Genomic DNA, 72,089 nt, shown 5'->3' on the forward strand with positions numbered 1-72,089 from the left:
GAGGGGTATGAGGAGTTCATGGGAGATTTTATTTTTTGACACAAGTTAGTGGAATATGAGACTTAGTAAGAAAAAACAAACAAAAAAATATATTTCCGCTAACTTGGGCCAAAAAAATGTCTGAATGGAGCCTTACAGGGGGGTGATCAATGACAGGGGGTGATCAGGGAGTCTATATGGGGTGATCACCCCCCTGTCATTGATCACCCCCCTGTAAGGCTCCATTCAGACGTCCGCATGTGTTTTGCGGATCCGATCCATGGATCCGTAAAAATCATGCGGACGTCTGAATGGAGCCTTACAGGGGGGTGATCATCCATATAGACTCCCTGATCACCCCTCTGTCATTGATCACCCCCCTGTAAGGCTCCATTCAGACGTCCACATGATTTTTACGGATCCATGGATACATGGATCGGATCCGCAAAACACATGCGGACGTCTGAATGGAGCCTTACAGGGGGGTTATCAATGACAGGGGGGTGATCAATGACAGGGAAGTGATCAGGAAGTCTATATGGGTGATCACCCCCCTGTAAGGCTCCATTCAGACGTCCGTATGCGTTTTGCGGATCCGATCCATGTATCCGTGGATCCGTAAAAATCATACGGACGTCTGAATGGAGCCTTACAGGGGGGTGATCAATGACAGGGGGGTGATCAGGGAGTGTATATGGGGTGATCAGTGGTTCATAAAGGGTTAATAAGTGATGGGGGGGGGGGGGTGTAGTGTAGTGTGGTGTTTGGTGGGACTGTACTGACCTACCTGTGTCCTCTGGTGGTCGATCCAAACAAAAGGGACCACCAGAGGACCAGGTAGCAGGTATATTAGACGCTGTTATCAAAACAGCGTCTAATATACCTGTTAGGGGTTAAAAAAATCACATCTCCAGCCTGCCAGCGAACGATCGCGGCTGGCAGACTGGAGATCCACTCGCTTACCTTCCGTTCCTGTGAGCGCGTGTTCACAGGAAATCTCGGCTCTCGCGGGAGGACGCGTATATGCGTCCACCCAGAAGAGCAGGGCCACCGGCAGGACGCAATCCTGCGTACGGCGGTCCTGAGCAGGTTAAAGCTCTCCTACAGCAGTGAAGATAAATGGCTAAGTTGTTATGAGAACCTGGAGTAAAACTGTGTATGTGGAGGCTAACTGCGAGCTTCTAATGGCTGATAAGAGGTCATGTGACCGAGCTTCTATTGGCTAAGGGTCATGTGACCGAGCTTCTATTGGCTAATGCATTTTTTGGGAATATCTCAGAAACGGTCCGTCCTAGAGAGATGGGACCCGGTCTAAAACCTTCCCGGACACCTGATGTACCTGTGTGCCAAATTTCGTGATTATAAATGCGACGGTGCGGATTTCTTTACGTCGTCCTCTGTATATCTTTCTGTACTGTATATAAGGAGCACGTCGTCCTCTGTATAGTATATCCCTCTGTACTGTATATAAGGAGCACGTCGTCCTCTGTATAGTATATCCCTCTGTACTGTATATAAGGAGCACGTCGTCCTCTGTACTGTATATAAGGGGCACGTCGTCCTCTGTATAGTATATCCCTCTGTACTGTATATAAGGAGCACGTCGTCCTCTGTACTGTATATAAGGGGCACGTCGTCCTCTGTATAGTATATCCCTCTGTACTGTATATAAGGAGCACGTCGTCCTCTGTACTGTATATAAGGGGCACGTCGTCCTCTGTATAGTATATCCCTCTGTACTGTATATAAGGAGCACGTCGTCCTCTGTACTGTATATAAGGGGCACGTCGTCCTCTGTATAGTATATCCCTCTGTACTGTATATAAGGAGCACGTCGTCCTCTGTACTGTATATAAGGGGCACGTCGTCCTCTGTATAGTATATCCCTCTGTACTGTATATAAGGAGCACGTCGTCCTCTGTACTGTATATAAGGGGCACGTCGTCCTCTGTATAGTATATCCCTCTGTACTGTATATAAGGAGCACGTCGTCCTCTGTATAGTATATCCCTCTGTACTGTATATAAGGAGCACGTCGTCCTCTGTATAGTATATCCCTCTACTGTATATAAGGGGCACGTCGTCCTCTGTATAGTATATCCCTCTGTACTGTATATAAGGGGCACGTCGTCCTCTGTACAGTATATCCCTCTGTACTGTATATAAGGAGCACGTCGTCCCCTGTATAGTGTATTCCTCTGTACTGTATATAAGGGGCACGTCGTCCTCTGTATAGTATATCCCTCTGTACTGTATATAAGGAGCACGTCATCCTCTGTATAGTATATCCCTCTGTACTGTATATAAGGAGCACGTCGTCCTCTGTACTGTATATAAGGGGCACGTCGTCCTCTGTATAGTATATCCCTCTGTACTGTATATAAGGGGCACGTCGTCCCCTGTATAGTATATCCCTCTGAACTGTATATAAGGAGCACGTCGTCCTCTGTATAGTTTATCCCTCTGTACTGTATATAAGGAGCACGTTGTCCTCTGTATAGTATATCCCTCTGTACTGTATATAAGGGCACGTCGTCCTCTGTACTGTATATAAGGGGCACGTCGTCCTCTGTACAGTATATCCCTCTGTACTGTATATAAGGAGCACGTCGTCCCCTGTATAGTGTATTCCTCTGTACTGTATATAAGGGGCACGTCGTCCCCTGTATAGTATATCCCTCTGTACTGTATATAAGGAGCACGTCGTCCTCTGTACAGTATATCCCTCTGTACTGTATATAAGGAGCACGTCGTCCCCTGTATAGTGTATTCCTCTGTACTGTATATAAGGGGCACGTCGTCCTCTGTATAGTATATCCCTCTGTACTGTATATAAGGAGCACGTCATCCTCTGTATAGTATATCCCTCTGTACTGTATATAAGGAGCACGTCGTCCTCTGTACTGTATATAAGGAGCACGTCGTCCTCTGTACTGTATATAAGGGGCACGTCGTCCCCTGTATAGTGTATTCCTCTGTACTGTATATAAGGAGCACGTTGTCCTCTGTATAGTATATCCCTCTGTACTGTATATAAGGAGCACGTCATCCTCTGTATAGTATATCCCTCTGTACTGTATATAAGGAGCACGTCGTCCTCTGTACTGTATATAAGGGGCACGTCGTCCTCTGTATAGTATATCCCTCTGTACTGTATATAAGGGGCACGTCGTCCTCTGTATAGTATATCCCTCTGTACTGTATATAAGAAGCACGTCGTCCTCTGTATAGTATATCCCTCTGTACTGTATATAAGGAGCACGTCGTCCTCTGTATAGTATATCCCTCTGTACTGTATATAAGGAGCACGTCGTCCTCTGTACTGTATATAAGGAGCACGTCGTCCTCTGTACTGTATATAAGGAGCACGTCGTCCTCTGTATAGTATATCCCTCTGTACTGTATTTAAGGGGCATGTCGTCCTCCTGTATAGTATATCCCTCTGTACTGTATATAAGGGGCACGTCGTCCTCTGTATAGTATATCCCTCTGTACTGTATATAAGGGGCACGTCGTCCCCTGTATAGTATATCCCTCTGTACTGTATATAAGGAGCACGTCGTCCCCTGTATAGTGTATTCCTCTGTACTGTATATAAAGGAGCACGTCGTCCTCTGTATAGTATATCCCTCTGTACTGTATATAAGGAGCACGTCGTCCCCTGTATAGTATATCCCTCTGTACTGTATATAAGGAGCACGTCGTCCTCTGTACTGTATATAAGGAGCACGTCGTCCTCTGTACTGTATATAAGGAGCACGTCGTCCTCTGTACTGTATATAAGGGGCACGTCGTCTGTATAGTATATCCCTCTGTACTGTATATAAGGAGCACGTTGTCCTCTGTATAGTATATCCCTCTGTACTGTATATAAGGAGCACGTCGTCCTCTGTATAGTATATCCCTCTGTACTGTATATAAGGGGCACGTCGTCCTCTGTATAGTATATCCCTCTTTACTGTATATAAGGGGCACGTCGTCCTCTGTACTGTAGATAAGGGGCACGTCGTCCTCTGTACAGTATATAAGGGGCACGTCGTCCTCTGTATAGTATATCCCTCTGTACTGTATATAAGGAGCACGTCGTCCTCTGTACTGTATATAAGGAGCACGTCGTCCTCTGTATAGTATATCCCTCTGTACTGTATATAAGGGGCATGTCGTCCTCTGTATAGTATATCCCTCTGTACTGTATATAAGGAGCACGTCGTCCCCTGTATAGTATATCTCTCTGTACTGTATATAAGGGGCACGTCGTCCTCTGTATAGTATATCCCTCTGTACTGTATATAAGGGGCACGTCGTCCTCTGTATAGTATATCCCTCTGTACTGTATATAAGGGGCACGTCGTCCTCTGTATAGTATATCCCTCTGTACTGTATATAAGGAGCACGTCGTCCTCTGTACTGTATATAAGGGGCACGTCGTCCTCTGTATAGTATATCCCTCTGTACTGTATATAAGGAGCACGTCGTCCCCTCTATAGGAGGAGTGCATTCAGCAGCAATGTGATATGAGGGTCAGTTCCACTTTTGGCCGCTAGATGCCGCTGTTTCGAGTTCCCCCCCAGGGGAGCAGCAGGTGTCATGAGGCGCTGCCATTCCCCCTCCGGCCATCAGGCGTCGCTGTGGTTCCGTAGTTGTGGCAGTGACAGCCGGACTGGGCGGGTGAGAGTGGAAGGGTCGGGGGTTGCAGGGCGGGCGCGGAGCTGTGTGTGCCGGATACGAGTGCTCGAGCCCCGCTCTCCGTACACGGGTCACCGGAGGGCCCACCGCAGGTTCCTTTTACCTCGCTCACAGGTAACACCGCCACCATTACCGCTGTTTATGTGACGTCATATCCCACGCGGCATGACGCAATACCCTATAATGTACAGGATGGAGACATCATACAACCTGGAGCTGTCAACTATGACCCATCCCCAGTGTTGTATGTAATGCATCACGTGAGGAGAGGTCTGGGGGTCTCCTCTATTATACATCATGTGAGGAGAGGTCTGGGGGTCTCCTCTGTTATACATCACACGAGGAGGGGTCTGGGGGTCTCCTCTGTTATACCTCATGTGAGGAGAGGTCTAGGGGGTGAGGAGAGGTCTGGGGGTCTCCTCTGTTATACATCACGTGAGGAGGGGTCTGGGGGTCTCCTCTGTTATGCATCACGTGAGGAGGGGTCTGGGGGTCTCCTCTGTTATGCATCATGTGAGGAGGGGTCTGGGGGTCTCCTCTGTTATACAGCATGTGAGGAGGGGTCTGGGGGTCTCCTCTGTTATACAGCATGTGAGGAGGGGTCTGGGGGTCTCCTCTGTTATACCTCATGTGAGGAGAGGTCTGGGGGTCTCCTCTATTATACATCATGTGAGGAGAGGTCTGGGGGTCTCCTCTGTTATACATCACGTGAGGAGGGGTCTGGGGGTCTCTTCTGTTATACATCCTGTGAGGAGGGGTCTGGGGGTCTCCTCTATTATACATCATGTGAGGAGGGGTCTGGGGGTCTCCTCTGTTATGCATCACGTGAGGAGGTGTCTGGGGGTCTCCTCTGTTATACATCATGTGAGGAGAGGTCTGGGGGTCTCCTCTGTTATACATCATGCGAGGAGGAGTCTGGGGGTCTCCTCTGTTATAGATCCTGTAAGGAGGGGTCTGGGGGTCTCTTCTGTTATACATCATGTGAGGAGGAGTCTGGGGGTCTCCTCTGTTATACATCCTGTGAGGAGGGGTCTGGGGGTCTCCTCTGTTATACCTCATGTGAGGAGAGGTCTGGGGGTCTCCTCTATTTTACATCATGTGAGGAGGGGTCTGGGGGTCTCCTCTGTTATACCTCATGTGAGGAGAGTTCTGGGGGTCTCCTCTATTATACATCACGTGAGGAGGGGTCTGGGGGTCTCCTCTGTTATGCATCACGTGAGGAGGGGTCTGGGGGTCTCCTCTGTTATGCATCACGTGAGGAGGTGTCTGGGGGTCTCCTCTGTTATACATCCTGTAAGGAGGTGTCTGGGGGTCTCCTCTATTATACATCCTGTAAGGAGGGGTCTGGGGGTCTCCTCTGTTATACATCATGTGAGGAGGGGTCTGGGGGTCTCCTCTGTTATACATCACGTGAGGAGGGGTCTGGGGGTCTCCTCTGTTATGCATCACGTGAGGAGGTGTCTGGGGGTCTCCTCTATTATGCATCCTGTAAGGAGGGGTCTGGGGGTCTCCTCTATTATACATCCTGTAAGGAGGGGTCTGGGGGTCTCCTCTGTTATACATCACGTGAGGAGGGGTCTGGGGGTCTCCTCTGTTATACATCACGTGAGGAGAGGTCTGGGGGTCTCCTCTGTTATACATCACGTGAGGAGAGGTCTGGGGGTCTCCTCTGTTATACATCACGTGAGGAGAGGTCTGGGGGTCTCCTCTGTTATACATCACGTGAGGAGAGGTCTGGGGGTCTCCTCTGTTATACATCACGTGAGGAGAGGTCTGGGGGTCTCCTCTGTTATACAGCATGTGAGGAGGGGTCTGGGGGTCTCCTCTGTTATACATCACGTGAGGAGGGGTCTGGGGGTCTCCTCTGTTATACAGCATGTGAGGAGGGGTCTGGGGGTCTCCTCTGTTATACAGCATGTGAGGAGGGGTCTGGGGGTCTCCTCTGTTATACATCACGTGAGGAGGGGTCTGGGGGTCTCCTCTGTTATACAGCACGTGAGGAGGGGTCTGGGGGTCTCCTCTGTTATACATCACGTGAGGAGGGGTCTGGGGGTCTCCTCTGTTATACATCACGTGAGGAGGGGTCTGGGGGTCTCCTCTGTTATACAGCATGTGAGGAGGGGTCTGGGGGTCTCCTCTGTTATACATCACGTGAGGAGGGGTCTGGGGGTCTCCTCTGTTATACATCACGTGAGGAGGGGTCTGGTGGTCTCCTCTGTTATACATCACATGAGGAGGGGTCTGGGGGTCTCCTCTGTTATACATCTTGTGAGGAGGAGTCTGGGGGTCTCCTCTGTTATAGATCCTGTAAGGAGGGGTCTGGGGGTCTCCTCTGTTATACATCACATGAGGAGAGGTCTGGGGGTCTCCTCTGTTATACATCATGTGAGGAGGAGTCTGGGGGTCTCCTCTGTTATACATCATGTGAGGAGGAGTCTGGGGGTCTCCTCTGTTATAGATCCTGTAAGGAGGGGTCTCCTCTGTTATACATCACGTGAGGAGGGGTCTGGGGGTTTCCTCTATTATACATCATGTGAGGAGGGGTCTGGGGGTCTCCTCTGTTATACATCATGTGAGGAGGGGTCTGGGGGTCTCCCATGATACATCTGGGTTTAACTCCTCCCTATTGGGTGGGGCTTATAGTCACATGAGTATTCGCCGGCCAACTGTAAGCTGTTCCAGGGCTGCATTGACCGTTCTGCTGGTTGTTTTTGGAAACAGTCAGCAGGCTTGTTTTTCTGGCAGTGTACGACCCCTTTAATCTGCGTCCTCGGGTCCTGGAGATGTATGTGGGATGGCACTGACCTTGGTAACCATCGCCCTTGGATCGGAGCGCAGCCTTGGGGGCCGCCGAGGACAGCGCAGAGCAGACGCCGCTCAGTCCCTTCTCCTCGTCTTTCCCCAATTATCATGGATGCTTATTACGCTCCAGGCCCCGCCCCTGCTTGTTATCAGCTGATTATTGTTAGGTTCCATTATTTTCCCGAAGTTTATAAGAAGCTGGAGGATGAGACAACAGTATGTCTTATATGCGAGATAAGCGGCTGCGCTGATAAGCGACGCACTGCTGGTATTTAAAGTGGCCAAAGCCTTATAAAAGCATCTTAGGGATGAGACAAATGATTGTACAGCCTGAGTCATGCACGTCTTTGGGATTCGCACATCCTGACCCGCCTAGTTCATGAATAGAATTCCAGGACTGCAGTGTAGACAGACACATAGACAGGGCGGTAGGAGAGTGGGGTATATATGCTGTTCAGGGTTAATGGGCAGCCTGTTGGCACGGTGTGCCCGTCCTCAGAGTCTTTGGCTTTTTTACTTCCCGCAGGTTTCGTCCTGAATGGAAGCTTTTGTTTCTGACGCTGATCGGATAAAGGGGAAGGGATTTTGGCCTAATCTTATTTCTTATGTGCCAGATATAATATTTTGGAGGGTGAGGGAGGATGCGGCCGCTCCCCCGGGGTCAGGACAGATGCTAGGGGGCGCCGCCTGCATCATGGGGAGACGCCATGAGAATGCAGCACTACTGAGGCATGAGGCAAGGAAGAACCTCGTGCTGCATCAGTGTCATGGATCCACTGCTGGCGCCACCTCCTGGTCTCAGAAGGAATGGGTTGCACGGATCAGGGAGACCAGATGAGATACGGCCTCTAGCCTGGAGCTCAGATGAGATACGGCCTCTAGCCTGGAGCTCAGATGAGATACGGCCTCTAGCCTGGAGCTCAGATGAGATACGGCCTCTAGCCTGGAGCTCAGATGAGATACGGCCTCTAGCCTGGAGCTCAGATGAGATACGGCCTCTAGCCTGGAGCTCAGATGAGATACGGCCTCTAGCCTGGAGCTCAGATGAGATACGGCCTCTAGCCTGGAGCTCAGATGAGATACGGCCTCTAGCCTGGAGCTCAGATGAGATACGGCCTCTAGCCTGGAGCTCAGATGAGATACGGCCTCTAGCCTGGAGACCAGATGAGATACGGCCTCTAGCCTGGAGACCAGATGAGATACGGCCTCTAGCCTGGAGACCAGATGAGATACGGCCTCTAGCCTGGAGACCAGATGAGATACGGCCTCTAGCCTGGAGACCAGATGAGATACGGCCTCTAGCCTGGAGACCAGATGAGATACGGCCTCTAGCCTGGAGACCAGATGAGATACGGCCTCTAGCCTGGAGACCAGATGAGATACGGCCTCTAGCCTGGAGACCAGATGAGATACGGCCTCTAGCCTGGAGACCTACAGGTTATGGTATTCTATGGTACGTTTGCCCAGAGATGTTACAGCTGGGCCTGTAGATCCTGCACTCGTGAGAGGAGCACATGTGGCGGCAGGATGCCCTGCACGTATCGCTGAGCTGTTAGTGTCCTCGTATCACTACTAGCGGGGTGACCGACTGTCGTTCGTGATGGCTCCCAGATACTCACACCAACAGCGGGGGCAGTCCGGAGTCTGCGCGCCATGTGTGCCCTCACGTAACCACTGCTCCCAACATCTAACAGCGAGGTCAGAAAGACGTATATGGTGGGCAATTCACAGAAACAACCACCCTTCTTCTCTCAGTGATGAGCGCCCTCAGAATCTATCACCTGGTAAAAACGTTTTCCAGTGCGTCATAGAGCCATGTCTAGCAGTCAATGATCTCCCACTAAGAGGTACACCACCCAAAAGTAGCCTCTGAGAGCCTTTTTATAGGGCAGTGGGGGAAGCACTGTTACTCCCTCTTGTGGCAGGACCCAGTATCTACTCGGGCCCCTCTTGTAATCATTACATGTCTCCTGAGACAGAACTGCCGGATGGGTTTTGCAGCATCTGGACTCGGTAGAAAGCTTCGGAGGAGAGGAGCAGTGCCCAGCCTGGACGCCGCTTATCTCTGAGGTGCCTCAGGACAAGGCCTGGTGTTCAGGGATGGAAGCACAGAGGGTTTGTTGTGCTGGGCGACCCCTCCTGCCCCAGCTTCATGTTTCCCATGGGAATGTAGTGGAGACAGGGCTCCTGTGTAGTGCTGCGCTCCCGCCGGGGGTGGGGGTGAGACGCAGGCTGCAGTATTGCCGCTGGATGAGACGGAATAGTCACCAGAGCCCTGGACACCCGTCTCTGCAACTCCGAGTCTGGGAGATTTTCCATAAAACTTTTCTCAGAATATTTCCTGGAACAACATGCATATTCATACCTGCTTCTACTGCGCCCCTTCAGGCCCTGTAATCTGCATAACACAATCCTGCCTGCATCCATGGAGGGCAGCGTGCATGGCCGAGGCCGTCCCCAGCTCATGTAAACAGCCCCTCCCCCAACTCAGGATGACATCATCCATGTATGTTAGGAGCTTCATGTCATGTATGTCCTGGGGTTGGGGGCTCAGGCCTCCTGACATTTTAATTAATGAAAATTATGTAAGTTCCCCCCCAAAAAAGTAATTTCTAATGTAATGGCTGACTGCCATCGTCCCCTCCCCGTCAGTGCACTTTACTAATGTTTACATACTATCACTTACTGATACATATTGTTACATAGTGTCAGGTGGTTTTCTATATGGTTACATAGTGTCAGGTGGTTTATATATGGTTACATAGTGTCAGGTGGTTTATATATTGTTAGATAGTGTCAGGTGGTTTTCTATATGGTTACATAGTGTCAGGTGGTTTTCTATATGGTTGCATAGTGTCAGGTGGTTTTATATATGGTTACATAGTGAAAGGTGGTTTTATATATGGTTACATAGTGTCAGGTGGTTTATATATTGTTACATAGTATCAGGTGGTTTTCTATATGGTTACATAGTGTCAGGTGGTTTTCTATATGGTTACATAGTGTCAGGTGGTTTTATATATGGTTACATAGTGAAAGGTGGTTTTATATATGGTTACATAGTGTCAGGTGGTTTATATATTGTTACATAGTATCAGGTGGTTTTCTATATGGTTACATAGTGTCAGGTGGTTTATATATTGTTACATAGTGTCAGGTGGTTTTCTATATGGTTACATAGTGTCAGGTGGTTTTCTATATGGTTACATAGTGTCAGGTGGTTTTCTATATGGTTACATAGTGTCAGGTGGTTTATATATGGTTACATAGTGTCAGGTGGTTTATATATGGTTACATAGTGTCAGGTGGTTTATATATGGTTACATAGTGTCAGGTGGTTTTATATATGGTTACATAGTGTCAGGTGGTTTTATATATGGTTACATAGTGTCAGGTGGTTTTATATATGGTTACATAGTGTCAGGTGGTTTTATATATGGTTACATAGTGTCAGGTGGTTTTATATATGGTTACATAGTGTCAGGTGGTTTTCTATATGGTTACATAGTGTCAGGTGGTTTTCTATATGGTTACATAGTGTCAGGTGGTTTTCTATATGGTTACATAGTGTCAGGTGGTTTTCTATATGGTTACATAGTGTCAGGTGGTTTTCTATATGGTTACATAGTGTCAGGTGGTTTTATATATGGTTACATAGTGTCAGGTGGTTTTCTGTATTGTTTGTTTCATAGTGTCGCAGTATCACAGATTTCTGGTGCAGATTTTTGCCCAAAATACACACAATTTGTGGCTTTTTGGGCCACTTTTCGGGTGCAGGGATAGTGCTGTATGTGGGCCCTTCTCACATTGTGGAGTCTTTTGCAGTAGTGTTAGAGTATTTCAGACGCTCGCAGTGTGAGCTCCTCCGTGCCGTGTAGTGCTGCCGGATGAGGGTTATGTCCGCCCCCTTTACTAGGCCACATGACTGTCCAGTCAGCTGACTGCCGGTGTATTTGTGTCACGGGAGGACGTGTGCGCCCTGCGTGTGGTGATCAGACGACCTTACTTCAAGTTGCACGCTTCAGTCTCATGTTCTGCACACAGGAGGGTAAGCAGCAGTAAGTGCCTGCCGTATACCGTAGACTGACGCTGTATCGCACGCTGGCCGTCATCACATTTATCTTTCTGCCATGGCGCCCTGACCCCACATTGTATCACAGTATGGCTGCTGTATGTAACATGTATATGGCAGAGCTCGTCCCTGTCACTGCTCCTCGCCCTGCATGGAGGTTTTTGCTGCCGAGAGCCATTTGGGTATTTGTAACTTCGTTCAGGGGCCATAGAAAATCAGACCCCCCATCAGATCCTTCCTAGCCTCAGATCAGACCCCCCCAGCCTCAGATCAGACCCTAAACAACCCCCCCCAGCCTCAGATCAGACCCTTATCAGACCCCCAGCCTCAGATCAGACCCTTATCAGACCCCCAGCCTCAGATCAGACCCTTATCAGACCCCCAGCCTCAGATCAGACCCTTATCAGACCCCCAGCCTCAGATCAGACCCTTATCAGACCCTTATCAGACCCCCAGCCTCAGATCAGACCCTTATCAGACCCCCAGCCTCAGATCATACCCCCAGCCTCAGATCAGACCGTTATCATACCCCCAGCCTCAGATCAGACCGTTATCATACCCCCAGCCTCAGATCAGACCCTTATCAGACCCCCAGCCGCAGATCAGACCCTTATCAGACCCCCAGCCTCAGATCAGACCCCCAGCCTCAGATCAGACCCTTATCAGACCTTTATCAGACCCTTGGCCTCAGATCAGACCCTTATCAGACCCTTGGCCTCAGATCAGACCTCAGATCAGACCTCAGATCAGACCTCAGATCAGACCTCAGATCAGACCTCAGATCAGCCCCAATCAGACCTCAGATCAGCCATTTAAAATAGGGCTACTTTCACACTGGCGTTTTGGCTTTCAGTTTGTGAGATCCGTTCAGGGCTCAGCGGTCCAAAACGGATCAGTTTTGCCCTAATGCATTCTGAATGGAAAAGGGTCCGCTCAGAATGCATCAGTTCAGTCTCCATCCAGCTCTGGAGGCTGCCTGCAGCGTTTTGGTGTCCACTTGACGAAACTGAGCCAGACCGATCCACACAATGTAAGTCAATGGGGACGGATCCGTTTTTACTGACGCAATCTGGCACAATAGAAAACAGATCCGTCTCCCATTGACTTTCAGTGGAGTTCATGACGGATCCGTCTTGGCTATGTTACAGATGATACAAACAGATCCGTTCATGACGGATGCATGCGGTTGTATTATTGTAACGGATCCGTTTTTGCAGATCCATGACGGATCCGTCTAAAACGCGAGTGTGAAAGTAGCCTAAATAAAAATAAATAAATATTACCTCTCCAGCTCCGGACAGCGCTGCCACTTGGAAGATTCACTTACCCTCCCTGGTCGTCTTCCTGCCACAGCGCAGTCAGGTCATAGTGCGCATTTACGTGCTCTACGTCCTGACACTGTACATGTCAGGACACAGAGCGGGGCCGGAAGAAAATCGGGGAAGGTGAGTACAGCCAGTGCAGTGCTGTTCTCACCTTCCTGTGCCTCCAAATGGAAGCAGTCACTAGCATTTTCACAATATGTTCTATCAGGGGGCCGGGGAGGGAAGAAAACCTGCAGGAAGTTATTACAGAGACAGCAGCGAGGATCATGAAGTGAATGTTTGACCCAAGGCTGGATGAATGAGTTGTGGTTTTTCTCATGGACGCAGTGAACACCGCACAGTATCTCTACTTCTGCTTCTTGCAAAATTCATACAAACCAGAACTGTCCACCACTGTACTGATCCTGAGTTATATCCTGTATTATACTCCAGAGCTGCACTCACTATTCTGCTGGTGGAGTCACTGTGTACATACATTACTTATCCTGTACTGATCCTGAGTTATATGCTGTTTTATACTCCAGAGCTGCACTCACTATTCTGCTGGTGCAGTCACTGTGTGCATACCTTACTTATCCTGTACTGATCCTGAGTTACATCCTGTATTATACTCCAGAGCTGCACTCACTATTCTGCTGGTGCAGTCACTGTGTACATACATTACTTATCCTGTACTGATCCTGAGTTACATGCTGTATTATACTCCAGAGCTGCACTCACTATTCTGCTGGTGCAGTCACTGTGTACATACATTACAATACTTATCCTGAGTTACATCCTGTATTATACTCCGGAGCTGCACTCAATATTCTGCTGGTGCAGTCACTGTGTACATACATTACTTATCCTGTACTGATCCTGAGTTACATCCTGTATAATACTCCAGAGCTGCACTCACTATTCTGCTGGTGCAGTCACTGTGTGCATACATTACTTATCCTGTACTGATCCTGAGTTACATCCTGTATTATACTCCAGAGCTGCACTCACTATTCTGCTGGAGCAGTCACTGTGTACATACATTACTTATCCTGTACTGATCCTGAGTTACATCCTGTATTATACTCCAGAGCTGCACTCACTATTCTGCTGGTGCAGTCACTGTGTACATACATTACATTACTTATCCTGTACTGATCCTGAGTTGCATCCTGTATTATACTCCAGAGCTGCACTCACTATTCTGCTGGTGCAGTCACTGTGTACATGCATTACTTATCCTGTACTGATCCTGCGTTACATCCTGTATTATACTCCAGAGCTGCACTCACTATTCTGCTGGTGCAGTCACTGTGTACATACATTACTTATCCTGTACTGATCCTGAGTTAGGCTACTTTCACACTTGCGTTTGGGGTTCCGCTTGTGAGATCCGTTCATCCCCAATGCATTCTGAATGGATAAGGATCTATTCAGAATGCATCAGTTTGGCTTCGTTCCGCCTCCATTCCGCTCTGGAGGCGGACACCAAAACGCTGCTTGCAGCGTTTTGGTGTCCGCCTGGCTGTGTGGAGCCAAACGGATCCGTCCTGACTTACAATGCAAGTCAATGGGGACGGTTCTGTTTGATGTTGACACAATATGGTGCAATTGCAAACGGATCCGTTCCCCATTGACTTTTAATGTAAGGTCAGGAGTCCCTATTAATATACTATCGGATCAGAGTTTTCTGTAATCCGATGGTATATTTTAACTTGAAGCGTCCCCATCACCATGGGAACGCCTCTATGTTAGAATATACCATCGGATTTGAGTTAGATCGTGAAAACTCAGATCCGACAGTATATTCTAACACAGAGGCGTTCCCATGGTGATGGGGATGCTTCAAGTTAGAATATACTAAGAACTGTGTACATGACTGCCCCCTGCTGCCTGGCAGCACCCGATCTCTTACAGGGGGCTGTGATCCGCACAATTAACCCCTCAGGGCTCCCCCCTCCCTCCCCAGTATTGTGCTGACCCCTGATTGTGGCCAGTGCAACCCCCCCCCTCCCCAGTATTAAAAGCATTGGTGGCCAGTGCGGCCCTCCCTCCCCAGTATTAAAAGCATTGGTGGCAGTGGCCACAGGCTAAGTGGCAGCGGAGCGGCATTTCCGATCTGAGTCACAGTGTAATCGCTGGGGCTCCGATCTGTTACCATTGCAGCCAGGACGCTACTGCAGTCCTGGCTGCCATGGTTACTTAGCTTATACTTACCTGCGCTGTCTGTGGCCGGCCGGCGCTCCTCCTACTGGTAAGTCACAGGTCTGTGTGGCAGGCACCTGATGGGTTAATTGTGCGGATCACAATTAACCCATCATTAGTATCGTGAAAACTCAGATCTGAAAAAGCTGTTATGCAGACGGATCGGCACTGAACAGATACCATCGTTTGCATTTATAGGTGCGGATCCGTCTGTGCAGATACCAGACGGATCCGCACCTAGCGCAAGTGTGAAAGTAGCCTTACATCCTGTATTATACTCCAGAGCTAGGGGTGGATATGGGATAACTATCAGATCGGTGGCGGTGGAGGACACGGAGGCCTCTGACAGACCCCTGGACAGACAGGAACCTGTAGGTTGTTATTCTGCACTACCCATCCCCTGCGTCTCCTTTGCTTTCAGCTCCGCAGCATTACCAGATTTTGTATCAGTGAGGCACGGCCTACAGATGACCTATCTTATCACTATTATTATGGGGACTTGGGTTCTGTGGTCATTTTTGCTGTTTTCAAAAACTTCCTTATGTGTCTTGGAAAAAAAAAAAACATACATGGAAACCATCAGCAAGTAGGCTTTTTCCTGTTGACTGGCAGTATTATTTTTACATATCTCTGTGTAGTAATTTGATTCTATATTGGTGTTCTCCTGCTTTGGGTACTTTTGGTGCTAAGGACTGTTTGTTAGGCCTCGTGCACACTACCGTGTCCGTTGTGCGGTCCGCATTTCTCCTTTTTGATCTCGAACCTCGCGGGAACCTTTATTAGAATACATAGACCTGCCGCTCAATAAGCCATCAGCAGCGGCCCTACTTGTTGACAGTTTCCAGGTTATAACACAATTGTTCGTTCTTTACTGGGTTAAAATAAAGTAGAAAATAACTTTAAAGGGCAGGACCGTTAATGTGAGCGCTGACCTCCGCGGCATGCTGGGAGTTATAGTGCTGCAGCCTTCTCTTATGTGTCAGACTGGTCCTGAATGTGTCTCCTGTCTCACGCAGGTCGCTCATGTCTCCCGGCAGAAGACCGACGGCTGTGGAGTAGCGTTGCAGGCGCTTTTCGTGATGGGGCGCAGGTGACAGCATCTGAGGATGCCCTTCACTGATAAGCTGCGCGAGAAGATATCACAGGCCTTTTACCGCCACGGTCTGCTGTGCGCGTCCTACCCGATCCCAATCGTCATCTTCACTGCACTCTGCATCATAGCCTGCTGGTAAGTCCTGATACTAACAACCCCCCCTAATCTGGGGGGACACATCTAATTTTTTCTCTTGAAGTATAAGAAATTTGACAACTTTCCCTTTGAGAAAAGAACATTGGTAGGTGAGGTTGTCACTGTTTGGGGATAGAGATTTACAAAAGGTGCAGTCCTCGGGGTGTATACAAGGACATTGTGTCCCTACGACAACACTTCCTGTCATGCAATTTGCCAGGTTTCTGAGGGGTATTTCCATCTTGGGCATTTACGGCCTCTCCACATCCTGCAGATTGTATTGTGTGTGTTGTCAGCCTCAAGATGTCGCGAACGGCCTCCACTACATTGTATTACACACGGCAGCGGGAAATGGTAAACATCACGTGCGAAGATGGCAGTGCCAAGGATGTCACCCATGTCCTGGCCCTGGACGTTGGTACCCGCCAGAGTCACTGTGCCCACGCCATGGCTCTTGTGTCGTCTTCTCTGTGCAACCCTGTGATATACTTTGTATTTCAGGTCCTCATCTCTGACGATATCTCTGCTTGCTGTTTGCAAATGGAATCATTCACCTCTAAAATGAGAGAGCTTTGATGAAATGCAGCGAGGTGTACGTCCGATGGGCGTCCCTGGATGTGTCCAATGCATGTTCTAGTTCACCGACAGCAAGCAGAGATCTTGAAAGTGCAGTTCATTATACGTTCGTTTAAGCGAGCATGTGACTCCTTCAAAACGTAGACTTCCCGCCTTTCCACTGAACTGGACTCGGACACGGTAGGATCTGACTACACAGGGATTGTTTGTTGCCGGTTACTATAGCAACCTATAGGCCTGTGTAGTGGCTGGAGATACAAAACGAGATGTCGGACGTCAGGGAATGGCGCCAGAGGAGTCGCGGTGAAGAGGTGGAAAGTTTCTGCCCCCACTGTGGGATGGAATATTTACCCAGCTGCATCCATATTAGGTGTGGTGAAGATGATGAGGGTTATAGACTTTCAGTGTGTGTGCGGGCCTGTCACTCCTGTGCTCGGTGGGTTTTCTACTTTAACCCCTTCTATCCCGGAGGTGTTTTTGACTTTGCGTTTTCATTTTGCGCTCTCCACCTTCCCAGAGTCATAGCTTTTTTTTATTTTTTGGTTCGCATTACCGTATGAGGAGTTAACATTGCTGGGCAAGTTTAATATTACATAAACAATTCCAAAGGTGGTGGAATTGGGGGAAAAAACGTGATTTTGCAAAAGTTTTATGTATTTTTTTTTTTTCTACAGCGTTCATTATGTGGTAAAACTGACTTGTAATCTTCGTTCTCCAGGCCAGTACGAATCCGGCGATACAACATACGTATAGATTTCCTTGCGTTTTGATACTGAAAAAAAGAAAAACTTGAAAAAAATCTTTTTTTTCTTTGCTGTCATTTTCTGACCCCCTATAACTTTTTTGTGTGAGGGCTCATTTTTTGCGGGGCGATCCATACTTCTCATTGATACCATTCTGGAGTGCGTACAACTTTTTGATCACTTTCTATTTTATTTTTATTTTTTTGTAGGAGGAGAAGCGACCAAAAAATGGCAAATTTTGACCCTTTTTTTTTTTTGTTTCGCCTTTTTCCGTATGGGGTTAACACTTTTATATTTTGATAGCACGCGGCGATACCCATGATGTGGTGGTGTTTTTTTTTTTGTTTTTGTTTTTTACTTTTTCATTCTCATTTTTGGGAAAGGGAGTGACTAGAATTTTTATACATATTTTTATTTTATTTATAAAAACTTTATATTTTTTTTTTATAGTTCCCATCATTACATTGCTTTCGTCATAGACCCCAATGCATCAATAGTGGAGTCAGTTATGATTTTATTACTTTCCTAGGGAGCCTATTACAGACAAGGGCTCCATAGGAAATACTGCCGCACACAAGCATCAGCTCCTCCGATCTCCGCGCGGGGGAGCCGGAGCATTACCGCAAGTGCGCGCTTCAGGTATTTAGCGTTCCCGGATGAAGGGTCAAGTTTGAAAATGAAATCTGAAAGGTCAAATGTCCGTAATCTGCATTACCGCAGGCACCCGGTTGCTATGGCTATGAGCGGGCGCCATCTTTGAAGACCCGACATGTAACGTAATAGTATGTCGCATATAGTCGGTGAAAGGGTTATCCCCTAAGGAACATGTGCACAGGGACAGTATGGCGCATGCTCAGGAGCTGAGTCCGCCCCATACGCGGTGGACACTGACTGTGCTTTACATCTGACAATCCACCCGCAGCAGCTGACTGACCCCCCTGAGATGTGACACGCCACAGAAATAGAGTCCCGCAACAGAAAAATAAAGTGATGGTTCTTGGAAGGCGGGTAGGAAAGAACGAAAACTGCTTGTGTCGTTAAGGGGTTAATATATACGGCCTATATGTTCACCGCTCCCTATTCCTGACTGGTGAGTCACTGGTGTCCGGTCGTCGTCACCAGCTTGTACAAATAATGACGCCGTGTACATATAACGTACTGACGTGAAAACGCTGCCCCTGCTCAGGCCCCATGTATCACATACGTGTCACCGGCCACAACCTGAAAGGCTGCGGCACGTCTCCTAGACTGTGTGTTTTTAATTCCTCACTGTTTTCATGGCCTCTGCTTGCCATCAGTGAATGGAAACCTTTTTTTCGCCTAGAGCTGCACACACAGCTGATGGGCTGTTACAGTGTGCTGGTGCAGGTAATCCTCTGAGCAGCAGAAATCTGTCTCTGTCATTGGCTGATGGCTTTCAGTCACATGCATAAATTGTAACAAACCCTCAGCTGTGTGAGCAGGACGTGGACTGATTGGATTTCTAATTTGTAAATCTTAGCAATGAATGTTTCCAGTTTCTGGCAGCAATCAGAGTTCTTGACTGATGAGGAACTGAATATGGCTGAACAATGATGAATTGTATGCTTTAGTTACATCCAGAGCTGCAGCAAAAATTCTACTACAGCGCCGTGGGCCGAGTTACACATAAGATGCTGTTAGACCATATGCAGAAAATAAAACATTGCTCGAGGAAGGTAATCCGGGTCAGATACCGCGCGTTGTCCTCGCACCCCGTCGCTGTCCTCGCACCCCGTCGCTTTCTGTTCTCACGCTCCTTGTGTCATCAGATCCCCATAATAAGAACAGAAGGTGATAAGAAAAAAATAAAATCTAACATTGACATAAGTCTTCGGCCCCTCTGCCCGGGACGCGAGTCTTCGGCCCCTCTGCCCGGGACGCGAGTCTTCGGCCCCTCTGCCCGGGACGCGAGTCTTCGGCCCCTCTGCCCGGGACGCGAGTCTTCGGCCCCTCTGCCCGGGACGCGAGTCTTCGGCCCCTCTGCCCGGGACACGAGTCTTCGGCCCCGACACAATAATTAATAATCCCGTCACTCACAGGTGATGTCTCCTCTGACTGGAGTCGGTCTCTTTCCTTTTCTCCTCAGTCCCGCACAGATGACGTCTCCTGACCATAACTTGTTTTTGCATAGTTGAGCACCCCTATTTAGTATTAACCCCTTAATGACCAAGCCAGGTTTTGGAAATCTGACATGTCACTTTAGCAGAGAATAACTTTGTAAGTGACTGGTTGATTTTAGAATTACTTTTATGTGTAAAACCTTTACAGAGTATATAAAAGGACAGTGTCCAGAACAGTAATGGAGCACTGATTCCCAAAATGATGTCAGGATTTCAATAAAAAATCTTGATTAAGCCCTTAGGGAACTTTCACACTTGCGTTTTTGTTTTCCGATATTGAGTTCCGTCCTAGGGGCTCAAATCCGGAAAAGAACTGATCAGTTTTATCCCCATGCATTCTGAATGGAGTGTAATCCGTTCAGGATGCATCAGTTCAGTCCCTCTTACGTTTTTTGGCCGGAGAAAATACCGCCGCATGCTGCAGTTCTATCTCCGGCCAAACATACTGAACACTTGCCTGATCCGGCATTAATTTACATTGAAGTGTATTAGTGCTGGATCTGGCATTAAGTGTTCCGGCAAAACGGATCCGGTTTTCCAGTCTGCGCATGCGCAGACCTTTAAAAATGCAAAGAAAATTAATAACAAATCAGTTTTTCCGGATGACACTGGAGAGACGGATCCATCTGACAAATGCCATCAGTAATTGCAGAGGCCTGGTTGTGATGGGCAACTGGGGCAATAAATTTGCTACACACCCGGCATCGTTCCTGAGGATGTGTCTTGCTGGCGCTGGCAGGGACGGGGTGAGGGAAGTGGCGTTCTGAAAGCCCAGATTCAAAGGCTTGCCCAGGTGTGGGGGACTCGAACAGGAGACTCTCAACCTCCTTCTCCTGGAACTCGAGGAAGCTGAGGGTTCCTTAGGCCTTTTTAAATAAAACAAAACTTGTATAGGTAGCAATCTGAGGATTTATAAAGGGGTATGCTGGTATAAAAATTATCGGTGTACACGTGGTACCCTTTGTGCAGGAACGGCGCCAATAGATCCCACAGAATTTTTTCTGATGTCCCAATATTTTGTGGTCCGCCTAGGGGGTTAAGTTGGGAGTCTCTGCCCTCATATACAGACAAGACCGCAGGTGTAGCCGGTTATGCTCTCACACAACTTATATCATTTTACCCCATATCTGGCACGCTTGGAGGGGGAATAAACTGACGGAAGGAAAGGCGGCCTGTAAAACTAAAAAGGGATTCATCAACGGACAGATTTTTTTCAGGGGTATATCATTTTAAGAATAAATCCCTAAGGAGGGAAATAAGGGGTCTCAATTTATTTAGGTGGTCGTAGGCTGGGTCAGTTCTGGGGGGGACTTGGGAATTGTCCGAAAAATGCATAAACCGCATTAGGGCTTCATAGCGGTTTCAAGACATAACTTCTGCAAACACAGGGGTTGAGTGGACACCACTCGCAGCCCAATACAATCGGACAGATGGCTTTTTTCACAATGCCCATGTCCAGGGTAAGCCCCAAAATGTTTTATTTCAGGGACACTTGTGAGGGTCCACCGTCTCCTATAAATAGACGTGGGCTTTTCTACAGCAAGCTGTGCGGCATACAGATGAGTCTGCTGCACAATAATTCCAGGACTTTATCGGCCACAAATAAATGAAAAAATCATAAGGGGGTAAAATTGGTGACGTCCACATTAATTTGGGGAGTAATACAGATTGGGGTACTTGGGGGGGATGATGAAGCAGGAACCCACCTAGTAGAAGGGACTGGACCGCTGGGTGGAGAATGAGATGATGTGGTGACTTCTACCACCATAGGGCTATGGGGTCTGGGGATGGAAGCGGAGCTAGAGTCCCCGCTATCGGAAAATATTTCCGCCTCTGAAGCGGTGTCGGACTCAGTTTTCAGAGCATATAGAAATTCATATGCCTGCTCTGCACTGAATAATCTTTGAGCCATTTTATTTACTAAAAAGCTCAGAAAGATTTAAAAAAATATATTATATATATCCCACCCTAAAAATTAAAAGTAAGTGTTCGCTAGTGTCAGTAGCAGTGCGCCCACTGACCGACAATTATGGACGGACCCTAAGAGATGCCCACTGACCGACTGACAGACAGTGACAGTTGGCCTCTGACCTTCAGTGACAGACGGACACACAGTCCCTAATGAAAGTAACTGACCGACCCTAATAGACGCCTAATGACGGACGCCCACTACCCGCCAGTTACGGACGGACAGTCTATGAGCGTATTTTTCTTTTTTTCACAGTAAATCACACACAGCCAGGACAGAAGTCTGATCTCTCCTCACACTGCACTGAGGGGGAGAGAGAAGCACGGCCCATGTAAATATAATGGATGTGATCTCCGTGATGGGGTCCCTGATGGTTACTGTGCTGAAGGCAGATCTTCAGCACCGTAACCACTGCGCATGTCTGCACCATATTTTTTATTTTATTTTTTAAATTTAATTTATAGTGGGGCTCCTGCCCTTTATTAAACTTATTGGGGCCACATTGCCTCTTTACATATAATGCCCCCAGTAGCAGCCTCTTTACATATAATGCCCCCAGTAGCAGCCTCTTTACATATAATGCCCCCAGTAGCAGCCTCTTTACATATAATGCCCCCAGTAGCAGCCTCTTTACATATAATGCCCCCAGTAGCAGCCTCTTTACATATAATGCCCCCAGTAGCAGCCTCTTTACATATAATGCCCCCAGTAGCAGCCTCTTTACATATAATGCCCCCAGTAGCAGCCTCTTTACATATAATGCCCCCAGTAGCAGCCTCTTTACATATAATGCCCCCAGTAGCAGCCTCTTCACATATAATGCCCCCAGTAGCAGCCTCTTCACATATAATGCCCCCAGTAGCAGCCTCTTTACATATACTGCCCCCAGTTGTGCCCTCGTCACATATAGTATCCCCCAATCTGTACTGCAGGTCTCTTCCACCTTGCTGCCCCGGCTGCCTGCATTACGTTACAGGTGGCCGAGAACGTCATTGTAACCTCCTGCGCCGGGTCCATGGTGGCTTGATGACGTCATCATGCCATCTGTGACCGCGACAATCCTGGATCTTAGCACAGTCTCAGGCCTCGGGGCCTTCGGCCTATAAGGGGGCACAAGGAGCCAATAGTTAAACTCCCGCACTCCCTCGTAACCAGTACCAGATGATCTCTGGCCCGGTACTAGTCAGAACCATTTCAAGTTTTAAAGTGGTTTTCCACTTTAAAAATCAACTACTGAAGTTATTCAGCGAAGTCACGCACGACTTGGCAAATAACTTACTTCGGCTCATCGGAGCCCATACGTTCTAATACTGTATGGAGATGGGTTTCCGTGCAGTATTATTCCAAAGTTTTGATCAAAGCATCCAAAGCTCACTTCGCTCATCACTAACAACAGCTCTAGGAAGAGTCCTGGTTCTTCAACTTCCATCTAAGAATTATGGAGGTCACTGCTCCTGGGAACTGTCAGTGCAGAAGAAATGTTGTTGTCCCCTTCTCCAGATCTGTCCCTCCACACAATCCTGTCTCTGAGCTCTACAGGCAGCTCTTTCCTCCTCATGACTTGGTTTCTGCTCCAATATTGATTGTCAGCAGTGAGATCCTCTATAGACAGGGCTGTCTCTTTCCAAATCCTGTCCGATCCACTGAATTTTACCACAGGTGACTCCAATCAAGGTGTAGAACATCTTAGAGATGATTAAGTAAAACGGGGGGGGGGGGGGGGGGGGGGGCGCGCCCCCAGAGCAAAATGTAAAGTGTCATAGAATAGGGTCTGCAGGGTTATGTCCCGAGTAAAGTGGCTGAAGACTTGCGTCCATGCAAAATTTTAGACCTTTCTTTTTAATAAATGTGCAAAAAAAAAATTCTAATTTTTTGTAATTACACCTAAGCCGTTCTATTCATTTCAATGGAACGACTCTCCCCTATACCCCTATACGCTTGAGTAGTAACGAGCCGTCCCATTGAAAATAATGGGACGGGTTGTAATTACACCTGCTCACCGCTGCGGGTGTGACGCGGGCAGGTAAACGGTGAAGAGGAGGCAGCGCTGGCACGGCACGCACCTTCTCGCCATACAGCTGATCGGCGGGCGTCGGACCCCCTCTAATCAGATATTGATGACCTATCCTGAGGATGGGTCATCAATAAAAATAACTTGGACAACCCCTTTAATTATTCTCCTTACTACTCCCCGTTATACAAAATGTCATCTGCGTACGGTGCGGACCACAAGTAGCAGAAATACAGATTTCCTTCTGTGGAGAAGCCAATACAATTAATTCTGCCTTTCAGGCGTTATTTTCATGTCGTTCCAGAACTACTTTGCATTTTCCATGCAAACAAAGTGGAAGCCAAATACTGTACATTGTAATACTGGGGGGAAGGTGTGATCATCCAGAGAGCCGAAAATTACCTGGCACACAGATATTGTCAAATAGCAGGCAGCGTTGTAGAGATGTAGTAAAAGCTTTCTACTAGAATATATGCCCTATTTATTGCCCTATAACACGCACCGGCCCATAATACGCACTTAGGTTTTAGAGGAGGACAAAAAGAAAAAAATATTTTTCATTAGACCTTAGATCACACCCCCAATGTTAATAAGACCCCAATAAGACCTCAGTTCAGACCCCTTATGTCACTGACCCCCTGCTATAACTACTATAATACTGCTTCTATGTACAAGAATATAACTGCTATAATACTGCTCCTATGTACAAGAATATAACTACTATAATACTGCTCCTATGTACAAGAATATAACTACTATAATACTGCTCCTATGTACAAGAATATAACTACTATAATACTGCCTCCTATGTACAAGAATATAACTACTATAATACTGCTCCGATGTACAAGAATATAACTACTATAATACTGCTCCTATGTACAAGAATATAACTACTATAATACTGCTCCTATGTACAAGAATATAACTACTATAATACTGCTCCTATGTACAAGAATATAACTACTATAATACTGCCTCCTATGTACAAGAATATAACTACTATAATACTGCTCCGATGTACAAGAATATAACTACTATAATACTGCTCCGATGTACAAGAATATAACTACTATAATACTGCTCCTATGTACAAGAATATAACTACTATAATACTGCTCCTATGTACAAGAATATAACTACTATAATACTGCTCCTATGTACAAGAATATAACTACTATAATACTGCTCCTATGTACAAGAATATAACTACTATAATACTGCTCCTATGTACAAGAATATAACTACTATAATACTGCCTCCTGTGTACAAGAATATAACTACTATAATACTGCTCCTATGTACAAGAATATAACTACTATAATACTGCCTCCTATGTACAAGATTATAACTACTATAATACTGCTTCTATGTACAAGAATATAACTACTATAATACTGCTTCTATGTACAAGAATATAACTGCTATAATACTGCTTCTATGTACAAGAATATAACTACTATAATACTGCTCCTATGTACAAGAATATAACTACTATAATACTGCTCCTATGTACAAGAATATAACTGCTATAATACTGCTTCTATGTACAAGAATATAACTACTATAATACTGCTCCTATGTACAAGAATATAACTGCTATAATACTGCTTCTATGTACAAGAATATAACTACTGTATTTTTCACCCTATAAGACGCACCTAGGTTTTTGGGGAGGAAAATAAAAAAAAAAATATTTTTAACCAAAAGGTGTGCTTTTGGTGGGTTTGGAACTAATGGTGGTCTGTGGATGGCACTATTACTGGGGATCTGTGAAGGGCACTGTTATGGGGGAATCTGTGGATGACTGACACTGTTATGGGGGAATCTGTGGATGACTGACACTGTTATGGGGGAATCTATGGATGACAGACATTGTTATGGGGGGATCTGTGGATGACGGATGACTGACACTGGTTATGGGGGGGGATCTGTGGATGACGGACACTGTTATGGGGGATCTGGGGCTTGCACTGTTATGGGGGATCTGTGGGTGGCACTGTTATATATGTGCCATCCACAGACCCCCACCCCCCCCCCACCCCATAACAGTGCCATCCACAGACCCCCCCACCCCTTAACTGTGCCATCCAAGGATGTTCCCCATAAAACTTCATCCACAGATCCCCCCCCCTCCGCCGCTCCAGTATTAAAAGTGATTAAACATGCCCCCCCACTCCTAATATTACCATACATTTTAACACCTTCTGTAGAACGGAGGCAGGCCGGGCGGCCGACGCGTCACTCACTGACGTCGCTTGCCTGCGCAGCCTGCTTCATTCATAAAGTAGGCGGCGCAGGCACGTGACATCAGGGAGTTACGCTGCCGCCCACCCGGCCTGCCTGCCTGCCTTCTACAGAAGGTGTTAGGATGTACAGTACAATTAAACATGGGGGGGGCATGTTTAATCACTTTTGATTGAATAAGACATTTTATATTTGAATAGTGCAGCACTGGAGCGGCGGGGCTATAGTACAGTGACTGCACAGCCCCGCTGCTATTGCCATCCCCCAGCTCCTCCTCCCAGTCCCTCCCCGCTCGCTCGTACATCGCAGCTTGCGATGTAAAACTGCCAGCATTCGCCCCATAAGACGCAGGGGCATTCCCCCCCCCCCCCCATTTTGGGGGGAGAAAGAGTGCGTCTTATGGGGCGAAAAATACGGTACTATAATACTGCTCCTATGTACAAGAATATAACTACTATAATACTGCTACTATGTACAAGAATAAAACTGCTATAATACTGCTCCTATGTACAAGAATATAACTACTATAATACTGCCTCCTATGTACAAGAATATAACTACTATAATACTGCCTCCTATGTACAAGACTATAACTACTATAATACTGCTCCTATGTACAAGAATATAACTACTATAATACTGCTCCTATGTACAAGAATATAACTACTATAATACTGCTCCTATGTATAAGAATATAACTACTATAATACTGCTCCTATGTACAGGAATATAACTACTATAATACTGCTCCTATGTACAGGAATATAACTACTATAATACTGCTCCTATGTACAAGAATATAACTACTATAATACTGCTCCTATGTACAAGAATATACTACTATAATACTGCTCCTATGTATAAGAATATAACTACTATATACTGCTCCTATGTACAGGAATATAACTACTATAATACTGCTCCTATGTACAGGAATATAACTACTATATACTGCTCCTATGTACAGAATATAACTACTATAATACTGCTCCTATGTACAAGAATATAACTACTATAATACTGCTCCTATGTACAAGAATATAACTACTATAATACTGCTCCTATGTACAAGAATATAACTACTATAATACTGCTCCTATGTACAAGGAATATAACTACTATAATACTGCTCCTATGTACAGGAATATAACTACTATAATACTGCTCCTATGTACAGGAATATAACTACTATAATACTGCTCCTATGTACAGGAATATAACTACTATAATACTGCTCCTATGTACAGGAATATAACTACTATAATACTGCTCCTATGTACAAGAATATAACTACTATAATACTGCTCTATGTACAAGAATATAACTACTATAATACTGCTCCTATGTACAAGAATATAACTACTATAATACTGCTCCTATGTACAAGAATATACTACTATAATACTGCTCCTATGTACAAGAATATAACTACTATAATACTGCCTCCCTATGTACAAGAATATACTACTATAATACTGCTCCTATGTACAAGGAATATAACTACTATAATACTGCTCCTATGTACAAGAATATACTACTATAATACTGCTCCTATGTACAAGGAATATAACTACTATAATACTGCTCCTATGTACAGGAATATAACTACTATAATACTGCCTCCTATGTACAGGAATATAACTACTATAATACTGCCTCCTATGTACAAGAATATAACTACTATAATACTGCTCCTATGTACAGAATATAACTATATAATACTGCTCCTATGTACAGAATATAACTACTATAATACTGCTCCTATGTAAGGACATATCACTACTATAATACTGCTCCTATGTCAAGGCAATATAACTACTATAATACTGCTCCTATGTACAAGAATAGACTACTATAATACCTGCTCCTATGTACAAGAATATACCTACTCTAATACTGCTCCTATGTACAAGAATATAACTACTATAATATGCCTCCTATGTACAAGAATAATACTATAATACTACTCCATGTACCAAGAATATAACTTACTATACTACTGCCTCCTATGTACAAGAATATAACTACTATAATACTGCTCCTATGTACAAGAATATAACTACTATAATACTGCCTCCTATGTACAAGAATATAACTACTATAATACTGCTCCTATGTACAAGAATATAACTATATACTGCTCCTATGTACAAGAATATAACTACTATAATACTGCTCCTATGTACAAGAATATAACTACTATAATACTGCTCCTATGTACAAGAATATAACTACTATAATACTGCTCCTATGTACAAGAATATAACTACTATAATACTGCTCCTATGTACAATATAACTACTATAATACTGCTCCTATGTACAAGAATATAACTACTATAATACTGCTCCTATGTACAAGAATATAACTACTATAATACTGCTCCTATGTACAAGAATATAACTACTATAATACTGCTCCTATGTACAAGAATATAACTACTATAATACTGCCCTATGTACAAGAATATAACTACTATAATACTGCTTATGTACAAATACTACTATAATACTGCTCCTATGTACAAGAATATAACTACTATAATACTGCTCCTATGTACAAGAATATAACTACTATAATACTGCTCCTATGTACAGAATATAACTACTATAATACTGCTCCTATGTACAAGAATATAACTACTATAATACTGCTCCTATGTACAAGAATATAACTACTATAATACTGCTCCTATGTACAAGAATATAACTACTATAATACTGCTCCTATGTACAAGAATATAACTACTATAATACTGCTCCTATGTACAAGAATATAACTACTATAATACTGCTCCTATGTACAAGAATATAACTACTATAATACTGCTCCTATGTACAAGAATACTACTATAATACTGCTCCTATGTACAAGAATATAACTACTATAATACTGCTCCTATGTACAAGAATATAACTACTATAATACTGCTCCTATGCACAAGAATATAACTACTATAATACTGCTCCTATGTACAAGAATATAACTACTATAATACTGCTCCTATGTACAAGAATATAACTACTATAATACTGCTCCTATGTACAAGAATATAACTACTATAATACTGCTTGTACAGAGATAAATACAGTATTGTGTGTCTGACATTACTGTGTATTTTGGGGCATTTTATGTTATTTTCTGTATTTTCTTTTCTTTTTTCACAGTAAATATTTGTCTTTATTAGATGAGGGACTTGCTGGATCTTGTAGTTCATTTCTTGTTTAATCCTCTGTATGTAGGAAGAGTCTCATGCTCTCCTGTACATGTCTCTCTGGTTTTCTGTGGAGGATGGGGGTGATTGCTGCCTCTCTCACCTTTGATACAGTCTCCCCTCCCCCACCCCTCCTTATACATGTTTAGGTTGCAGTTGCATAAGGACTCGGAGGATCAGCTCCCCGCGTTCACACAGACTTGTTCGCGGCAGATCTCACCTGTACTATTGTTACTAATTTTACCTGCCGGACAACTTCTCTGCATGTAGATCCGGTGTCACCTAGTACTGGGGGGTCGGTGTACACATCATGCTTCCCGTGTCGTCCAGTACCGCGGGGGGTCAGTGTACACATCATGCATACTGTTTCGTTCAATACTGCGGGGGGTTGGTGTACAGAACCTGCTTCCCGTGTCGTCCAGTACTGCGGGGGGGTCGGTGTACACATCATGCATCCCGTGTCGTCCAGTACTGCAGGGGGGTCGGTGTACGCATCATGCATCCCGTGTCGTCCAGTACTGCAGGGGGGGGGGGCCGTGTACACATCATGCTTCCCGTGTCGTCCAGTACTGCTGGGGGTCGGTGTACGCATCATGCTTCCCGTGTCGTCCAATACTGCGGGGGGTCGGTGTACACATCATGCTTCCCGTGTCGTCCAGTACTGCAGGGGGGGTCGGTGTACGCATCATGCTTCCCGTGTCGTCCAGTACTGCGGGGGGTCGGTGTACACATCATGCTTCCCGTGTCGTCCAGTACTGCAGGGGGGGTCGGTGTGCACATCATGCTTCCCGTGTCGTCCAGTACTGCAGGGGGGTTGGTGTACACATCATGCATCCCGTGTCGTCCAGTACTGCGGGGGGTCGGTGTACGCATCATGCATCCCGTGTCGTCCAGTACTGCAGGGGGGTTGGTGTACGCATCATGCATCCCGTGTCGTCCAGTACTGCGGGGGGTCGGTGTACGCATCATGCTTCCCGTGTCGTCCAGTACTGCGGGGGGTCGGTGTACGCATCATGCATCCCGTGTCGTCCAGTACTGCAGGGGGGGTCGGTGTACACATCATGCTTCCTGTGTCGTCCAATACTGCGGGGGTCGGTGTACGCATCATGCATCCCGTGTCGTCCAGTACTGCGGGGGGTCGGTGTACGCATCATGCATCCCGTGTCGTCCAGTACTGCAGGGGGGGTCTGTGTACACATCATGCATCCCGTGTCGTCCAGTACTGCGGGGGTCGGTGTACGCATCATGCATCCCGTGTCGTCCAGTACTGCGGGGGTCGGTGTACACATCATGCTTCCCGTGTCGTCCAGTACTGCGGGGGTCGGTGTACGCATCATGCATCCCGTGTCGTCCAGTACTGCGGGGGTCGGTGTACACCTTGTTACCTGCATTTTTCGTGGCTCGTTGCGGTTTCCCTCATATAATTGTTCTCATCGCTTCCTGTACATGTGAGACGTGCCCTTAATGTAAGTGTCTGCACCTCTCTGCTGGGGTACAGAGCGGGCTGCAGCGGTACAGAGCGGGCTGCAGCGGTTTCTCACATGTCCGCTCCTGTCAGCAGGGTCTTCGCAGTATGGGGGCCATGCTTACTCTTTGGGTCCTTGTATATGGTTCTTTACGATCTGGCGCAGTGGTTCGGGTAGGTAAGGCCGGCTGCAGTACCCAGTGATTGTTCTGCAGAGTCCGCCCCGGCTCCTGACTCTGCAGCTTTGGAGCAGTGTGTTAGTAGAAGTGAGCCGGGTCCGTGTTCTCAGTAGATGATGATTCTTCTTCCTCGCAGCTCTCCTCTCCTGAAGCTGCCTCTACCGGGGACAGGACCTGTCGAGTACATCACTCCAGTGAAGGACTACTCCCCACCACCATCTGAACTGAGCCCAGATGACCGCAGTGACCGCCCAGACTGGGTGAGTAGTTACACCCCTGCCGGCAGATTGGCATGGGGTGGTGGGTCCAATGGTGGGCTGGTCTTTGCAGATCTCCCTCTATAGGGTTGAGCCCACCATATACTTGATGCTTAGGGATTCGAGTGCTACAGAGATGCCAGTGCATTGGGGTGTGGAGTAGCGGCCCTGGCATTGTGACATGCATCACTGTGTGCCCTGTACCCGCTGCATACAGAAAGGCGAGACTGAGCAGATGATTCCAGGGAGTGACCTTGGCCTGGACATGTTCTCTCCTTATCTCTCCACGTGTGAGGTTATGTTATCTGCACAGAAAGGATCTGATTACTGACCTTAGTACCAAGATAGAGTCGGACACACTGACACAACCAGCGACACCCCCCCCCCCCCCCCCCCCAAACGGTGCCACCGAGCCATACTGTACAGAGCCCAAATTCAGATAAAAAAAGCCAGCCCGACCCTCAATGTATAGAATGTGTCATGTGCATCATGTATTATATGTGTACATACATCACATTACTTATCCTGTATTATACACCAGAGCTGCACTCACTATTCTGCTGGTGCAGTCACTGTGTACATACATTACTTATCCTGTACTGATCCTGAGTTACATCCTGTATTATACACCAGAGCTGCACTCACTATTCTGCTGGTGCAGTCACTGTGTACATACATTACTTATCCTGTACTGATCCCGAGTTACATCCTGTATTATTCTCCAGAGCTGCACTCGCTATTCTGCTGGTGCAGTCACTGTGTACATACATTACTTATCCTGTACTGATCCAGAGTTACATCCTGTATTATACTCCAGAGCTGCACTCGCTATTCTGCTGGTGCAGTCACTGTGTACATACATTACTTATCCTGTACTGATCCTGAGTTACATCCTGTATTATACTCCAGAGCTGCACTCGCTATTCTGCTGGTGCAGTCACTGTGTACATACATTACTTATCCTGTACTGATCCTGAGTTACATCCTGTATTATACACCAGAGCTGCACTCACTATTCTGCTGGTGCAGTAACTGTGTACATACATTACTTATCCTGTACTGATCCCGAGTTACATCCTGTATTATTCTCTAGAGCTGTACTCGCTATTCTGCTGGTGCAGTCACTGTGTACATACATTACTTATCCTGTACTGATCCAGAGTTACATCCTGTATTATACTCCAGAGCTGCACTCGCTATTCTGCTGGTGCAGTCACTGCGTACATACATTATTTATCCTGTACTGATCCTGAGTTACATCCTGTATTATACTCCAGAGCTGCACTCGCTATTCTGCTGGTGCAGTCACTGTGTACATACATTACTTATCCTGTACTGATCCTGAGTTACATCCTGTATTATACACCAGAGCTGCACTCACTATTCTGCTGGTGCAGTCACTGTGTACATACATTACTTATCCTGTACTGATCCTGAGTTACATCCTGTATTATACACCAGAGCTGCACTCACTATTCTGCTGGTGCAGTCACTGTGTACATACATTACTTATCCTGTACTGATCCAGAGTTACATCCTGTATTATACTCCAGAGCTGCACTCACTATTCTGCTGGTGCACTCACTTTGTACATACATTACTTATCCTGTACTGATCCTGAGTTACATCCTGTATTATACTCCGGAGCTGCACTCGCTGGCTTGGTATGGTGTTATTAGACGTATAACCTGTATGATATATCAGTGTTGGAGAACATGTTACATGTATGTTCTTGTCTCTGCAGTATCTTGGGCGGCCGGTCGCCTACATCCAGCAGGTTTTGGTGAAGGGTGTGGTGACTCCGTGGGACAAGAACTTCCTGGCCGTGGATGTTTTCCGCTCTCCTCTGTCCAGAGTGTTTCGATTAGTGGAAGAGATCAGGAATCACGTGCTGCGAGAGCGGTAATTCTGACAATCTTCTCTCCCATCGGCGGTGACTATTTAGGATCAGGGATTTTGCTGTTCACAGGAGGCAGTGCAGTGACTGGAAACCATCAGCAAGCCTGTCAACAGATCTCAACTTATAATACTTTGTATTTCAAGTCCCCAAAGCCCTGTTCAATTCCTAAATGACCTCTGCTTGCTGTCCTGATCTAGTGTTGATCACACAGCTGCTGGACTCGTTACAGTGTGTCAGTGTAGGCGAGGACAGGAGAGAGGCTTTTGCTGATTTTGTATTCGGTTCAAACTGATTTGTAACAAACACCCAGCTGTGAGAGCCGGCCTAGATAAGGATGGGTTTTCAGCCTCTGCCTCAAACAAGAATGTATCTATTCACTGACAGCAAGAGGAACGTAAGCACACATTTGATTTTAAAGTGTCTGCTGTTTTCAGTCTACAATTAGTGCATTACTGGACAATCCCTTTAATTTCTGTCCTGTATTTTGACCAGGAGCAGTGAGAGGAGCCTGGAAGATGTCTGTCTGCAGGTGACCGATCTCCTGCCGGGACCGAAGAAACTGCGAGATAAGCTTCCAGAACATGGCTGCCTCCTCCTCTCCCCGGGCAACTTCTGGCAGAACAACAAAGAACACTTCAACAAGGATCCCGACCTCATCCGGACCATTCATCAGCATGAGCCCAAGACCCTGCAGACCTCTGCCACCCTCCGCGGTAGGAGACGCCTGTCTGATAGTTCTTCCCATACAATGATTACGTGTCATTTACAAAAGACCATCCCTTTAAGATACGTTTCCCCCCCTCCCGCAGACTTGCTGTTCGGATTGCCCGGGAAGCAGAGCGGCGTCAGCCTGTACAATCGCAAGCGGATGGTTTCGTACACCATCACACTGGCGCTGCGCCGATACGATGAGAAGTAAGTCACGAGAGCGCTGACCCTACACCTGCTCATACTGTCATATACACGCGTTGTACAATGTAACGAACCTCCCCCTGCGTTCAGTTAACATCCCTGTTTGAACGCCAGGTTTATAAACAGCCTAAGAACCCGTCTCAGACAGCTGTACCCCGGTACCAACTGCACATCCCCCGGTCAGAACATCGTCCATGTCCACTTCAAGGAGGAGATTGGAATAGCGGAGCTGATCCCTCTGGTCACCACCTACTTCATCCTGTTTGCCTACATTTACTTCTCCACCAGTAAGTGACGTGTGAGAGGAAATAATTTAGTGGCGGTTGGATCAGACTACACAGGTTTGTTAGTAGTCTGTTACCATGGAGACGCACCAGTCTGCCTAGGAGCTGTATGCAGCAAACGGTAGATTTTTAATCCGGACAAATTAGAGGTTTAATAAAAAAAATACATCTTTATTTTCCATGCTCTGGCTTGATAAAAAATGGTTGCAAAAGTAAACACACCCTTTTATGTAGTCTGTAAAATCTGATGATGATGCCAAGGGTGCCAGAGTATTGGAAGTTCTGCATTTCAGTCATGGGGTATCGCTGGATCCTTCCAGCACTGAGAATATGGATGGGTTGTCCAGGATTTTACTGTTCATGGCCCATCCTACCAGTATGTGACTGGCCGGGTCTGACACCCCAAACCATTGCTGATTGGGTTCAGCACCAGAACCACAGCTCCGTCCATTGTGTAGCAGACAGAACTGGTTACCATTCGCTTTAACGGGCACAACGCTGTCTACTACAGAATGGTTGGCCCCTCGAAACTGGGGTGGGGGGGGGGGGGGGTCTGATCTAAATGGTCTGTTCTGAGGAGCAGGGGCCCCCAGAATGTGAGGTCCTGGTTACAGCTTTACATACAGGTTTCATGTTTTTTTATTACTATTTTATTTTTTCATAATTCACAGAATTTATTTCTTTTTTGCTTTAAAGGGAAGATTGACCTGGTGAAGTCCAAATGGGGCCTTGCCCTGGCTGCAGTGGTGACCGTCCTGAGCTCATTGCTAATGTCTGTGGGATTGTGCACCCTCTTTGGGCTGACACCGACCCTCAATGGCGGGTATGTAGCTGTGTGATACATGCGGTATATATCCCTTTTAGCAGGTTATTTCCATGTCGGCCTTCTCATGGTTGATATGGGCATGGCCTGAGTGAGCGCTTTGTTACTCCCATCTTGGCCATGAAGGGATAAGATGGGAGTAACCCTTGAACATGTCTGAAGACCTCATGTAATACGTGGACCCCCCCCCCCCCACACACACACACACACCCACAATCCTGTCCTTTGGGCGCATCGTCTCTCATGTGTTTTTTCCTACAGGGAGATCTTTCCTTATCTGGTTGTGGTCATTGGATTAGAAAATGTTTTGGTGCTGACGAAATCTGTTGTGTCCACCCCGGTTGACCTTGAGGTCAAGCTCCGCATAGCACAAGGTAAGTGACCCGTGGGTGATGTGGTCTGGGGCGTATGAACGGATCCTGCTCTCATCTGTGCGTTTCTCTCTGTGGTGTGGTCAGGATTAAGTAATGAGAGCTGGTCCATCATGAAGAACATGGCCACCGAGCTGGGAATCATTCTGATTGGATATTTCACTCTGGTTCCTGCTATTCAGGTGAGACGTTACGGATTGATCCTGCCGGGGATTCCCTCTGCGTACTCGGTGGGGCGGGGGATGTTATCAGATCCAACGTGAAGGACATTGCTCCCCTGCACTCGGTGACCCCTTGCAATGAATGCATATAGGATCCACACTGCACCATATGTGTAAATGCCAGGTCCCGCAGCCCGGTGGTCTAGACCTCCACCAGATTTACCACATGAACTTCAACTGATGATACATTTGTTGCAGGCGCTTTTGTCTAACTTTACAACTGTTGATTGACTTACTTTTTACACCAGAATTGCGGCACAATTTTGGCGCAGAATGTTTCTCAGGCCATTCCCCTTTCCCAGTAAATCCCATTCCTCCTGCAGGTTCTGTGCAGCAGTTTTTTTAAACCTAGATGCGCAATTTACGACAAAGTCCAGGTGCACTCACATTAGTAAGTCGGCCTTTGTGTTCGTTCTGCACAGTGTATGATTCCAGTCTGGGGGGAACTTACTGTATATGCCCTTTATTTGAGGGGGGCAGTTGGCTTAACAATGTTGAGAAGCAGTAATCTAATAGTAAATATCACCAAAATCAGGGAGCTTTCTAGGCTAAGGGTAGGATTAGAGGTGCTCTCTAGGCTTGGGGAAAAAATATGGTGACTGTCGGAGCTGAGAAGTATCAGATCTTCTCTAGGCTTGGGAAGGATCCGGGTGATGCTCTAGGCTTGTGGAATAATCAGATCTACTCTCTATTCTTGGGGAAGCATCAGATCGCCTCTAGGCTCTGGAAAGGATTGGGGTGACTTTCTTGACTCAGGGTAACTCTCTAGGCTCTGTTAAGGGTCAAGGTGACTCTCTAGTCTCTGTGAAGGCTCAGGGTGACACTTTAGGCTCTGTGAAGGGTCAAGGAGACTCTCTAAGCTCTGAGAAGGCTCAGGGTGTCTCTCTAGGCTCTGAGAAGGCTCAGGGTGACTCTCTAGGCTCTGAGAAGGGTCAAGGTGACTCTCTAGGCTCTGTGAAGGCTCAGGGTGACTCTCTAGGCTCTGTGAAGGGTCAAGGTGACTCTCTAGGCTCTGTGAAGGCTCAGGGTGACTCTCTAGGCTCTGTGAAGGCTCAGGGTGACTCTAGGCTCTGTGAAGGCTCAGGGTGACTCTCTAGGCTCTGTGAAGGCTCAGGGTGACTCTCTAGGCTCTGTGAAGGCTCAGGGTGACTCTCTAGGCTCTGTGAAGGCTCAGGGTGACTCTCTAGGCTCTGTGAAGGCTCAGGGTGACTCTCTAGGCTCTGTGAAGGCTCAGGGTGACTCTCTAGGCTCTGTGAAGGGTCAAGGTGACTCTCTAGGCTCTGTGAAGGCTCAGGGTGACTCTCTAGGCTCTGTGAAGGCTCAGGGTGACTCTCTAGGCTCTGTGAAGGCTCAGGGTGACTCTCTAGGCTCTGTGAAGGCTCAGGGTGACTCTCTAGGCTCTGTGAAGGGTCAAGGTGACTCTCTAGGCTCTGTGAAGGCTCAGGGTGACTCTCTAGGCTCTGTGAAGGCTCAGGGTTACTCTCTAGGCCCTGTGAAGGCTCAGGGTGACTCTCTAGGCTTTGAGAAGGCTCAAAGTGACTCTCTAGGCTCTGTGAAGGGTCAAGGTGACTCTCTAGGCTCTGAGAAGGGTCAAGGTGACTCGCTAGGCTCTGTGAAGGGTCAAGGTGACTCTCTAGGCTCTGTGAAGGGTCAATGTGACTCTCTAGGCTCTGTGAAGGGTCAAGGTGACTCTCTAGGCTCTGAGAAGGGTCAAGGTGACTCTAGGCTCTGTGAAGGGTCAAGGTGACTCTCTAGGCTCTGTGAAGGGTCAATGTGACTCTCTAGGCTCTGTGAAGGGTCAAGGTGACTCTAGGCTCTGAGAAGGGTCAAGGTGACTCGCTAGGCTCTGTGAAGGGTCAAGGTGACTCTCTAGGCTCTGAGAAGGGTCAAGGTGACTCTAGGCTCTGTGAAGGGTCAAGGTGACTCTCTAGGCTCTGTGAAGGGTCAATGTGACTCTCTAGGCTCTGTGAAGGGTCAAGGTGACTCTAGGCTCTGAGAAGGGTCAAGGTGACTCGCTAGGCTCTGTGAAGGGTCAAGGTGACTCTCTAGGCTCTGTGAGGGGTCAAGGTGACTCTCTAGGCTCTGTGAGGGGTCAAGGTGACTCTCTAGGCTCTGTGAAGGGTCAAGGTGACTCTCTAGGCTCTGTGAAGGGTCAAGGTGACTCTCTAGGCTCTGTGAAGGGTCAGAGCGACTCTCTGGGCTTGGGAAAGGATCATGATGCAGAGCATGCATTTGCCTTTAGTAGGGAGAGAGGAAAAAGCCAATGCCAGACAACCCTGAAATCTGACATGCACAATCGTGCTTTCCCCCAATATCTGCTGTGGGGGAGAATGAGGACACCCCCATACACATTAGATAGTTGGTCGGCTCCGCAATAAATTGACAGGTTTGACCGACTTACATCTGTTGTTTATGGACACCGTAAGGGATGTTTTCTAGTCACTGGAATATGGGGGTTATTCTCCAGACCTAAAGCTGTTAAGTATGGCTTGTAGACCTGGAAGGCTCTTGGGTCACACAAAAGATGTGACATTGAGGATGATGGTGATGATGGCTCTCCAGACTTTGACCTGCCCTGTGACTTGCTCGGTTTCCTCGCTCTTCATGTTCTTCACGTTTCTTCTCTCCCAGGAGTTCTGCCTCTTTGCTGTCGTCGGATTGGTGTCAGACTTCTTCCTGCAGATGTTCTTCTTTACCACTGTTTTGTCCATTGACATCCGCAGAATGGAGGTACGGGCTGTGACCTGGTAAATCGGGGTCGGCAAAAGGTTCCAGGGAATTAAATGATGGTTGGCTTTTCTGGAGATCACCTTTACGGCAGGTTAAAATTCCTGTCACTGAAGGCGGCTTTTTTTTGGATCCACTAATAAAAGCTTCTTTTTGCCTTGCAGCTTGCGGACCTGAACAAGAGGATGCCCGCCGAGGCCTGCATGCCGCCATCCAAACCTATGACCCGTACACCCAAATACGAGCGACAGCAAGCACTGCGCCCTAACACCCCCCACACCATCACCCTGCAGCCCCTCCGAAACCTGCGCCTGCCCAAAAGACTGCGCCTCATCTACTTCTTTGCCAGGACACGGCTGGCCCAGAGGATCATCATGGTAAGTGGGTGGTGGATTTACATTGGGAATCTCCAGTTCCTCAGGACAGTTTAAATAATTGATGTTTTCCTCCACGTTCTTTAGAGCTGTTTTCAGAATTCTGCTGGGTTCCTGTGCAGTGCACGATGGGAGCTCGGATATTAGGGCACCTGTTTGACAGAGGCATGGAGCTGTACTGCTGTCTGTTTTCAAAGGCAGCCTGCAAAATTTTGAAAGCAGCTCTGGTTGTGTTTGGAGAAGGCAGGAAATCAGTTGCCACAGAGATTTGAGGCAGGTTATTTTATGACATTTTTCGGTCTTGTGGGTTAATTTTATACCCTGCGAGGAGGGTCACAGATTTTCTCAGGTTCATGTTATGTAGATTTTCTTTGTTTCTACAGGCAGGGACCGTGGTATGGATTGGGATCCTGCTTTATACAGACCCTGCCGGCCTCCATACCTACCTTACCACAGTGCAGGTCACAGAGCAGAGCCCTCTTGGGGGTGCTGTAGTGCCGCCTATTCCTGTGCCCGTCATGCCCGCTTCAGACTCCCAGAGCTCGCTCTCTATCCTCCCCACCGGCTCTTCTCAACTCCTGGAGAATCAGTCTCAAAGAGACCACAAGGAGGTGATGGGGACCCTCAGAGCAGTATTGGAGGAAAGTTCTAGAAGCAACTGGGCAGAGGGAAAGCGTAAGGAGCAAAGCAAAGTCGGACCACAGTTGAAGGAGGATCGGGCCCATACAGAGGTCACGTGGGGACCTGAAGATGAAGAAACTTGGCGTAAACTGTCCTTCCGGCACTGGCCAACGCTCTTCAGCTACTATAACATAACCCTAGCCAAGAGGTGAGTATGTCTCTTTAAGAGAATAAGGTGGTAGGTGGACATGTTAACTCTTTCCTTACTCTCTTGTGTTCAATTTGTTGGCTTTAGGTACATTAGCATCTTACCCATGATCCCCATCACCCTGTATCTAACCCCCGAGGAGGTGTCTGAGGCTCGGCACCCTCTTGAGGTCCAACACTCTCAGATATTTCAGCCTCAGCGGGATGGACGTCCAGAGGAAATCAAAGTGGCTCCTGCTGCTCCCAACACCCAGGGATCCATGGACGTCACCTTATACAAGTAAGATTATCTATACCGATGCCACATCGCCATACTCTGTGCCCCCGTCCCGCCGCTGCCCTCAGCCTCTCCCTTTCCCCCTCCAGCAGTAAATCCATCTTTTCTGTCTTCACAGAGTTGGAGCTTTGGGTTTGGCTTCTGGGATTTTGTTGGTTTTACTCCTTTTCTGTCTTTACCGACTGCTCTGCCCCAAAAACTATGGACAGAACGGTCTGTCACATAGCCGACGGAAGAAAGGCGACCTGCCCTGTGACGACTATGGGTACTCGCCCCCCGAAACAGAGATTGTGCCCCTTGTCCTGAGAGGTCATCTCCTGGTGCGTATGAAGTCTTCTTTATAAAGTAGCTCTAAAATGTCCTCTTTTTCATTGTCCTCATCCTCTTCCCATTGTCTTGCAGGACATTGAGTGTCTCGTTAGTGATGGGATGCTGTTAGTGAGCTGCTGCCTGGCCAGTCAGATCCGTGTGTGGGATGCTCAGACGGGAGACTGCCTCACGGTTATTCCCAAGCAGGGGTGAGACTACTGTTATAACCAGATCACTTCTCTGCAGTACAGCAAATATGTAAAAGGCTAGCTGCGGACTAGTGTCAGCGATCCGGCAGGTAGCAGCTTGCTGGACCTCTGTGCACTTCGGCATTGCTAGAGTTTTGTAAGGCTCCATCCGGCCGCATAACCAGAACCGGCAGAGATCAGAGTGCATTCCGGCGATTGGCCAGAAGATAACCGCTGCGTGCCTGAACAGCCTGCCGGATCTCTGACGCTAGTGTGCAACTAGCCTAATACTTTTGCTCAAAAACTGCATCAGAAGCTACATGTGTGATTGCAGCCTGCTGTTCTTGCGTCCGCTGAGCATCTCTTTTTCTCATGTCCAGGCTGCGCAGGGAGAGCAGCGGGATCTTCGAGTATCAGGAGACTTGGGAGAACTTCTCAGAATGTAAATACAACCCTGAGGACTCCTTGGAAAACGGTTACTTGAAGAGGAGACAGCCGCTCCCTCAGCCCCCACTCTTCTACGACCAGCCAAACCTTTCCAGTCTGATCGATACGAATTTCTGCGAGCAGGTTAAGCAGGAGGAGCCCGAGGGCGGGCAGAGGCCGGTGGTCATGAATCAGGAATTAGAGTCCAGCGGCTATGACTTTAGCAGTCTGGTGCAGCGGGTCTACGAGGAGCATGGAACCTCTTGCAGTTTTCTTCCTGTCTTCTCCCCCGCTCCATACGGACAGTGCCAGATGATGTCCGGCAGACGGAGCAGGTCGCCTGGGGGCTGGTCCGATGGAGGCTGTGATGCCATCAGGAGGAAGAGCTCAGCAGAAGAGCAGGTGCTCTGTAACGGGACGTCTTCCCCGGTTTCTGGTTGGGCAGAAGATTACGACAGTTCGGTGTGGAGTTTGGGACTACAGGGAAACCTCATTGTAGCTGGAAGGAGTAACGGAAAGCTTGAGGTATACAGGCCTGTGCCCGGATGGGTTAGGAGTGGTTTCTGGCTCAGTTTATGATGTTTCGGCAACCCCTGGACGAAGGTGCAGCGGCTCTTGGCTGGAAGTTAGCAGAGAGCTGGTGGTGAATGAGCATTCAGGCTGTCGTGTATGGCTGGGTTTGGTGGCCATCTTTTTGCTTGATGTTCCCGGCCCCCCTCCTTATAGCCCTTATGCACAGTTATTTTTTCATCTCTGCAGGTCTGGGACGCCATAGAGGGGGTCCTGCGCTGCAGTAACGCTGATTGTCAGAGCGGGATCACTGCACTCGTCTTTTTGAATCACAGGTATGTCTTCCCTTGGCTCCAGCACCCTGTGTACGAATAGTGATGAGAAATTACATTACAAGGTTTCCATCTTTCAGGATTGTAGCTGCTCGGCTCAATGGCTCCTTGGATTTCTTCTGTCTGGATTCCCAAAAATCCTCCAGCCAGTTACAGTTCAGAGGTAGTTGACTTCCCAGATTTTTTTATTTTTTTCCTCCTCCATTCACAGCCAAAGTGTAAGCTCTGCGGGCTTCATTTTGGGGTGTGTCTGGTTTGTCTGCATTGAGTGCATGGAGCCGCTTTCTTGTCCTTGTAGAGCAGGGATGCTCAACCTGCGGCCCTCGAGCTGTTGTAAAACTATAACTCCCACAATGCCCTGCTGTAGGCTGTCCGAGAATGCTGGGAGTTGTAGTTTTGCAACAGCTGGAGGGCCGCAGGTTGAGCATGCCTGTTGTAGAGGATTAAACTGTTTTACTTGATAACGTTGGGGTTCTCGTCCACCTCAGGAGCATCTGCCCGCAGCACCATCCCCAGCTCTCCGCTCTACTCCAGTGATGACATCATCCGCTGCCAGCTGACTCACACTGTGGCATGTGCCCACCAGAAGCCAATCACAATGTTAAAAGCAGCGGCCGGGCGCCTCGTGACCGGCAGCCAGGACCACACTCTGAGAGTAAGTGTGTTTATGTGGCGCTTCTCCTTTAATCACATACACATCCTTGTCCTTGACGGCTTCTGCAGTGTACGTTTTTTCTAATTGCTGTTCACTGTCTGTGAGATAGAGATAAAATAACAAAACTTTATTAATGTACAGGCTAAAATCTAAGTAATTGCCTATCGGCCTCTATCCATGTGGAACAGCAAATGAACCGCACACTGTGCTCCACTTTCTCCGCACACCTGCTCCACCTCTGGTGTGGGTTGGAGATAGCCGTGTCTGTGAGGGTGGGGATATTTGGCACACATGTGTAGCGTGTTGCAGTATAATCCGCTCAACTGACCTGGTGCTCATTAAGATCACTACCAATGTAAAATTGGAAGATCCAGTGTTACCCTATGTCAGTGTTTCCCAACTAGTGTGCCTCCAGCTGTTGCAAAACTACAACTCCCAGCATGCCCGCACAGCCAAAGGCTGTCCAGGCATGCTGGGAGTTGTAGTTTTGCAACAGCTGGAGGCACACTAGTTGGGAAACACTGCCCTATGTAACAGGCACACTAATAAAGTGTCTGAGCACTGAGAATTGCCCATGTCAGTGTTGTGCACCTCCTGGTGGTGGATGCTGGTACTGCAGAGTATACCGTGATCCTTGTGTCTTCCTGCAGGTGTACCGCTTGGAGGACGCTTGCTGCTTGTTCACACTGCAGGGTCACTCAGGGGGCATCTCTGCCATTTACATAGACCAGGTGAGTGCCTGCATTTGGGGTAGGGGGGGGGATCATATTTTATCATGCCGCCATTCTGGACCCTTCATCTTAATCAATCCTGCCATGCCATGCAGGTACTAACCTTCATTTTTACCTGCAGACCATGGTTCTGGCCAGTGGGGGGCAGGATGGAGCCATCTGTTTATGGGATGTCCTCACAGGAAGTCGAGTCAACCACATGCACGGGCATCGAGGAGACATCACCTCGCTGTTGTGCACAGCGTCCTACGTCATCAGCAGTGGCCTGGATGACGTCATCAGTATATGGGACCGGAGCTCAGGGATCAATCTGTACTCCATACAGCAAGTGAGTTACCTGCCCGTCTCATGTCACGGGATAACGATATGCTGTCCAGTCTGGGCATCACTAGCAGAATGTCTTATAGGGCTCCATATTTGTATCCGGTGAGGTTCACACTGCACGCAGCTGTGCCGTCCATCTTCACGTGGTAGACCATGCTGTCTTGTCCAGAAAAAAAGATACATCCATAATCTGACACCAGTATAGGAAGATATCTGATGTTAAGTGGCCCCCATGCACATAAGAGACAAAGTTGTCGAGACCGGCTGATTACCTAATATGTGTTCATAGTAACGCTCTTTAGAGATCTGGCAGTGTAATACTGCCGCCGATTACCGGATTAACAAACAGCCGCTTGTTCAGCACGCCGGCAAATAACTAGACAGCATGGGGACGAGCGATGGCATAATGCTGTGGAGGAGATCGCTGCGTGTAATAGCAGCGGTCTCCTCCCAAAGCGACTGCCGGGAAGGAATGTTCCTGCAGAATCTGTCTCGAGCCTTTACTCCTCTCTTTACAATGGAAACACATGCATGCATGGTGGAGCTAAGCATGCATGTGTATGGGGGGGGGCTGCCAGGTGAGAGAACTCTTCAGCCAATGACTATCGAAGGTGTATGGGCACCTAAAGAAAGGTGCTATAGATGGAACTGTGGCCAGAGTTACTCATAAAATTTGAGGGATAAGCAGCTCCCATCATCCCTGGTGCTATCCCACATCATGAGTATTTAAAGGGGTATTTCCTAGCCATCAATATCGATGGGAGCAGGTCCTAGAGGTGGGACCTGCACCTATCTCCGGACTGAATTTTAGCCCAAAATCGTTGGGTCTGTGTCCCTGCATAGTCCTTGGATTAGGAGCCACCATTAAAACCATGCAGCCCCTGTAGAGTCTCACATGATGAGAGCCAGAGTAAAAGAACTGCCATAACGTGCAGCCAGCAGCTGTGTCATGTCCGTCATTGTGTCGTTCTCTTTTCAGGACTTGGGTTGCGGCTCCAGTTTGGGTCTCATCTCTGACAACCTGCTGGTGACGGGCGGCCAGGGGTGCGTGTCCTTCTGGGACATTGGCTACGGCGATCTCCTACAGACGGTCTACCTGGGAAAGTACGAGGAAGCTCAGCCGGTGCGCCAGATACTGGTCCTGGACAACGCAGCGATTGTCTGTGACTTTGGTAGCGAGCTCAGCCTGGTCTACGTCCCGTCAGTCCTGGAGAAGCTCGACTGAGGACAACTCAGGAACCGGTATCTAATCCCTATCGAGGACTGGCACTGAAGGGGTGATTCCGTCACCAAATGACGAGCTCCACATATGATGCATTCACGAGTTTCTAACTATACTTCCAATGGAATTGTACAATTTTACAGCTCCCCATTTTCTTAGGTTCATCCCACTTTTCGGGTTGGCGATGCCCTAGAAAATGCCGGACCCCGGAAAGATTCGTAATGAATCGGTAGCACTTCACGATCGTATGTCCTGGAGAGTAACGCTAGCTCTATACGTTTATATCTGCGTTGTCCACATGGCGTGTGTCAGTAACCATTAGCAAGGGAGGGGTATAAGCCCCCTCCCTGGTCAGATTGAGGGGGGACAACGCTGACATTAGGTACTGAGAAGGCGCAGTCAAAAAATTAATAAATCTCTAGATATGAACATGCTGCACTATTAAACGATACTGAGTATCTGGACGCACTTCATTCCACAGTCCTGAGCTGAAGGAGACCAGAACCGTGTCCCTGACTACAGGCAATGGGCAAGTAGACTTCTGGGTAGGAGGATGGGTGGTAGCACAAGTGCAATATCACAGCGCCCTGTAGGCGGCAGCCCGACACATGCCGGCTCTTCAGGCTGTGGGGGAAGCACTTACCTGCTGCAGCAGTCGCATATTTATATCCCCTTCCAACTCGCAGGAAGCAGCTTTCTGAGAAATTGCCCTCCGTCAGGTGCAGTTTTGGTTTTGAGCATTTAAATTTACGTTTTCTTATGGTCATTAACGCGTCATGTCGGCCGGGGACGCCCTATTCTAAGGGAGGTCACACGGCAATATTCATGGTCTAAGGTTATGTTTCTTCCCCAACATCAGGGAGAGGATCCCATCAGAAGGTAAAGATGGAAACCTCTCCTAAGGTACTGTTCACACATTGCAGAGTAGAAAATAAGTAAGTCTTTCATTATAGTCCTGGTTTTGGCTTCACAATTGCTGACCAAATCTGCAGCGTGTGAATTACACCTCATTTAGTTTGTCTCCAGTCCATTCTCGGATCAGAAATGCACAATGTCTGTGCTGTCATCAGAGGGATAGGTTCCTGCCCGCCAGGCCGTGAGCTGGGTCCTGTTCACACACAGTTGCCCTCTCCACTGACAATGGATAGTTATGTTCCATCACTACTGCTGGAGGGGATTTTTACCAAAGATCGCCCAGTAGACGGGCAGAACAGTCCTCCGTGGACATAGGGGATGATGTATAAGGTCCAGCAGTAATTTCTGTTATATAGTCATATTACAGAACTCTCTACTGCCCCCGACTGGAGGGACAGGAACTGCCAACCAGCTGTCTGTAGATGGGGTTTCAGTGTGTAGGGGCCGTGGGTTGGATGTTGCCTTAGAGAGACTTTCCCCATGGAGCGTTGCCTGTAAGACTCCTCAATGAGAAGCGGTCCCGCTGCAGAGGATGCCCTCGTTCACCCAGGACCGCTGGGGCATAAACTTCTGTATGCAGCCATTCACCTTAAGTGGTGGGTGGGTGTATGACTAGTGATGAGCGGCATAGGCAATATTCAAATTCGCAATATTTTGTGAATCTTTGGCCGAATATTCTCAAATTTGAGAATTTGTGATCTCCAGTCATTGTTTACTTGATTGCGAAAATCGGCAATGTAATAAATTCGTGATTAGAATATTCAACACTATTTGTGAATATGAATATATAGTACTATATTCTAAATATTCACGATTCGAATATTCGTGCTCAACACCATGTATGACAACGGTAGGCGCGGTAATCCTAGTGCGACCGGAAGAAGATTGAATGTATGGTCACAGACACAAGGCTCCCGTATGAATGTAGTGAGGTTTGGGGGCGGTATTTGCCCCTGTTAATAGCATCATCAGTAACCCCCCCCCCTCCCAGAAAGTGTTGTGTGCCCACTCTCGCCTCTTCCGATTGGCTGGCGTTCCACCATTTCCTGACAGGCTGTTTTTTTGGGGGGTGGGGGCTTCTTGTATGGGGTCGCTGTTGCCGCCACTTTTTCGTCTCCGTGATCTCTTCCAGGAGGAGAATGGTGGCCCCCGTGGCCAGCTCTGGCCTAGCAATGCATTGTGGACAGCAGACCTGTGGTCCCAGCTCTGGACGGTTCATGTCACCACATCAACTACTGTTTAATGTCAAGTCTAACTTGCATCATGGAATAGAGGAGAAAATAATATTTTTGGTAAAGGTTATAATTTATTTGGCTGTAGGTATTATGCAGAGCGGACGCACCAAATCTTCCTTGTACAGTCTTTTAGGTTTTTAATTTAGTTTTTGCTTTTTTTTTGTTTAAATCCTCTGTAATTTTCTTACATAAAACTCTCTCTCAAACGTCTTGTGTTCATTCTTGTCCTGCACCTCAGAATATGGAGAACAAATCCTGGATTCTGTGTGCCCCCCAAATCTCCATTGGTCTCTGCGACGCTCGGACACAGGACGTGCCCCCCGTGCTGCAGAGATCCTGTGTGAGACGCCCCCCAGTCCTGGCTGTAGCAGCCGCTCTGGGCAGATTACAGGACGGCTGCAGACAGTCCCCTGGCGAAGAAGCTGACGCTCTTGTCATGGATTCTGTACTGGTAGATGACTGTCTGGTCTTTATCCTGTGTCCTCCGAGTAATGGTCAGCTGTGAGAGGGGAACAGGTAGGGTTACTCTAGTCACAACAAAAGCAGCAAATGACCCTTACCATAAAATAAAAACAAACATGTACTACATGCAAATAGTTGCAGATTTTACCCTATGCAATAGAGAAGGTGAAAATCTGCAGCTTAAATTGACATGCTCCAAAGTGAAATGTGTATGGAAGGGGTTTGGCAGCTCAGCCAGCTCCATCTGTGTAATACAGCTAATACCCGCTGGCAGAGATGATCCTGATCCCAGTCATTTGACCCCTGAAGATGCCACAATAGATAGCAACTGCGTCATCTCAGAGCTCACACACTCGTAATGATAATTACGTGGTGTTTGATCAGCTGCTATGGCAGCCGGGGGACTCGTGAAGGCTCCTAGGCCTGCAGCAGGGCTTAACAGGAACCCTGTAGACTCCCCCTAGGGTGTTGGCACACGGTGCAGTTTTTTATTGTAGATGGCTGAAATTATTTAAATCATTCCCACAATGCAGGACACCAGGGGTTAACGAGGCTGCTAAATTGAAAACTGCATCCTGAATGCATGTCAGAAATGCACTGTGTGCCAGCACCTTTAGGGCTCCTTCAGACGGCCGCATCTGTTCTGCAAAATTGTTTTGCGGATCCGCAAAGCACTACGGCCGTCTGAATGAGCCCTTAGACTGTAATGGTAAACTATTGCAGGCTATGGTATAAGTTATCAAACAATCACAAATATAAGTCCCCTAGGGGGGCTAAAAAAAAAAAATCTCACCTGATCCGTATAACAAATGCATTGAGATGCTGGATCCGTCTCTCCGGTGTCATCCGGAAAAACGGATTCAGCATTTATTTTTTTCCACATTTGTTCCAGCCTAAGCATGCGCAGACTGCAATGCCGGATCCGGCAGTAATGCATTTCAATGGTAAAAAATGCTGGATCTGGCATTCCGGAATTTTGGCCGGAGATAATACCGCAGCATGCTACGGTTTTAGCTCTGTCCTAAAAAAATACAAAAAGACTGAACCGAAGACATCCTGAACAGATTGCTCTCCATTCAGAATGCATGGGGATTAAACTGATCAGTTTTTTTCCCTCTATTGAGCCCCTAGGATGGAACTCTAGGCCGGAAAAGAATAACGCAAGTGTGAAAGTACCCTTACTCCATGTGCATTCCGTTTCCGTATGTCCGTTGCGCAAAAAAAACAGAACATGTCCTAATACTATCCGCATTACGGACAAGGATAGGACTGTTCTATTAGCGGCCGGCTGTTCTGTTCCACAAAATACGGAATGCACATGGACGTCATCCGTATTTTTTGCGGACCGCAAAATACATACAGTCGTGTGCATGAGCCCTAAGGTGAAGGCCGTAAAAACAACCCAAAAGACAATGATGGATTGCTGGGGTTTTATTTTTACATTTAAAAAAAAAAATCCCACTTTTCAATACAAGCTATGGTACACTAAATGGTGTCATCTAAAATTACAACTTGTCCTGTAAAATAAAAATGTCCCGTCCCCGTGTGACGCAGCGGATTCTGACTCAAGCACAGGGTCTCCTCGCCCCTGGTTGTACTTTCAGATGGTAAGGGGCCTACACACTCTACATGGAATAGGGGGCGAGGGGCTGTGTACTAAAGAGCTGCACCCCAGTCACTGACCTGTCCATGCACCTCCTTGCAGAAGCCGGTGGCTAGCCCCTCTGCCTGCAGGATCAACCTGCTCTGGTGACACAGAGACCTCAGCAGCAGCTCATTGTCGGCGTCCTCGGACCCGTCATCTCCCTGCAGCAGACAAACCACGTTCCCCTGGAATAGAGAGAAAGTCAGCGACTGACCATGTGCGCGACACGCCGCGGCCCCCCTGAGGCACAGGAGACGAGGGAGAACCTCAACTCCCAAAAGTAGCAGAGCTGAATCGGCCCTGCAGAGCCGTCCATAGCTGTCGGCCAAACACTATGCCCTACAATGTGTTCTGAAACGGGAGAGGGGAATCAGCAGATGCTTCTGGCATCCAACATGGTCGATCCTCCCTCCTCACCCAATATCTGCTCTCAGGGGAGAGTCGGACCACCTAAACATTAGGTGGTCGGCCGTCCCCCTGAAACTGGTGGGTCTGACATCAATATGTCTGTTTGTAGGAACACCTTTACTTGCAGTCCAGGCAATAGATGATGTTGTCCTGTTATACACCTGTATATGATGGGGGCCACACCTGGTACTTGCTGCACACGCTGGCCCGGCAGTAATGGATGAAGTCCAGCACTTGGATGGCAGAGACCCCCAGGCTGAGCAGCACACCGACGTCGTCTACAATTAGCACCGGGCATTTCCACTCTTCACCTACTGGGGGCGCCAGTGCAGCAGTAATGAAGTCATACAGGGGTCGGAGGTCAGTCCCCGTCCTAAATGAAACGGCACCACAATTAATTCCTTTCTCCACCGATGACCTGATTTATCTCAGGGTTAGAAAGTGACAAATATTAGGAAGCCCCTCCTCCTTAGTCAGGCCACTCCTCCTTCACAAGACTCCTCCTCCTTAGTCAGGCCACTCCTCCTCACCCCATCTGCTCTGCATTGTACAGAATAGAAATCAGTTCTTTATGCACTGACTTCCTGCTGAGCTTATGCTTATCCACAGTAACCAATGAGAACAAGCAGAGCTGCAGTGTAAAGCATGGGGGTATATGATTTACCAAGTTACATCCTGAGCCTCTGCTAAGACTGATGATGAAATTCAGACTCCAATAGATAATGCAGCTAAACACGGAGTTCCTGATTATAGCCGCTGAGTCCTAATGGGGGAGATAAATGGAAAGATCACACGTAGCCCCCCCACTCTGGGGTCCTACCGACCTCAGAAAGCGCAGAGGATTCTCGGCCTCAGTCTCTGTAGTATCTGTAAACAGCAGCCGGGTGTAGGATCTGAGCCCCTCCAGGAACCGCAGCTGCCCCTGATCCTGCGCGCTCGCCAGGTTCACCCCCTGAAAGAAGAAGGAACATGAAACCTGCGACCGCGCCGAGTCCCCGGAGATTTCACACGGGTCTGACAAGGTTTTCAGCCTCTGGTTGTCACATTCACTGACAGCAAGCAGAGAACATGAAAATGGTGGCAAACACAACATTAAATTTACAAGGCTGGGTGTCCACGGAGCAGCTCTGAGTCAGTGTTGCAAAACCGCAGCAGTTGGCTGTCTCACCGCTGAGGTTCTAACCCCGCGGCACAGTACCGCCCACTCAGCCGCAACGTGGAAACCCGCCATAGAAAGTCACAGGACTTCTCAGGACTGTGCGGCCCCTTTAAGACTTACCAGCTTCTGGGCGATGATGTTGTAATGACTGAAGGACTGAGCGAGAGCCACAAAACACAGACGACATCCGGCTGCCGGGACACAATCATATCATTACCGTCAGAGAACGACAAGCCCCGCCCCCATCACGGTGACATCATCGTCGTATAATAACCATACAACGTCACTCACCCTTCAGGTAATAGGACAAGAAGTGATGGAGCAAGAAGCTGGCGTCTGTCTTCTGGCCGCTGATCAGGACAAACTGTCGCTGGAGGACACAAGTATGAGAAGAAAGACAGGAACTACAACTCCCAGCAGGCTACGAGATCTGCAGGTCACTACTCTAGGGGCCACAATGTGACACTGGAGAAGTCAGGGACCCCCCAGGTTGCATATACAGGTCCTTCTAAAAAAATTAGCATATTGTGATAAAGTTCATTATTTTCTGTAATGTGCTGATAAACATTAGACTTTCATATATTTTAGATTCATTACACACAACTGAAGTAGTTCAAGCCTTTTATTGTTTTAATATTGATGATTTTGGCCACAGCTCATGAAAACCCAAATTTCCTATCTAAAAAAATTTGCATATCATGAAAAGGTTCTCTAAACGAGCTATTAACCTAATCATCTGAATCAACTAATTAACTCTAAACACCTGCAAAAGATTCCTGAGGCTTTTAAAAGCTCCCAGCCGGGTTCATGACTCCAAACCGCAATCATGGGTAAGACTGCCGACCTGACTGCTGTCCAGAAGGCCATCATTGACACCCTCAAGCAAGAGGGTAAGACACAGAAAGACATGTCTGAAGGAATAGGCTGTTCCCAGAGCGCTGTATCAGGGCCCCTCAGTGGGAAGTCTGTGGGAAGGAAAAAGTGTGGCCGAAAACGCTGCACAACGAGAAGAGGTGACCGGACCCTGAGGAAGATTGTGGAGAAGGACCGATTCCAGACCTTGGGGGACCTGCGGAAGCAGTGGACTGAGTCTGGAGTAGAGACATCCAGAGCCCCCGTGTACAGGCGTGTGCAGGAAATGGGCTACAGGTGCCGCATTCCCCAGAAACAGCGGCAGAAGCGCCTGACCTGGGCTACAGAGAAGCAGCACTGGACTGTTGCATGTCATTCGGAAATCAAGGTGCCAGAGTCTGGAGGAGACTGGGGAGAGGGAAATGCCAAAATGCCTGAAGTCCAGTGTCCAGTCCCCACAGTCAGTGATGGTCTGGGGGCCATGTCAGCTGCTGGTGTTGGTCCACTGTGTTTTATCAAGGGCAGGGTCAATGCAGCCGCTATCAGGAGATTTTGGAGCACTTCATGCTTCCATCTGCTGAAAAGCTTTATGGAGATGAAGATGTCATTTTTCAGCACGACCTGGCACCTGCTCACAGCGCCAACACCACTGGTAACTGGTTTACTGACCATGGCATTACTGGGCTCAACTGGCCTGCCAACTCTCCTGACCTGAACCCCATAGAGAATCTGTGGGATATTGGGAAGAGAAAGTTGAGAGACGCAAGACCCAACACTCTGGATGAGCTTAAGGCCGCTATCGAAGCCTCCTGGGCCTCCATAACACCTCAGCAGTGCCACAGGCTGATTGCCTCCATGCCACGCCGCATTGAAGCCTCCTGGGCCTCCATAACACCTCAGCAGTGCCACAGGCTGATTGCCTCCATGCCACGCCGCATTGAAGCCTCCTGGGCCTCCATAACACCTCAGCAGTGCCACAGGCTGATTGCCTCCATGCCACGCCGCAGTGAAGCATCCTGGGCCTCCATAACACCTCAGCAGTGCCACAGGCTGATTGCCTCCATGCCACGCCGCATTGAAGCCTCCTGGGCCTCCATAACACCTCAGCAGTGCCACAGGCTGATTGCCTCCATGCCACGCTGCAGTGAAGCCTCCTGGGCCTCCATAACCCCTCAGCAGTGCCACAGGCTGATTGCCTCCATGCCACGCCGCATTGAAGCCTCCTGGGCCTCCATAACACCTCAGCAGTGCCACAGGCTGATTGCCTCCATGCCACGCCACATTGAAGCCTCCTGGGCCTCCATAACACCTCAGCAGTGCCACAGGCTGATTGCCTCCATGCCACGCCGCATTGAAGCATCCTGGGCCTCCATAACACCTCAGCAGTGCCACAGGCTGATTGCCTCCATGCCACGCCGCATTGAAGCCTCCTGGGCCTCCATAACACCTCAGCAGTGCCACAGGCTGATTGCCTCCATGCCACGCCGCAGTGAAGCCTCCTGGGCCTCCATAACACCTCAGCAGTGCCACAGGCTGATTGCCTCCATGCCACGCCGCATTGAAGCATCCTGGGCCTCCATAACACCTCAGCAGTGCCACAGGCTGATTGCCTCCATGCCACGCCGCATTGAAGCCTCCTGGGCCTCCATAACACCTCAGCAGTGCCACAGGCTGATTGCCTCCATGCCACGCCGCATTGAAGCATCCTCGGCCTCCATAACACCTCAGCAGTGCCACAGGCTGATGCCTCCATGCCACGCCGCATTGAAGCATCCTGGGCCTCCATAACACCTCAGCAGTGCCACAGGCTGATTGCCTCCATGCCACGCCGCATTGAAGCAGTCATTTCTGCAAAAGGATTCCCGACCAAGTATTGAGTGCAGAACTGAACATAATTATTTGAAGGTTGACTTTTTTTGTATTAAAAACACTTTTCTTTTATTGGTCGGATGAAATATGCTAATTTTTTTAGATAGGAATTTGGGTTTTCATGAGCTGTGGCCAAAATCATCAATATTAAAACAATAAAAGGCTTGAACTACTTCAGTTGTGTGTAATGAATCTAAAATATATGAAAGTCTAATGTTTATCAGCACATTACAGAAAATAATGAACTTTATCACAATATGCTAATTTTTTTCAGAAGGACCTGTATAATACAGAGGTAAGTACTACCGGGGCGCTAAGATTTAACCACGCTTTATTTTGGTATAAAACTAGAAATAAACAAAGTGATGGGGTCTTCGTTTAGCGACGCATTTCACGGACGCTCTTCTTCAGGCTGAGCCATCTTCTCTATCCTCTTCTATATATATAATGACCACAGAGGATCAGATGGGGAAGCCCGCGGCTATCGGAGAAGATTTCAGAGGCAGCGAATTTTGGTTTCTGTCTCAAGGAGAACTTTCCGGGGGGAGGGGTCCGTTGGGGACTGCTGAACAAGTCCCAAATGTGTATGATAATGTATACTGGTGTGCAGAATGGATTGGGGGTAGTATACTGGGGTGCAGGATTAGATGGGGGTAGTATACTGGGGTGCAGGATTAGATGGGGGTAGTATACTGGGGTGCAGGATAAGATGGGGGTAGTATACTGGGGTGCAGGATTAGAGGGGTAGTATACTGGGGTGCAGGATTAGATGGGGGTAGTATACTGGGGTGCAGGATAAGATGGGGGTAGTATACTGGGGTGCAGGATTAGAGGGGGTAGTATACTGGGGTGAAGGATTAGATGGGGTGTAGTATACTGGGGTGCAGGATTAGAGGGGGTAGTATACTGGGGTGCAGGATAAGATGGGGGTAGTATACTGAGGTGCAGGATTAGATGGGGGTAGTATACTGGGGTGCAGGATTAAATTGGGGTAGTATACTGGGGTGCAGGATTAGATGGGGGTAGTATACTGGGTGCAGGATTAGATGGGGTGTAGTATACTGGGGTGCAGGATTAGATGGGGTAGTATACTGGGGTGCAGGATTAGATGGGGGTAGTATACTGGGGTGCAGGATTAGAGGGGGTAGTATACTGGGGTGCAGGATTAGAGGGGGGTAGTATACTGGGGTGCAGGATAAGAGGGGGGTAGTATACTGGGGTGCAGGATTAGATGGGGTAGTATACTGGGGTGCAGGATTAGATGGGGGTAGTATACTGGGGTGCAGGATTAGAGGGGGGTAGTATACTGGGGTGCAGGATTAGAGGGGGGTAGTATACTGGGGTGCAGGATTAGAGGGGGGTAGTATACTGGGGTGCAGGATTAGAGGGGGTAGTATACTGGGGTGCAGGATTAGAGGGGGTAGTATACTGGGGTGCAGGATTAGAGGGGGTAGTATACTGGGGTGCAGGATTAGAGGGGGTAGTATACTGGGGTGCAGGATTAGATGGGGGTAGTATACTGGGGTGCAGGATTAGAGGGGGGTAGTATACTGGGGTGCAGGATTAGAGGGGGGTAGTATAATGGGGTGAAGGATTAGAGGGGGTAGTATACTGGGGTGCAGGATTAGAGGGGGGTAGTATACTGGGGTGCAGGATTAGAGGGGGGTAGTATACTGGGGTGCAGGATTAGATGGAGAGTAGTATACTGGGGTGCAGGATTATATGGGGTAGTATACTGGGGTGCAGGATTAGATGGGGTAGTATACTGGGGTGCAGGATTAGATGGGGTAGTATACTGGGGTGCAGGATTAGATGGGGGTAGTATACTGGGGTGCAGGATTAGAGGGGGTAGTATACTGGGGTGCAGGATTAGATGGGGGTAGTATACTGGGGTGCAGGATTAGATGGGGGTAGTATACTGGGGTGCAGGATTAGATGGGGGTAGTATACTGGGGTGCAGGATAAGATGGGGGTAGTATACTGGGGTGCAGGATTAGAGGGGGGTAGTATACTGGGGTGCAGGATTAGATGGGGGTAGTATACTGGGGTGCAGGATAAGATGGGGGTAGTATACTGGGGTGCAGGATTAGATGGGGGTAGTATACTGGGGTGAAGGATTAGATGGGGTGTAGTATACTGGGGTGCAGGATTAGAGGGGGGTAGTATACTGGGGTGCAGGATAAGATGGGTAGTACTGGGTGCGGATAGAGGGGGTATACTGGGGTGCAGGATTTAGATGGGGGTAGTATACTGGGGTGCAGGATTAGAATTGGGGGTAGTATACTGGGGTGCAGGATTAGATGGGGTAGTATACTGGGTGCAGGATTAGATGGGGTGTAGTATACTGGGGTTGCAGGATTAGATGGGGGTAGTATACTGGGGGTGCAGGGATTAGATGGGGAGTAGTATACTGGGTTGCAGGATTAGAGGGGGGTAGTATACTGGGGTGCAGGATTAGAGGGGGGTAGTATACTGGGTTGCAGGATTAAGATGGGGGTAGTATACTGGGTGTGCAGGATTAGATGGGGGTTAGTATACTGGGGTGCAGGATTAGATGGGGGTAGTATACTGGGGTGCCAGGATTAGAGGGGGTAGTATACTGGGGTGCAGGATTAGAGGGGGGTAGTATACTGGGGTGCAGGATATAGAGGGGGTAGTATACTGGGGTGCAGGATTAGAGGGGGTAGTATACTGGGGTGCAGGATTAGAGGGGGAGTAGTATACTGGGGTGCAGGATTAGATGGGGGTAGTATACTGGGGGTGCAGGATTAGAGGGGGTAGTATACTGGGGTGCAGGATTAGAGGGGGGTAGTATACTGGGGTGCAGGATTAGAGGGGGTAGTATACTGGGGTGCAGGATTAGATGGGGGTAGTATACTGGGGTGCAGGATTAGAGGGGGGTAGTATACTGGGGTGCAGGATTAGAGGGGGGTAGTATACTGGGGTGCAGGATTAGATGGAGAGTAGTATACTGGGGTGCAGGATTATATGGGGGTAGTATACTGGGGTGCAGGATAGGATGGGGTAGTATACTGGGGTGCAGGATTAGATTGGGGTAGTATACTGGGGTGCAGGATAGATAGGGTAGTATACTGGGGTGCAGGATTAGATGGGGTAGTATACTGGGTGCAGGATTAGATGGGAGTAGTAATATATTGGGGTGCAGGATTAGAGGGGGTAGTATACTGGGTGCAGGATTAGATGGGGGTAGTATACTGGGGTGCAGGATTAGATGGAGGTAGTATACTGGGGTGCAGGATTAGATGGGGTAGTATACTGGGGTGCAGGATTAGATGGGGGGTAATATATTGGGGTGCAGGATTAGATGGGGTAGTATACTGGGGTGCAGGATTAGAGGGGGTAATATACTGGGGTGCAGGATTAGATGGGGGTAATATACTGGGGTGCAGGATTAGATGGGGGTAGTATACTGGGGTGCAGGATTAGATGGGGTAGTATACTGGGGTGCAGGATTAGATGGGGTAGTATACTAGGGTGCAAGATTAGATGGGGGGTAATATATTGGGGTGCAGGATTAGATGGGGGTAATATACTGGGGTGCAGGATTAGATGGGGGTAATATACTGGGGTGCAGGATTAGAGGGGGGTAGTATACTGGGGTTCAGGATTAGATGGGGGGGTAATATATTGGGGTGCAGGATTAGATGGGGGTAGTATACTAGGGTGCAGGATTAGATGGGGGTAATATATTGGGGTGCAGGATTAGATGGGGGTAGTATACTAGGGTGCAGGATTAGATGGGGGGGGGGTAATATATTGGGGTGCAGGATTAGATGGGGGTAGTATACTGGGGTGCAGGATTACATGGGGGGTAGTATACTGGGTTGCAGGATTAGATGGGGGGGGTAATATATTGGGGTGCAGGATTAGATGGGGGTAGTATACTAGGGTGCAGGATTAGATGGGGGGGGTAATATATTGGGGTGCAGGATTAGATGGGGGTAGTATACTGGGGTGCAGGATTACATGGGGGGTAGTATACTGGGTTGCAGGATTAGATGGGGGGGTAATATATTGGGGTGCAGGATTAGATGGGGGTAGTATACTAGGGTGCAGGATTAGATGGGGGGGGGTAATATACTGGGGTGCAGGATTAGATGGGGGTAGTATACTGGGGTGCAGGATTACATGGGGGGTAGTATACTAGGGTGCAGGATTAGATGGGGGGTAATATATTGGGGTGCAGGATTACATGGGGGTAGTATACTGGGGTGCAGGATTAGATGGGGGGGGGTAATATACTGGGGTGCAGGATTAGAGGGGGGCGCTGATTCTGGATAAAGTTGCCTTTGGTATAACGGCTGTGGATCTAGGGGGCATTTTTGGGGTGCAGTACAATGAGGCCCGCGTCCCTGGGCTGGCACATAATTGGGGTGCAGGTTACTTGGAGGTGGGGCCCGCTGTATGTGATACTGAGGTCACAGGATAACACCCGCCGTCCTCTCACCCGCTCCGGGCTCTCAGTGTCGGCCCCCAGCAGGGCGGTCAGCTCCGGGAACATCCTGCACAGACCACGTGGTTTCTCAGGTGAAATAAAGCACTTGACTTCCGGGCTCCTGTTATGGCCAATTCTAAGTCGGCCACCGTATCCACAACGATCCGCCATCTTGTGAGTGGCACAACCCGCAGACCTTCTCCCTACTCTAAGCGCAATTCACAGCGTGACCAGCAGAGGGAGCCAGAGAGCAGAGGACGAAGGACACTGTATATATGTACACTACAGATCCCAAGAGTGACCAGCAGAGGGAGTCAGAGAGCAGAGGACCGAGGACACTGTATATATGTACACTACAGATCCCAGGAGTGACCGGCAGAGGGAGCCAGAGAGCAGAGGACGGAGGACACTGTATATATGTACACTACAGATCCCAGGAGTGACCGGCAGAGGGAGCCAGAGAGCAGAGGACGGAGGACACTGTATATATGTACACTACAGATCCCAGGAGTGACCAGCAAAGGGAGCCAGAGAGCAGAGGACACTGTATATATGTACACTACAGATCCCAGGAGTGACCAGCAGAGGGAGCCAGAGAGCAGAGGACACTGTATATATGTACACTACAGATCCCAGGAGTGACCGGCAGAGGGAGCCAGAGAGCAGAGGACGGAGGACACTGTATATATGTACACTACAGATCCCAGGAGTGACCAGCAAAGGGAGCCAGAGAGCAGAGGACACTGTATATATGTACACTACAGATCCCAGGAGTGACCGGCAGAGGGAGCCAGAGAGCAGAGGACGGAGGACACCATATATATGTACACTACAGTCCCAGGAGTGACCGGCAGAGGGAGCCAGAGAGCAGAGGACGGAGGACACCGTATATATGTACACTGCAGATCCCAGGAGTGACCGGCAGAGGGAGCCAGAGAGCAGAGGACGGAGGACACTGTATATATGTACACTACAGATCCCAGGAGTGACCAGCAGAGGGAGCCAGAGAGCAGAGGACAGAGGACACTGTATATATGTACACTACAGATCCCAGGAGTGACCGGCAGAGGGAGCCAGAGAGCAGAGGACGGAGGACACTGTATATATATATACACTACAGATCCCAGGAGTGACCGGCAGAGGGAGCCAGAGAGCAGAGGACAGAGGACACTGTATATATGTACACTACAGATCCCAGGAGTGACCGGCAGAGGGAGCCAGAGAGCAGAGGACGGAGGACACTGTATATATATACACTACAGATCCCAGGAGTGACCGGCAGAGGGAGCCAGAGAGCAGAGGACCGAGGACACTGTATATATGTACACTACAGATCCCAGGAGTGACCGGCAGAGGGAGCCAGAGAGCAGAGGACAGAGGACACTGTATATATGTACACTACAGATCCCAGGAGTGACCAGCAAAGGGAGCCAGAGAGCAGAGGACACTGTATATATGTACACTACAGATCCCAGGAGTGACCAGCAGAGGGAGCCAGAGAGCAGAGGACGGAGAACACTGTATATATATACACTACAGTCCCAGGAGTGACCAGCAGAGGGAGCCAGAGAGCAGAGGACGGAGGACACTGTATATATATACACTACAGATCCCAGGAGTGACCGGCAGAGGGAGCCAGAGAGCAGAGGACACTGTATATATGTACACTACAGTCCCAGGAGTGACCAGCAGAGGGAGACAGAGAGCAGAGGACGGAGGACACTGTATATATATACACTACAGATCCCAGGAGTGACCGCCAGAGGGAGACAGAGAGCAGAGGACACTGTATATATGTACACTACAGATCCCAGGAGTGACCGGCAGAGGGAGCCAGAGAGCAGAGGACACTGTATATATGTACACTACAGATCCCAGGAGTGACCAGCAAAGGGAGCCAGAGAGCAGAGGACGGAGGACACTGTATATATGTACACTACAGATCCCAGGAGTGACCAGCAGAGGGAGCCAGAGAGCAGAGGACGGAGGACACTGTATATATGTACACTACAGATCCCAGGAGTGACCAGCAGAGGGAGCCAGAGAGCAGAGGATGGAGGACACTATATATATGTACACTACAGATCCCAGGAGTGACCAGCAAAGGGAGCCAGAGAGCAGAGGACAGAGGACACTGTATATATATATATATATATATACACTACAGATCCCAGGAGTGACCAGCAAAGGGAGCCAGAGAGCAGAGGACACTGTATATATGTACACTACAGATCCCAGGAGTGACCAGCAGAGGGAGCCAGAGAGCAGAGGACGGAGGACACTGTATATATATACACTACAGATCCCAGGAGTGACCAGCAGAGGGAGCCAGAGAGCAGAGGACGGAGGACACTGTATATATGTACACTACAGATCCCGGGAGTGACCGGCAGAGGGAGCCAGAGAGCAGAGGACGGAGGACACTGTATATATACACTACAGATCCCAGGAGTGACCAGCAGAGGGAGCCAGAGAGCAGAGGACGGAGGACACTATATATATGTACACTACAGATCCCAGGAGTGACCAGCAGAGGGAGCCAGAGAGCAGAGGACGGAGGACACTATATATATGTACACTACAGATCCCAGGAGTGACCTGCAGAGGGAGCCAGAGAGCAGAGGACGGAGGACACTATATATGTACACTACAGATCCCAGGAGTGACCAGCAGAGGGAGCCAGAGAGCAGAGGACTGAGGACACTGTATATATGTACACTACAGATCCCAGGAGTGACCAGCAGAGGGAGCCAGAGAGCAGAGGACGGAGGACACTATATATATGTACACTACAGATCCCAGGAGTGACCAGCAGAGGGAGCCAGAGAGCAGAGGACGGAGGACACTGTATATATGTACACTACAGATCCCAGGAGTGACCAGCAAAGGGAGCCAGAGAGCAGAGGACACTGTATATATGTACACTACAGATCCCGGGAGTGACCGGCAGAGGGAGCCAGAGAGCAGAGGACGGAGAACACTGTATATATATACACTACAGATCCCAGGAGTGACCAGCAGAGGGAGACAGAGAGCAGAGGACAGAGGACACTATATATATGTACACTACAGATCCCAGGAGTGACCAGCAGAGGGAGCCAGAGAGCAGAGGACGGAGGACACTGTATATATGTACACTACAGATCCCAGGAGTGACCGGCAGAGGGAGCCAGAGAGCAGAGGACTGAGGACACTGTATATATGTACACTACAGATCCCAGGAGTGACCAGCAAAGGGAGCCAGAGAGCAGAGGACGGAGGACACTGTATATATATATACACTACAGATCCCAGGAGTGACCGCCAGAGGGAGCCAGAGAGCGGAGGACGGAGGACACTGTATATATATACACTACAGATCCCAGGAGTGACCAGCAGAGGGAGCCAGAGAGCGAAGGACGGAGGACACTATATATATGTACACTACAGATCCCAGGAGTGACCAGCAGAGGGAGCCAGAGAGCAGAGGACGGAGGACACTGTATATATATATACACTACAGATCCCAGGAGTGACCAGCAGAGGGAGCCAGAGAGCAGAGGACACTGTATATATATATATATATATATATATATATATACACTACAGATCCCAGGAGTGACCGGCAGAGGGAGCCAGAGAGCAGAGGACGGAGGACACTGTATATATATACACTACAGATCCCAGGAGTGACCGGCAGAGGGAGCCAGAGAGCAGAGGACACTGTATATATGTACACTACAGATCCCAGGAGTGACCAGCAGAGGGAGCCAGAGAGCGGAGGACGGAGGACACTGTATATATATATACACTACAGATCCCAGGAGTGACCGGCAGAGGGAGCCAGAGAGCAGAGGACGGAGGACACTGTATATATGTACACTACAGATCCCAGGAGTGACCAGAAGAGGGAGCCAGAGAGCCGAGGACGGAGGACACTGTATATATGTACACTACAGATCCCAGGAGTGACCAGCAGAGGGAGCCAGAGAGCAGAGGACAGAGGACACTGTATATATGTACACTACAGATCCCAGGAGTGACCGGCAGAGGGAGCCAGAGAGCAGAGGACGGAGGACACTGTATATATGTACACTACAGATCCCAGGAGTGACCGGCAGAGGGAGCCAGAGAGCAGAGGACGGAGGACACTGTATATATGTACACTACAGATCCCAGGAGTGACCGGCAGAGGGAGCCAGAGAGCAGAGGACGGAGGACACTGTATATATGTACACTACAGATCCCAGGAGTGACCGGCAGAGGGAGCCAGAGAGCAGAGGACGGAGGACACTGTATATATGTACACTACAGATCCCAGGAGTGACCGGCAGAGGGAGCCAGAGAGCAGAGGACACTGTATATATGTACACTACAGTCCCAGGAGTGACCGGCAGAGGGAGCCAGAGAGCAGAGGACGGAGGACACTGTATATATTTACACTACAGATCCCAGGAGTGACCAGCAGAGGGAGCCAGAGAGCAGAGGATGGAGGACACTATATATATGTACACTACAGATCCCAGGAGTGACCAGCAGAGGGAGCCAGAGAGCAGAGGACGGAGGACACTGTATATATATACACTACAGATCCCAGGAGTGACCAGCAGAGGGAGCCAGAGAGCAGACAGTTCTGATCAGACATCCCTTATGTTACATTCAGGTACAGTATATTTTAGGAAGATAAATGCCCCTGATCAGTGGACGGCTGCCTGTTAACCCCTTCACCCCCTCTAAACCACCAGGAACATAACGAATAGGTGGTGTCCGCTAAAGGACCCGGTTTTGGGATAAGCAGTATTAACCCCTAATCCTCCAGAGACACGACTGAGAATGCCAACACCCCCTCCCCAAACATGTAGCAATAATTTTGGGAGGGGGTATAATGGGGGCTGGGGGTATGATTGGGCGCAGGGGTCACTTGGTAATCACCCCCTCATTTGTATTTGCCCCGTGCTCCATCACTGCCCCCGATGTCCTCAGAGCCCACCCTGACGGGGGGCATGTTGCCTGGATTTGCCCCCTCCCCACCATGCTGTTGGCTGATCGGCTCCTGGCCAGTCTGGGGCCCTCATACTGATTCTGTCCAGCAGCAGTACGGGGGCCACAGGCCCTTCTTCCGGTGAGGAGGGGGCGCTGCTCGGTTCTCGAGACTCTTCAGGATCTTCCTCATCGTAACACGTGAGCGTCACACCGAGAGCGACGAGACCTCGCGCGTCTATTCTGAGAGTGTCAGAAATCCACAGAAGTGCGAGGTCGTCTGAGGAGCCGCTCACCGACTCAAGATGTCTGCTCCAGCATCTACAGGGGGGGCTCAGTCTCACCTACCCAAGGGCCACACAGTTAAAGGGCCACATTGTCATCCCCAAGGTCCTCAGAAATAGTAAAAAATGTGTCAGCAGAGCTCCCACTGCCCCCATAACAGTACCAGACAAAAAGTGCCCCCCATAACGGTGCCAGACAAAAAGTGCCCCCCATAACGGTGCCAGACACACAGTGCCCCCATAACAGTGCCAGACAAAAAGTGCCCCCCATAACAGTGCCAGACAAAAAGTGCCCCCCCATAACGGTGCCAGACACACAGTGCCCCCATAACAGTTCCAGGCACACAGTGCTACCCATAACAGTGCCGGGCACACAGTGCCCCCATAACAGTGCCAGCCACACAGTGCCCCCATAACAGTGCCAGACACAGTGCACCCATAACAGTGCCAGACACAGTGCCCCCCATAACAGTGCCAGCCACACAGTGCCACCCATAACAGTGCCAGGTACAAAGTGTCCCCATAACAGTGCCAGGCACACAGTGCCAGCCACACAGTGCCACCAATAAGACTGCCAGGCACACAGTGCTACCCATAACAGTGCCAGACAAAAAGTGCCCCCCATAACAGTGCCAGCCACACAGTGCCCCCATAACAGTGCCAGACACAGTGCACCTATAACAGTGCCAGGTACAAAGTGTCCCCATAACAGTGCCAGGCACACAGTGCCCCCATAACAGTGCCAGCCACACAGTGCCACCAATAAGACTGCCAGGCACACAGTGCTACCCATAACAGTGCCAGACAAAAAGTGCCCCCATAACAGTGCCAGACACACAGTGCCCCCCATAACATTGCTAAACACACAGTGCCCCCATAACAGTGCCAGACACCCAGTGCACCCATAACAGTGCCAGACACACAGTGCCCCCATAACAGTGCCAGACACACAGTGCACCCATAACAGTGCCAGGCACACAGTGCCCCTATAACAGTGCCAGACACACAGTTCCCCCCATAACAGTGCCAGACACACAGTGCCCCCCATAACAGTGCCAGACACACAGTGCCCCCATAACAGTGCAAGACACACAGTGCCCCCATAACAGTGCCAGACACTGTGCCCCCATAACAGTGCCAGACACACAGTGCCCCCATAACAGTGCCAGACGCACAGTGCCCCCCATAACACTGCCAGACACACAGTGCCCCCATAACACTGCCAGACACACAGTGCTCTCATAACAGTGCCAGACACACAGTGCCCCCATAACAGTGCCAGACACACAGTGCCCCCATAACAGTGCCAGACACACAGTGCCACCAATAGCACTGCCAGGCACACAGTGCTACCCATAACAGTGCCAGCCAAAAAGTGCCCCCCATAACGGTGCCAGATACACAGTGCCCCCCATAACATTGCTAGACACACAGTGCCCCATAACAGTGCCAGACACACACAGTGCACCCATAACAGTCCCAGACACAGTGCCACCCATAACAGTGCCAGACACACAGTGCCCCCATAACACTGCCAGACACACAGTGTCCACATAACAGTGCCAGACACACAGTGCCCCCCATAACAGTAACGGAAACACTGTGCCCCCCATAACAGTGCCAGACACACAGTAGCCCGCATAACAGTGCCAGACACACAGTGACCCCCATAACAGTGCCAGTCGCACAGTGCACCCTTATAACAGTGCCAGTCACACAGTGCCCCCATAACAGTGCCCCCATAACAGTGCCAGTCACACAGTGCACCCTTATAACAGTGCCAGTCACACAGTGCCCCCATTGCAATGCCAGACATGCAGTGCCCCCCCATAACAGCTCCGTGCACTCAGTGCTCCTCATAACATTGCCAGTTACACAGTGTTCACATAACAGTGCCAGACACACTTTGCCCCCATAACAGTGCCAGGCACACAGTGCCCCCATAACAGTGTCATACACACAGTGCTCCCCATTACAGTGCCAGACATACAGTAGCCCCCATAACAGTGCCAGTCACACAATGCCCCCCATAACAGTGCCGGTCACACAGTGCCCCCCCATAACAGTGCCAGCAACACATTGTCCCCCATAACAGTGCCAGACACACAGTAGCCCCCATTTCAGTGCCAGACACACAGTGCTCCCATAACAGTGCCAGTCACACAGTGCCCCATAGCAATGCCAGACATGCAGTGTCCCCCATAACAGTGCCGTACACTCAGTGCTCCTCATAACAGTGCCAGTTACACAGTGTCCACATAACAGTGCCAGACACACTTTGCCCCCATAACAGTGTCATACACACAGTGCCCCCATAGCAGTTCCAGACACAGAGTAGCCCCCATAACAGTGCCAGTCACACAGTGCCCCCCATAACAGTGCCAAATACACAGTGCCGGACACACAGTGCCCCCCATAACAGTGCCGGTCACACAGTGCCCCCCATAAGAGTGCCATACACACAGCGTCCCCATAACAGTGCCAGACACAGTGTCCCCCATAACAGAGCCAGGTACACAGTATCCCCCATAACAGTGCCATACACACAGCGTCCCCATAACAGTGCCAGACACACAGTGCCCCCATAACAGTGCCAAATACACAGTGCCCCCATAACACTGCCAGACACACAGTGCTCTCCATAACAGTGCCAGACACACAGTGTCCCCATAACAGTGCCAGACACGCAGTGATCTCCATAACAGAGCCAAACACACAGTGTCCCCATAACAGTGCCAGACAAACAGTGCCCCCATAACAGAGCCAGACACACAGTGTCCCCATAACAGTGCCAGACACACAGTGCCCCCATAACAGTGCCAGCAACACAGTGTCCCATAACAGTGCCAGACACACAGTGTCCCCATAACAGTGCCAGACACAAAGTGCTCCCCATAACAGTTCCGGACACATAGTGCTCCCAATTACAGTGCCAGACATACAGCGTCCCCATAACAATGCCAGACACAGTGTCCACATAACAGTGCCAGACACAGTGTCCACATAACAGTGCTAGACACATAGTGCCCCCCATAACAGTGCCAGACACAGTGTCCACATAACAGTGCTAGACACATAGTGCCCCCCATAACAGTGCCATACACACAGCGCTCCTCATAGCAGTGCCAGATACTGTGCCCCCATAGCAGTGCCAGACACCCAGCATCCCTATAACAGTGTCAGACACGGAGTGTTCCCCATAACAGTGCCAGATACACAGTGATTTCCATAACAGTCCCAGACACACAGTGTCCCCATAGCAATGCCAGACATGCAGTGCTCCTCATAACAGTGCCAGGTACACGGTGTCCCCCATAACAGTGCCAGACACACAGTGTTCCCCATAATTAACGTCAGACATGCAGTGCTCCTCATAACAGTGCCATACAGTGCCCCCATAACAGTGTCCACTGACATAGAAGATACATGTAGGCCACTGTATGTCCTGCCCTGTGTCCCAATGATAGGAGCAGTATTATTCGGGGAGGGGCCGCAACTTTTTTTTTTCCAGTTTGTGTGTGGGGGGTGGTGGGGGGTGGTGGGGGGCGGTTTATTATATAGGACCGTTTCCCCTCTGTCTGGCTGCCGCCCTCCTACCCCACTTTATTATAAAGGGCAGATGCTCCCATTTAATCCCCCTTCACATCTAGATGATGGCCGTCTTTAAATCTGACAGCTAATGAAGCGTCGCTGTGTCGTGAAAGCCATGACCGCTCCGCTCACCGATGATGGAGGTGACTGGAAATCGCTTGTGACTCCAGTATGAATATAGTGACCAGAGGCAAAGAGCGAATCATCGGGCCTATGAGGCCGGGGCTGACCCAGAGAGGCGATAAGGAGCTGTAATGGGTCGGCTGCCCTCACTTCCTGGCACTCTGCTAGAATCTCACACAGAGAACTGCAACAATGTATCAACAATGTAAGAAATAAAGCTGCTGCTACGAGGGCCTGCGCCAGGTTCTGCTCTGCTGTTTCTACTTTCTCTCATTTCCAGTTACTACAGTCCAGTGGTTTAGTGTCCCAGTCCCTGGTGTCCAGTGGTTTAGTGTCCCAGTCCATGGTGTCCAGTGGTTTAATGTCCCAGTCCCTGCTGTCCAGTGGTTTAGTGTCCCAGTCCCTGGTGTCCAGTGGTTTAGTGTCCCAGTACCTGCTGTCCAGTAGTTTAGTGTCCCAGTACCTGCTGTCCAGTGGTTTAGTGTCCCAGTCCCTGGTGTGCAGTGGTTTAGTGTCCCTGTCCCTGGTGTTTAGTGGTTTAGTGTCCCAGTCCCTGGTGTGCAGTGGTTTAGTGTCCCAGTCCCTTGTGTCCTGCTGTTTTAGTGTCCTAGTCTTTGGTGTCTAGTGGTTTAGTGTCCCAGTCCCCTGTGTCCAGTGGTTTAGTGTCCCAGTCCCTGCTGTCCAGTGGTTTAGTGTCCCAGTCCCTGGTGTCTAGTGGTTTAGTGTCCCAGTCCCTGGTGTGCAGTGGTTTAGTGTCCCAGTCCCTGGTGTCCAGTGGTTTAGTGTCCCAGTCCCTGCTGTCCAGTGGTTTAGTGTCCCAGTCCCTGGTGTGCAGTGGTTTAGTGTCCCAGTCCCTGGTGTCTAGTGGTTTAGTGTCCCAGTCCCTGGTGTGCAGTGGTTTAGTGTCCCAGTCCCTGGTGTCCTGCTGTTTTAGTGTCCTAGTCTTTGGTGTCTAGTGGTTTAGTGTGCCGGTCCCTGGTGTGCAGTGGTTTAGTGTCCCAGTCCCTGGTGTTCTGCTGTTTTAGTGTCCTAGTCTCTGGTGTCCAGTGGTTTAGTGTCCTGATCCCTGGTGCCCAGAGGTTTAGTGTCCCAGTCCCTGGTGTCTAGTGGTTTAATGTCCTAGCCTCTGGTACCCAGTGGTTTACTTTCCCAGTCCCTGGTGTCAATAGGTTAGTGTCCCAGTCCCTGGTGTCCAGTGATTTAGTGTCCCAGTCCCTTATGGCCAGTTGTTTAGTGTTGCAGTCCCTAATGTCTAGTGCTTTAGTGTCAAAGTCCCTGGTGTCCAGTAGTTTAGTGTCCCAGTCCCTGGTGTCCAGTGGTTTAGTGTCCCAGTCCCTGGTGTCCAGTAGTTTAGTGTCCCAGTCCCTGGTGTCCAGTGGTGTAGTGTCCCAGTCCCTGCTGTCCAGTGGTTTAGTGTCCCAGTCCCTGGTGTCCAGTGGTGTAGTGTCCCAGTCCCTGCTGTCCAGTGGTTTAGTGTCCCAGTCCCTGGTTTCCAGTGGTTTACTTTCCCAGTCCCTGGTGTCCAGAGGTTAGTGTCCCAGTCCGTTTTGTCCATTGGTTTACTTTCCCAGTCCCTGGTGTCCATTGGTTTACTTTCCCAGTCCCTGGTGTCCAGTCGTTTAGTGTCCCAGTCCCTGGTGTCCAGTGGTTTAGTGTCCCAGTCCCTGGTGTCCAGAGGTTAGTGTCCCAGTCCGTTTTGTCCATTGGTTTACTTTCCCAGTCCCTGGTGTCCATTGGTTTACTTTCCCAGTCCCTGGTGTCCATTGGTTTACTTTCCCAGTCCCTGGTGTCCATTGGTTTACTTTCCCAGTCCCTGGTGTCCAGTGGTGTAGTGTCCCAGTCCCTTTTGTTCAGTGGTTTAATTTCCCAGTCCCTGGTGTCATGAGGTTAGTGTCCCAGTCCCTTGTGTCCAGTGATTTAGTGCCCTAGTCTCTGGTGTCCAGTGGTTTAGTGTCCCAGTCCCTGGTGTCCAGTGGTTTAGTGTCCCAGTGCCTGGTGTCCAGTGGTTTAGTGTCTCAGCCCCTGATGGTCCTGCATGTAATGTCTCTTGTTAGTCTTGTGGACCAAGGGTCCACATGAAATCGGTCCTGGTATCAGCACATGATGAGACTTGTAGTCCCCTTTGTATAAGCCGTGTTATTGCAGGTCTGCTCCCCGTGTTCTGTTCTTCTGTTTTGGGGTCACTAGATCGTCAGCTCCTGGGGTTTCTGCATGGTTTCTCTTCAGTTATGTTCGGGGCCTCGTTCATTAGACGCTAATTAGGGCGGCTGTCGGGGGCGATGCCGCGGTCTGAGGGGTCGTCCTGTCACTTCACATTACAGTATAACACCCTCTGATCCTGACACCGGAGAGCGCGCGGCCTCGCCTCATCTCCAGCTGCGCGCTGATCCACATATCCCGTCTGTCGCCATGGAAACAGCATTTGTCCGACCTTGAAGCAGCCCCATTAATGCGAACAGCGGCGCCGTTATCGGAATCGTAGATGAAGCTGCAACATCAGCAGAAAGACCCCGCAATTAGAGCGCACCCAGTGACCCTGCAATTAGAGGGCACCCAGTGACCCTGCAATTAGAGCGCACCCAGTGACCCCCGCAATTAGAGCGCACCCAGTGACCCCGCAATTAGAGCGCACCCAGTGACCCCCACAATTAGAGCGCACCCAGTGACCCCCACAATGAATGCACCCAGTGACCCCACAATTAGAGTGCACCCAGTGACCCCCGCAATTAGAGCGCAACCAGTGACCCCGCAATTAGAGTGCACCCAGTGACCCCGCAATTAGAGTGCACCCAGTGACCCCCGCAATTAGAGTGCACCCAGTGACCCCGCAATTAGAGTGCACCCAGTGACCCTGCAATTAGAGCGCACCCAGTGACCCCGCAATTAGAGCGCACCCAGTGACCCCGCAATTAGAGCGCACCCAGTGACCCCGCAATTAGAGCGCACCCATTGACCCCGCAATTAGAGAGCACCTAGTGACCCCGCAATTAGAGCGCACCCAGTGACCCCGCAATTAGAGCGCACCCAGTGACCCCGCAATTAGAGCGCACCCAGTGACCGCGCAATTAGAGCCCACCCAGTGACCCCGCAATTAGAGTGCACCCAGTGACCCCCACAATTAGAGTGCACCCAGTGACCCCGCAATTAGAGTGCACCCAGTGACCCTGCAATTAGAGCGCACCCAGTGACCCTGCAATTAGAGTGCACCCAGTGACCCTCGCAATTAGAGCGCACCCAGTGACCCCGCAATTAGAGCGCACCCAGTGACCCCGCAATTAGAGCGCACCCAGTGACCCCGCAATTAGAGCGCACCCAGTGACCCCGCAATTAGAGCGCATCCAGTGACCCCCGCAATGAATGCACCCAGTGACCCCCGCAATTAGAGCACACCCAGTGACCCCGCAATTAGAGCGCACCCAGTGACCCCGCAATTAGAGCGCACCCAGTGACCCCGCAATTAGAGCGCACCCAGTGAACCCCGCAATTAGAGCGCACTCAGTGACCCCCGCAATTAGAGCGCACCCAGTGACCACTGCAATTAGAGCGCAACCAGTGACCCCTGCAATTAGAGCGCACCCAGTGACCCCTGCAATTAGAGTGCACCCAGTGACCCCCACAATTAGAGTGCACCCAGTGACCCCGCAATTAGAGTGCACCCAGTGACCCTGCAATTAGAGCGCACCCAGTGACCCTGCAATTAGAGTGCACCCAGTGACCCTCGCAATTAGAGCGCACCCAGTGACCCCGCAATTAGAGCGCACCCAGTGACCCCGCAATTAGAGCGCACCCAGTGACCCCGCAATTAGAGCGCACCCAGTGACCCCGCAATTAGAGCGCATCCAGTGACCCCCGCAATGAATGCACCCAGTGACCCCCGCAATTAGAGCACACCCAGTGACCCCGCAATTAGAGCGCACCCAGTGACCCCACAATTAGAGCGCACCCAGTGACCCCGCAATTAGAGCGCACCCAGTGAACCCCGCAATTAGAGCGCACTCAGTGACCCCCGCAATTAGAGCGCACCCAGTGACCACTGCAATTAGAGCGCAACCAGTGACCCCTGCAATTAGAGCGCACCCAGTGACCCCACAATTAGAGTGCATATAGTCACCCGCAAAAAGAGCCTCACCCAGTGACCCCACAAATGGAGCCGCGTACAGTGAACCAGAACATCTATCTCTCTGTCCGGAGCTTCTGAGCCCTTGTCCTGTGACAGCCTGGGACATGATGCTCCGTGTCAGTAAGCGGCAGTGAAAGGCCGCACATTTTTGTAGCGAGCGCCCTGTGATTTCAGTGAAGACAGGGGGTCATAAGTTTAAAAACGTTTTATTTGGATTCTTTTCCTTTTATTCTTTTTATTTTACAGTATTTTCAAAAAAAGTTGGGGGAAAGTACAAAAAAAGTCAGCTGCGCACAGCAAAGGTTTCATATTTTTATCCTTTTAGAAATCACACATGGCAGTAGTACAGGGGCCGATTCAAGCGGAAAAACGGAACACGCGGGGCACACACGCACACAACACTCATTACATGTTTAATGCCTGTCTTCATCCCACGTAGCTCTGTTTTATTGTGATCGCGGTCACAACGTGTCATACGAAAGAGGAAACACAAGATGAAGTGTGCGGGGGAGGGGGAGGATTTGGATGCATGAACGGTCCGTGTGTCTCTCCCGACTAGTGGCTGCTCCAAGCGGAGGACCCAAGGTCCTTATCCAAACCACGACACGAGTCACGGGGTCAGAGATCATTTCCCATCAATTGTCTAATAATAAATCAAAATGACGAACTTCCTGTCAATGGGCCAATCAGAGAGCTGACCGCTGCCCAACTTCCTGTCTGGTATGAAACGTTAATGGCACACTGATCCTTATCAGTGATCCCCAACCAAAGTGCTATCCAGTAGCCAATCACAGCACTGATCACTACCCAATGTCCTGTCCAGTAGCCAATCACAGCACTGATCACTACCCAATGCCCTTTCCATAAGCCAATCACAGCACTGATCACTACCCAATGTCCTGCCCAGTAGCCAATCCCAGCACTGATCACTACCCAATGTCCTGCCCAGTAGCCAATCACAGCACTGATCACTACCCAATGTCCTGCCCTGTAGCCAATCACAGCACTGATCACTACCCAATGTCCTGTCCATAAGCCAATCACAGCACTGATCACTACCCAATGCCCTGCCCAGTAGCCAATCACAGCACTGATCACTACCCAATGCCCTTTCTATAAGCCAATCACAGCACTGATCACTACCCAATGTCCTGTCCAGTAGCCAATCACAGCACTGATCACTACCCAATGCCCTTTCCATAAGCCAATCACAGCACTGATCACTACCCAATGCCCTTTCCATAAGCCAATCACAGCACTGATCACTACCCAATGTCCTGTCCAGTAGCCAATCACAGCACTGATCACTACCCAATGCCCTTTCCATAAGCCAATCACAGCACTGATCACTACCCAATGCCCTTTCCATAAGCCAATCACAGCACTGATCACTACCCAATGCCCTTTCCATAAGCCAATCACAGCACTGATCACTACCCAATGCCCTTTCCATAAGCCAATCACAGCATTGATCACTACCATTTCCATTACAATGCCACCAGTAGCCTCTCACCACCAT

General features: G+C 49.1%; 2 protein-coding genes across 3 annotated transcripts; one reads left to right on the top strand and one right to left on the bottom strand.

Annotated features, from left to right (window-relative positions):
* Nucleotides 1–4,658: 4,658 nt before the first annotated feature.
* On the top strand, nt 4,659–45,018 carry LOC122923808 (SREBF chaperone). Of its 2 annotated transcripts, none has more exons than XM_044274653.1 (23): nt 4,659–4,779; nt 16,065–16,276; nt 30,958–31,081; nt 32,823–32,980; nt 33,471–33,691; nt 33,788–33,893; nt 34,005–34,177; nt 34,871–34,997; nt 35,259–35,371; nt 35,456–35,550; nt 38,221–38,319; nt 38,481–38,693; nt 39,074–39,519; nt 39,607–39,798; nt 39,914–40,115; nt 40,198–40,313; nt 40,673–41,243; nt 41,478–41,563; nt 41,641–41,723; nt 42,049–42,215; nt 42,866–42,946; nt 43,068–43,274; nt 44,250–45,018. In XM_044274653.1, the coding sequence occupies exons 2-23, from the start codon at nt 16,155–16,157 to the stop codon at nt 44,493–44,495; spliced, it is 3,948 nt and encodes a 1,315-aa protein (XP_044130588.1). In that variant the 5' UTR covers nt 4,659–4,779; nt 16,065–16,154; the 3' UTR covers nt 44,496–45,018. The 2 variants fall into 2 exon arrangements, with proteins under 2 accessions (XP_044130588.1, XP_044130589.1); XM_044274654.1 differs by having other exon boundaries at nt 33,477–33,691.
* A 1,675-nt stretch (nt 45,019–46,693) lies between these two features.
* On the bottom strand, nt 46,694–57,611 carry ELP6 (elongator acetyltransferase complex subunit 6). The gene is made up of 7 exons (XM_044274655.1): nt 57,506–57,611; nt 50,608–50,686; nt 50,437–50,507; nt 49,982–50,109; nt 49,341–49,530; nt 48,788–48,934; nt 46,694–47,141 (listed from the first exon to the last, which is right to left on the bottom strand). The coding sequence occupies exons 1-7, from the start codon at nt 57,557–57,559 to the stop codon at nt 47,028–47,030; spliced, it is 783 nt and encodes a 260-aa protein (XP_044130590.1). The 5' UTR covers nt 57,560–57,611; the 3' UTR covers nt 46,694–47,027.
* Nucleotides 57,612–72,089: the final 14,478 nt, after the last annotated feature.

The sequence above is a fragment of the Bufo gargarizans genome, unplaced genomic scaffold (genome assembly GCF_014858855.1).
Source record: "Bufo gargarizans isolate SCDJY-AF-19 unplaced genomic scaffold, ASM1485885v1 original_scaffold_1954_pilon, whole genome shotgun sequence".
NCBI lineage: Eukaryota > Metazoa > Chordata > Amphibia > Anura > Bufonidae > Bufo > Bufo gargarizans.

Excerpts from the sequence above, each read along its gene's own strand:
- LOC122923808 (XM_044274653.1), top strand. The coding sequence starts at position 16,155 with ATGCCCTTCACTGATAAGCTGCGCGAGAAGATATCACAGGCCTTTTAC. Across the intron at positions 40,314-40,672 it reads ACGGTTATTCCCAAGCAGGG|GCTGCGCAGGGAGAGCAGCG; the intron begins GTGAGACTACTG and ends TCTCATGTCCAG. Across the intron at positions 42,216-42,865 it reads GCCAGGACCACACTCTGAGA|GTGTACCGCTTGGAGGACGC; the intron begins GTAAGTGTGTTT and ends GTCTTCCTGCAG.
- ELP6 (XM_044274655.1), bottom strand. The coding sequence starts at position 57,559 with ATGTTCCCGGAGCTGACCGCCCTGCTGGGGGCCGACACTGAGAGCCCG. Across the intron at positions 49,531-49,981 it reads AATCCTCTGCGCTTTCTGAG|GACGGGGACTGACCTCCGAC; the intron begins GTCGGTAGGACC and ends CGTTTCATTTAG. Across the intron at positions 47,142-48,787 it reads GCAAGGAGGTGCATGGACAG|CTGACCATTACTCGGAGGAC; the intron begins GTCAGTGACTGG and ends CCCCTCTCACAG.